The sequence below is a fragment of the Hemiscyllium ocellatum genome, chromosome 44, assembly GCF_020745735.1.
Source record: "Hemiscyllium ocellatum isolate sHemOce1 chromosome 44, sHemOce1.pat.X.cur, whole genome shotgun sequence".
Classification (NCBI taxonomy): Eukaryota; Metazoa; Chordata; class Chondrichthyes; order Orectolobiformes; family Hemiscylliidae; genus Hemiscyllium; species Hemiscyllium ocellatum.
Genome location: NC_083444.1, coordinates 5,289,300 through 5,360,924, shown reverse-complemented (window position 1 = coordinate 5,360,924; position 71,625 = coordinate 5,289,300). Strand labels below are relative to the sequence as shown.

The 71,625-nt window shown below is 46.6% G+C and overlaps 2 protein-coding genes across 2 annotated transcripts in view; both read left to right on the top strand.

Moving 5' to 3' along the window:
* tnfsf12 (TNF superfamily member 12) overlaps nucleotides 1-27,452 on the top strand; it is a 45,791-nt gene extending 18,339 nt beyond the window's left edge. The window contains exons 2-6 of the mRNA XM_060854528.1: nucleotides 9,299-9,437; nucleotides 14,551-14,595; nucleotides 15,591-15,632; nucleotides 22,066-22,187; nucleotides 23,710-27,452. Coding sequence (XP_060710511.1) covers nucleotides 9,299-9,437; nucleotides 14,551-14,595; nucleotides 15,591-15,632; nucleotides 22,066-22,187; nucleotides 23,710-23,955 — 594 coding nt within the window. The 3' untranslated portion in view covers nucleotides 23,956-27,452. The remainder of the gene's footprint in view (nucleotides 1-9,298; nucleotides 9,438-14,550; nucleotides 14,596-15,590; nucleotides 15,633-22,065; nucleotides 22,188-23,709) is intronic.
* A 9,544-nt stretch (nucleotides 27,453-36,996) lies between these two features.
* On the top strand, nucleotides 36,997-66,762 carry LOC132835200 (tumor necrosis factor ligand superfamily member 13-like). The gene is made up of 8 exons (XM_060854565.1): nucleotides 36,997-37,070; nucleotides 37,643-37,664; nucleotides 40,226-40,465; nucleotides 55,130-55,292; nucleotides 57,405-57,452; nucleotides 59,073-59,185; nucleotides 59,884-60,031; nucleotides 65,007-66,762. The coding sequence occupies exons 1-8, from the start codon at nucleotides 36,997-36,999 to the stop codon at nucleotides 65,114-65,116; spliced, it is 918 nt and encodes a 305-aa protein (XP_060710548.1). The 3' UTR covers nucleotides 65,117-66,762.
* The last annotated feature ends 4,863 nt before the right edge of the window (nucleotides 66,763-71,625 follow it).

The window sequence follows — 71,625 nt, the reverse complement described above, 5'->3', positions numbered from 1 at the left end:
TAAGCTGAAAATGTGTTGCTGGTCAAAGCACAGCAGGCCAGGCAGCATCTCGGGAATAGAGAATTCGACGTTTCGAGCATAAGCCCTTCATCAGGAATAAGAGAGAGAGCCAAGCAGGCTAAGATAAAAGGTAGGGAGGAGGGACTAGGGGGAGGGGCGATGGAGGTGGGATAGGTGGAAGGAGGTCAAGGTGAGGGTGATAGGCCGGAGTGGGGTGGGGGCGGAGAGGTCAGGAAGAGGATTGCAGGTCAGGAGGGCGGTGCTGAGTTGAGGGAACCGACTGAGACAAGGTGGGGGGAGGGGAAATGAGGAAACTGGAGAAATCTGAATTCATACCTTGTGGTTGGAGGGTTCCCAGGCGGAAGATGAGGCGCTCCTCCTCTAGCCGTCGTGTTGTTGTGTTCTGCCGGTGGAGGAGTCCAAGGACCTGCATGTCCTCGGTGGAGTGGGAGGGAGAGTTAAAGTGTTGAGCCACGGGGTGATTGGGTTGGTTGGTTCGGGCGGCCCGGAGGTGTTCTCTGAAGCGTTCTGCAAGTAAGCGGCCTGTCTCACCAATATAGAGGAGGCCACATCGGGTGCAGCGGATGCAATAGATGATGTGTGTGGAGGTACAGGTGAACTTGTGGCGGATATGGAAGGATCCCTTGGGGCCTTGGAGGGAAGTGAGTGTGGAGGTGTGGGCGCAAGTTTTACATTTCCTGCGGTTGCAGGGGAAGGTGCCGGGGGTGGAGGTTGGGTTGGTGGGGGGTGTGGATCTGACGAGGGAGTCACGAAGGGAGTGGTCCTTGCGGAACGCTGATAGGGGAGGGGAGGGAAATATATCCTTGGTGGTGGGGTCCGTTTGGAGGTGGCGGAAATGGCGGCGTATGATACGTTGTATGCGGAGGTTGGTGGGGTGGTAGGTGAGAACCAGTGGGGTTCTGTCTTGGTGGCGGTTGGAGGAGCGGGGCTCAAGGGCGGAGGAGCGGGAAGTGGAGGAGATGCGGTGGAGGGCATCGTCGATCACGTCTGGGGGGAATCTGCGGTCCTTGAAGAAGGAGGCCATCTGGGCTGTGCGGTGTTGGAATTGGTCCTCCTGGGAGCAGATGCGGCGGAGACGAAGGAATTGGGAATATGGGATGGCGTTTTTACAGGGGGCAGGGTGGGAGGAGGTGTAGTCCAGGTAGCTGTGGGAGTCAGTCGGTTTATAATAGATGTCTGTGTTGAGTCGGTCGCCCGAGATAGAAATGGAAAGGTCTAGGAAGGGGAGGGAGGAGTCTGAGACAGTCCAGGTGAATTTCAGGTCGGGATGGAAGGTGTTAGTAAAGTTGATGAACTGTTCAACCTCCTTGTGGGAGCACGAGGCAGCGCCGATACAGTCATCGATGTAGCGGAGGAAAAGGTGGGGGGTGGTGCCAGTGTAGTTGCGGAAGATGGACTGTTCCACATATCCTATAATTAAGGCAGAATTTGATTGCGTAAGGGGATATCAAGGTAGATATCCAATGCCTTGATTGTAGAGTTTGATTTCAAGAAGTGATCGGAAGGAAAAGGGAGTGATAGAGAGTGTGAGAGAGGATAGGAGGGGCAGAGGCAAGGTGAAACAATGTAAATCAGGGTTGGCTAAGAGGCCAGAAGGTGAGCAAGGTAGAATTCTCAGGTCTGTATGAACAGGAGGAGGTTACAGAGAGAGGAAAGGCTTCTGGTTGGAAGACGAGGTTGAGAATTTTAAAATTAGCTCCTGGATTTGTAATGCCTTTATGTAAGCCAGCAGTATTGGCCAGGAAGGTGTGAATGCCACATATCAAACATCCTCTTATCAGCTAACTGATAAAAAAAATGAAGCAAATCCAGCGCTTGCTTCCTTACTGTCGCACCTATCAGCATTCTTTCTTCCGATCAGGATTTTTAGATGAGGGAGGTCAAACCGATAGTCAGTCCTGCTGAAAGACCCTCAAAGCTTTCGGTCCTAAACTCATTAGGACAGACAGCTGGCCAATCAGCTGCCTCCCTTCCTGTGTGCTATAAGTTGTTATTCACTTTGAGATTTGGTATTCTTGCAGGCGTGTCCTGATGAGTGTGAGAGGATATGTTTCAGCTGCACTTCTGTCCGATTCTGCACATTTATTATTTTACAAGAAAAGTTGAGGGGAATTCCAAGTCCGTTCTTTCAATGCTCTCAAAAGCAAGCCATCGCAAGGCTTTAACTCAAGAGGAATAGCGTATTCTTCAATTTCAACCCTCCCCCTCCCGACCTTTCACCGTGTTCCCTGGCCAACGCCTCTGTCCCAGGTTTGCTGCAGTGCTCCTGCAAAGCTCACCACACTTTCTGCTTGGGAACCCTGCAGCCTTCAGGACTCAATACGGAGTTCAATAACTTCAGGGTTTGAGGCACTTTCTCCACCTCCTGATGCTGCCTGGCTTGCTGTGTTCTTCCAGCCTCCTGCTGGTCTGCTTGTTATTACACAGTCTACCATTAAACGCAACCCACTAACAAGTCCCCATCAGCAGCTAGTCAGCCTCCCAGCCTGATCATCATCCAATTCTTTATCCACCCAACTGTTCTCTCTGTGTGGACTCTATCCCCGCTTATCATTTACTAATTACTCTACCTTCTGCAAAAAAAACCCATCCAACCTTTTCCCATCTACCATCATTTCTGATGAAGGGTCAGTCAACCTGAGACATTGATTTCTCCCCACAGATGCTGCCAGACCTGCTTAGTTTTTCCAGCGATTTCCGACTTTCGGCATCCACGGTTCTTTTTATTGGATTCTCTGTTGAGTAGTCATGGTGTGTAGGGAAGAGGTAGGAGATTGGCACGAGATGAGATGACGGAGTTGGTGCAGACGTGATGGGCTGAATGGCCTGTGGATTTCATGCCATCTTTTTTCCGGGCTCCCAGAATGCAATTGGAGGCCTGTTAGTCTCTGGAACAGCAAACGCCCTGAATTCTCTGGATACTGCAGCTGCTACTCGGTCCCCCCTGGCTGGGTGGAGAGGACTCCTACACCCCTGGCTCGCAAAATGCAGGAATTTTTCTAGGCCTGTGGGGAGGGAAGGCCGAAGTGGGGAAATGTGGGGCTACGTCTGCTCTAAGACAGCTCCTGAAAGCCGCCTTGATAACACGTCGTTGTCTGAAAACCACATTTCAAGGTTGCAAAGAAGGGGAAAAGAAAAGTGCATGTTGTGGGATTTGGCAGCTGGTAGTAGTCAGTTGCCTTAGCAACCATGACACACAACAAGGATAAACGGTGCCAGAATAGGTCCCCCATTGGAATCTGACAGGACAGGACAGGAAGAGTGTCGTAAATTGTGTTAAGACATAACTCCACCTCTGTCAAAGTGCATCCCTTTGTGAGTTGCTGAGCTATTTTCTCCTTTCTTTGACCTCCACCCTGTGTCAGGTTTCCCTTTAAATTGACGTCTCTAGGGATTACATCCCACTCTCTGTCTCTCTCACTCTCTCTGTCTTTCTCTCCCTCTCCCTTTTTTCCTCTCACATTCTTCCTGCAGTCCAAGATGAACCAGCCTAGCTCCTCGAAATCTGTTTTACTTCAAGTCTTGTGTTTACAAGTGCCTTTTAACATCATTGTAGGGCCTGAGTCCCCTCACCCAAACTATATTTAACGGCAAACTACGCAAGGGGATATTGCGACCAAATCTGGGAGCCTAAGAGTTCAGCGTTTAAAAAGCACCACAAAGGAACAGGGGATAGAGTTCAGCTGAGTGGTTTAGGGGAGCAAATTCAGAGCAGAGGGCCCCAGGCAACGGAAGCCCTGAATGGGATGAGATTAAAACAATAGGAACAAAGGACATAGAAGAACATCAATATGCTTGCCATTCTCTCCCTCCACAAATGCTGTCAAACCCTGCTAAGTTTCTCCAGCAATTCCTGTTCTTGTTTCAGATTTCCAGTACCTGTAAACCTTTAGTATTTTTTGTGTGTGAAATAAAAACTTTGGATGATTGCAGGGCTAGAGGAGACTCTGGTGATACGCGAGAGGTGAAGATCTTGGAAAGGTGACTGGGTCGAGCCTATCGGGGTCAGTGGGCAGGCAGAGGGAGAGACGGTGTGAGCGGGGACTTGGTGCCAGTCAGGACAATGCAATCTGGGATCATCATCAGTTTCTAGGGCGTCCCTATCCACCTGAAAAAACCTTCAACATTTCCATGTGTGACCGCCTCTCTATGGAACAGAGGTTAAAATACTTCATCCGAATGGGTGTAGAGGGAGCTTTACTCTGTATCTAACCCCGTGCTGCCGCTGTCCTGGGATGGGGAGACAGTGTAGAGAGAGCTTTACTCTGTATCTAACCCCATGCTGTCCCTGTCCCTGGGAGTGGTTGATGGGGGACAGTGTAGAGGGAGCTTTACTCTGTATCTAACCCCATGCTGTCCCTGTCCCTGGGAGTGGTTGATGGGGGAAAGTGTAGAGGGAGCTTTACTCTGTATCTAACCACGTGCTGTCCCTGCCCTGGGAGGGTTTGATGGGGACAGTGTAGAGCAAGCTTTACTCTGTATCTAACCACATGCTGTCCCTGTCCTGGGAGTGTTTGATAGGGGACAGTGTAGAGGAAGCTTTACTCTGCATCTAACCCCATGCTGACCCTGTCCTGGGAGGGTTTGATGGGGAAACTAGATGGAGCTTTATTCTGTAAAGAGTAGGGGTGGCATGGTGGCGCAGTGGTTTGCACTGCTGCCTCACGGTGCCAGAGACCCAGGTCCAATTCCAGCCTCGGGCAACTATCTGTGTGGAATTTGCACATTCTCCTTGTGTCCGTGTGGGTTTCCTCTGGATGCTCTGGTTTCCTCCCACAGTCACAAAGATGTGCAGATTGGGTTGGATTGGCTGTGCTAAATTTTCCCACAGTGCCCAGGGACGTGCAGGTTAGGGTGGATTGGCCGTGCTAAATTGTCCCATAGTGCCCAGGGATGTGCAGGTTAGGGTGGATTGGCCGTGCTAAATTGTCCCATAGCGTCCAGGGATGTGCAGGTTAGGGTGGATTGGCCGTGCTAAATTGTCCCATAGTGCCCAGGGATGTGCAGGTTAGGGTGGATTGGCCATGGGAAATTGTCCCATAGTGCCCAGGGATGTGCAGGTTAGGGTGGATTGGCCATGGGAAATACAAGGTTACAGGATGGGGTGGTGCAGTGGGAGGGTTGATGTGGATTCGATTGGTTGAATGGTCTGTTTCCACACTCTAGCGATTATATGAATCTATCTCCCTATCCTGGGAGTGTTTAATATAGAGTAAAAAGTGAGGTCTGCAGATGCTGGAGATCAGAGCTGAAAATGTGTTGCTGGTTAAAGCACAGCAGGTCAGGCAGCATCCCAGGAACAGGAAATTCGACGTTACGAGCCAGAGCCCTTCATCAGGAATGACATTCCTGATGAAGGGCTCTGGCCTGTAACGTCGAATTTCCTGTTCCTGGGATGCTGCCTGACTGCTGTGCTTTAACCAGCAACACATTTTCAGCAGTGTTTAATATAGAGGAAGCTTTATTCTGTATCTAACCCTGGTGCTGTCCCTGTCCTGGGAGGGTGTGATGGAGACACAGTAGAGGGAGCTTCACTCTGTATCTAAGCTGAGAGAGAAGAAAACTTGAATGATCTAGCTTCCTATCTCTGAATTCTGGAAGACCTGTAGTATACTGATACCACCGATAATCCCCAGCTGTTCGTACCTGGGAGGGAAGCTATTAATACATTGATATCCGGACATTCAGTCACACAGCACGCATTCCTGTAATGCCTCTTATTTCCTCTTCGCAACTGTTTGTTAGCTCCGATAGGAAGGGTTTATCACTTTCCCTGGGCACAGTTGAAGGAGTATATTTTCACATTGCAAACAATAACCTACAACCTTCTGTGAAAATCTGCAGCCAGTCTGATAGGATCTGAACGAGACTCCTCGGCTTCCTGTGCTGAATCGTTCTGGAATTCCCTTCCCAAATCTCTGCCTCTCACTCTCTCTCTCTATATTGTGGTTTTAGTGATGTTGTTTGCGGGATACTTATTCACCCCTGGACACTGGTGATTTGAAAAGTGCGTGGAGCGTTTGTCCACTTAAGGCTGCCATATGCTGATATACCAGCAGAGGGAGTCTGGAAGAAAATACAGAGGCCCCTGTGTTCACAATGCACTCTCTGTTCTGATTCTGAGATCTGGATTTTTTTTAAAAAATATTCATTTTTGTGGGATGTGGGAATCACTGGCTGACCAACATTTATTGCCTGACCGTCCCTAGTTGCCCCTTTGAGAAGGTGAGACTGAGCTGCCTTCTTGAACCACTGCAGTCCATGTGCTGTAGGGTAGACCCACAATGTTCCTTAGGGAGGGAGTCCCAGGGTTTTGACCCAGCAACAGTGAAGGAACAGTAATAATGTTCCAAGTCAGGATGGTGAGCAGCTTGGAGGACAACTTGCAAGGGGGTGGTGTTCCCATGTATCTGCTGCCCCTTGTTTTTCTAGATGAAAGCGGTCGTGGGTTTGGAAGTTGCTGTCTGACCGTCTTCGGTGAATTGCTACAGTGCATCTTGATACACACTGCTGCTGTGAGCGTCAGTGGGGGAGGGAGGGGATGTTTGTGGAGGGAGGGGGATGTTTGTGGATTTGGTGCCAATCAAGCAGGGGCTGCTTTGTCCTTGGGTGGTGTCGAGCTTCTAGAGTGCAGCTATCCAGGGCGAGTGGGGAGCATTCCCTCTCACTCCTGACTCATGTCTTGTTGATAGTGGATAGGCTTGCATCCGAGAGGTAGATGGTGGGAGTTTGAAATTTCCCCAGCTTGACCTGTCCTCCTCAGGCCTATCCAGGAGAGGTGGGTTGCTAATGGGAGTCAGACCTGCAACCCCCTGAAATCAATTCGGAGACAATCATGGACTGTTGGTTGAGAAATGGGATGGTTAAAAGATCCAACTTGTTCTCAGTTGTAATGAAAATAATAGATTGGATAACATCCTTCCTCCCATTGGATCTCCTACTTTCACTGCCCATGCCAATCCCCCCCCCCCCCCCCATAGCCAATCATATCTCCCACTATCCCTCTAGCCACCAAGTCCCATATATGCTCCATGCCAATCAGTGGTGCCCCCATGTCCATTCACCCACTGTAGACTCTGTACAGAACCAGTGAACCCTGGAGGGTTCAGTGTCGTGTATGTGAAAGTTTTAAATCAAATAGTTTAGTCATGACTTTCTGAATAAAAATCAGCTTTTACTGCAGCCTCATACAACTTCCAATCAGATAGACCTCGTGGCGGAGAAATTAGCCCAATAAATCACACAAACCAGATCGGGTGAAATTGACAAGTTGTTTATTACAAGCAGTATCGCTGGAAGAGAAATTGATGAGGCTGACCCAGAACTGACGGTCTGTGCAGGTAGATTAAGGGTTCTCTTCCTCAAGCTGAGGAAGAAGCCAGGTTTTATAGTAATCTTGTACAAGAAGGTTAATTAAAATGGGGAAAGATACAGTGTATTTGAACTGGAGTAATCCAGTTACAATGGGGACAATTGGAAACCAGTTATTGGAACAATGTCCTGATTCTCGATGCAACGTAACATCCCAACAGTATCAATGGGATCAGGAGATTTCCATTCTCTTTTGTAGGTTGGGGAGAATATCTCTTTTGAACCAGTAAGGTGTTTCCATTGTCCTGTCCTGGGAGGGAGGTCTTTGGTGGTGCCCCTCTGTCTGACTTGTTCTTTGTGTGGCTTTGGTATTGCCGGGGTATGAGACTGCCCTGGGACAGTTGTGTTGATGTGGCATTGTTAGTGGGTGTTGGGAAGTGTATTCCCTTGTCTGTGAGTGCTGTCTGGTTTCACTTGTTAGCCTGCTTGGTCATTGCTGAGGCATTCTGGGTGTTTCTGGTATAGTCTGGCCAAGTTTGCTTTCTTATGTTCAGTGTGGGCCTGCTATGGGTAGGTAGGGTGGCAGATCTTTTCCCACACCTCGTGTAAGTAAACATTGCACAATCATTTGATGAGGAAAAGCTGTCTATCAAGTGAAGTTTCTCTGTCGGTGCAGTTGTTTCAAAGACTAATGGAAGCCTGGGCTCTCAGCTAATTCACTTAAGGCTGTTTCCTTCTGCCTGGAAGGTTTAGAGCACGAAGGATCACAGCCGCAGAATAAAGGGTCAGTGACAAACTTTTTCAATCACGGGATTGTGAGTCTTTCAAATTATCTATCTCAGAGAAGAACATCTATCCTATTGTTGAAACACAAGCAAGACTGCGATTGACAGATTTATGAGCTCTGAGCCCGGGATTGAAGTACATAGAACGTAGAACATTATAGCACAGTACAGGCCCTTCGGCCCTTGATGATGCGCCGCCCTGTCATACTAATCTGAAGCCCATCCCACCTACACTACTCCATGTACATCCATATGCCTGTCTAATGACAACTTAAATGCACTTAAATTTGGTGTATCTACTACCGTTGCAAGCAAAGCATTCCATACCCTTACTACTCTCTGAGTAAAGAAACTACCTCTGGCAGCTGTCTTATACCTCTCTCCCCTCACTTTAAAGTTGTGTCCCCTCGTGTTTGCCATCCCCATACTTGGAAAAAGGCTCTCCCTGTCCACCCTATCTAACCCTCTGATTATCTTGTATGTCTCTATTAAGACACCTCTCAACCTTCTTCTCTCTAACGAGAACAGCCTCAAGGCCCTCAGCCTTTCCTCGTAAGACATTCCTTCTGTACCAGGCAACATCCTAGTAAATCTCCTCTGCACCCTTTCCAAAGCTTCCACATCCTTCTTATAATGCGGTGACCAGAACTGTACACAATACTCCAAGTGTGGCCGTACCAGTAGAAAATTATCCGTAATTAACTTGAATGCTGGAGTAGACCTGAAGGGCTGAATGGCCTCCTGCTTTTTGTTATGCTTAGGAAGAGCTGAGAAAGATAACACAAGATGCACTGTGCAACAACATTGAGAAAGGTTTGGACAATAGGGAAGACAATGGATCTGAGGAGATGGTTTTGGGGTAGAAGAAAATGGCCGAGGAGTTAAACAAATGTATTAGTGGAAGATATTTTGAACGTTCCCACTAACACTAAAGAACACAAGGAAGGAATTAAGCACCATCTGAAGCTATTTGTAGTTAGACGTTGGCTCTGGGGTAAGTGGTGGTGAGCTGTCAGTCTTTGAGCTGTCTCTGAACCTTGGTTTGTTTGGAGTTTAATACCCAACACGGCCATCTGGTGTGGGGCTGGCAGGGTCAGACAGTGGTGGGTCTGATGTCTCGAGTTGGGTTGTCTTAATGCTCAGTGCCAACCGTGCCCACTCTCCTCTGCTTTCTCCTTCAGGGGGATGTGTCAATGCCGCTCGCGAATGTCCGCTCGGACCTGCCACAGGAAGTGGGGAGTCCCGCAGTGAGGTTGAGCTTCCTGCAGGGGCTGCTGGAGAGCAAGGCATTGACACGGATAAGGAGGGATCGACGGAGAGGTAAGGAGGTGGTGTCTCCCTTTCAGGATTGCACAGCAAGGCCCTTCGGCTCCTCGTGCCCATGCTAGCTCACTGAAAGAAGCTCCGAATTTATTCCAAGCTGGGTGCAGGGAGCTGCCAGGTTTCTCTGTCTTAGCTGGGAGTTGTGGAGTGCTGGTGTATCGTAGCCGACCAAGAGAGCGCTTCAGGGGTAGCCCCTTGAGTGGGTACACTGAGGCGGGCAGTCTGGTAGGTGGGTGGGTGGGGGAGGGGTTTCCTTGGGCAGCAACCCCCCCAGCAGCAGTGCGGCACAGGGAGAGGTGGCACCCAAAATGGCCACCATTGGGTCAGGTACACCAGACAATGACATTGAGTGGTGTGAGATTGCCTCAGTGAGATTCCGGGCCTCGATGAGTAAATGGCCTGGAAACGAAAACAAACAACAGGGCAAATTTAAACGTAGAATCCCAGTATCGCAATTGTCATGAAAAAACCCCACTGGTTCCATCATGTCTGGCATGGTGGCTCTGTGGTTAGCACCGCTGCCCCACAGCGCCAGGGACCTGGGTTTGATTCCACCCTCAGGTGACTGTGTGGAGTTTTCACTGTCTGTGTGGGTCTCCTCCAGGTGAACATAGAACAGTACAGGCCCTTCGGCCCTTGATGTTGTGCTGACCTTTAATCCTACTGTAGGATAAAACTAACCTATGTACCCTTAATTTTACTATCATCTATGTCCCTATCCAAGAGTTGCTGAAACATTCCTAATGTATTTGACTCTACACAGAGAGTGGTGGGTGTGAGGAATACATTCCTAGTGGTCGTAGTAAAGAACCCACCTCTCACATCTCCTCTAAACCTTCCTTCAATCACCTTAAAATTATGCCCCCTCGTGATAGCCATTTCTGCCCTGACCAACAGTCTCTCACTATTCAGTCTATCGATGCCTCTTATCATCTTGTATACCTGTGTCAAGTCACCTCTCACCCTTCTTCACTCCAATGAGAAAAGTCTTAGCTCCATCAACCTTTCTTCATAAGACATGCCCTCCAGTCCAGGCAGCATCCTGGTAAATCTCCTCTGCCCCCCCTCTAAAGCTTCCACATCCTTCCTATAATGAGGAGACCAGAACTGAAAACAATATTCCAAGTGTGGCTTTGCAGAGCTGCAGCATAACCTTGCGGCTCTTAAACTCAATCTCCCTGCTAATGAAAGCCAACACACCATACACCTACTTAACAACCCGATCAGCTTGGGTGGCGAAAGTTAAAAATCACACAACACCAGGTTAGAGTCCAACAGGTTTAATTGGAAGCACACTAGCTTTCAGGTGATGAAGGAGCGGCGCTCTGAAAGCTAGTGTGCTTCCAATTAAACCTGTTGGACTCTAACCTAGTGTTGTGTGATTTTTAACTTGGTACACCCCAGTCCAACACTGGCATCTCCAAATCATAACTTGGGTGGCAACTTTGAGGGATCTATGGGCATAGACCCCAAGATCCCTCTGTTCCTCCACACTGCCAAGAATCCTGCATTTAAATTTGACATTCCAAAATGAATCACTTCACACTTTTCCAGGTTGAACTCCATCTGCCATTTATCTGCCTAGTTCTGCATCCTGTGAATGTCCTGTGAATGTAGGAGAAAGTGAGGTCTGCAAATGCTGGAGATCAGAGCTGAAAATGTGTTGCTGGAAAAGCGCAGCAGGTCAGGCAGCATCCATGGAATAGGAGATTCGACGTTTCGGGCATAAGCCCTTCTTCAGGAATGAGGAAAGTGTGTCCAGCAGGCTAAGATAAAAGGTAGGGAGGAGGGACTGGGGGAGGGGCGATGGAGATGTGATAGGTGGAAGGAGGTCAAGGTGAGGGTGATAGGCCGGAGTGGGGTGGGCGCGGAGAGGTCAGGAAGAAGATTACAGGTTAGGAAGGTGGTGCTGAGTTCGAGGGATTTGACTGAGACAAGGTGGGGGGAGGGGAAATGAGGAAACTGGAGAAATCTGAGTTCATCCCTTGTGGTTGGAGGATGAACTCAGATTTCTCCAGTTTCCTCATTATCTCAGTCAAATCCCTCGAACTCAGCACCGCCTTCCTAACCTGCAATCTTCTTCCTGACCTCTCCGCCCCCACCCCACTCCGGCCTATCACCCTCACCTTGACCTCCTTCCACCTATCACATCTCCATCGCCCCTCCCCCTAGTCCCTCCTCCCTACCTTTTATCTTAGCCTGCTGGACACACTTTCCTCATTCCTGAAGAAGGGCTTATGCCCGAAACGTCGAATCTCCTGTTCCTTGGATGCTGCCTGACCTGCTGCGCTTTTCCAGCAACACATTTTCAGCTCTAATGTCCCATTCCAACCTACAACAGCCCTCCACACTATCCACCACTCCACCAACCTTCATGTCATCGGCAAATTTACTAACCTATCCTTCCACTTCCTCAGCCAAGTCACTTATAAAAATCACAAAGAGCAGAGGACCCAGAAAAGATCCCTACAGAACACCACTGGTCACCGAGCTCCAGGCTGAATACTTTCCATCTACTACCACCCTCTGTCTTCTATGGGCCAGCAAATTCTGTATCCAGACAGCCAAATTTCACTGTATTCCTTGCCTCCTTACTTTCTGAATGATGCTATCATGGGGAACCTTATCAAATGCCTTGCTAAAATCCATGTACACCATATCTACTGCTCTACCTTCATCAATGTGTTTTGTCACATCCTCAAAGAAGGTTTGTGAGGCATGACTTGCCCTTCACAAAGCCATGCTGACTATATCTAATTAAACTATGGTCTTCCAAGTAATCATAAATCCTGTCTCTCAGAATCCTCTCCCAATAACTTTGCCCATCACACAGGTAAGACTGACTGGTCTGTAATTCTCAGAATTATCCTTATTCCCTTTCTTGAACAAGTGATTACATTTGCCAACCTCCAATCATCTGGCATTACTCCAGTGGACAGTGAGAATGCAAAATTCATCAATCTTTTCCTTCGCTTCCTGTAGTAGCCTCGAGAATATCCCATCTGGCCCAGGGGACTGATCTAGCACATCCTCCTTAACATCAACCAGTTCGGGTGTATCAGCCTGTTTTCACGCTGTCCTCACTAGTGACAAGGTCTCTCTCAGTACTGAAGCAAAAGTATTCATTCAGAACCTCCACTATCCCTGATCAGCCCTACCCTCACTCTGGTGATCCTCTCGTTCCTCACAAGAGTTTTCCTTAATCCTATCCACTAAAGCTCTCTCATTACCCCCTTCTAGCTCTCCTAAGTCCATTCTTCAGTTCCTTCCTGGCTGCATTGTAACCCTCTAGAGCCCTGTCTGCTCTGGTTTCCTCCCACAATCCAAGGTTAAGGTAGGTTGACCATGGAATAGAAAGTGTGCAAAGGAGCATGGGAGTCATACTCTGTGCGTTCTGACACCTGACACGAAAATCTCTGCTTGCGTTCTGAGCTGGAGTCATTCTCTTCTCAAACCGTCCTCCCTCACCCGTGACCCTTCCAGCAACCCATTCTGGACCCCAACTGAAAATATAAACTCCTCATCCCCCCCCCCCCCCCCCCTGCCTTTCCACTTGCCTGCTATCATTTATCTGTGCCTCTCTGGTTGTCTGTCCATATTCTTTCTCTCTGAACCCTTCGTGACCCAAACATAACAAACAAGGAATCGTCCACCTCAGACCCCTGTTCCTGTTTCTTTCCCCCTTGCCCTTAGATCCCTTTCACCCCAAGAACAATACCCAACTTCTCCTTGAAAACACTCAATGTTTTGAACTCACTTGTCTGTGCTAGAGAATTCCACCCACTCTCTGGGTGAAGACATTTCTCCTCATCTCAGTCCGACCCCATAACCTTACACCATGACCTGGTTCATTGAGAGTACCCTGAGCTGCTGCTTGGTTCAGGAATTAGATTAGATTAGATTAGATCAACAAGTCCATACCAACTCACCGAAGTGCAACCCACCCAGACCCAAGATTTACCCCTGCCCCTAACACTACAGGACAATTTAGCATGGCCAATTCACCTAATCTGCACATCTTTGGACTGTGGGAGGAAACCAGAGCACCCGGAGGAAACCCACACAGACACGGGGAGAATGTGCAAACTCCACACAGTCAGTCGCCTGAGGCGGGAATTGAACCCGGGTCTCTGGCGCTGTGAGGCAGCAGTGCTAACCACTGTGCCACCGTGCCGCCACGGAATTGCACCATCTCAGATCATAAGACTCTACAGGGGATGGTGAGGACAGCTGAGAAGATCATTGGGGTCTCTCTCCCTCCATTACAGACATTTACACCACAAGCTGCATCCGAAAGGCTAAGAGCATTGTGGAAGACCCCACACCCTCCTCACTCAAATTCTTCTCCCTCCTGCCATCTAGCAGAAGATATCGGAGCATTCGCTCTCTCATGGCCTGACTGTGCAATATTTTCTTCCCCCAAGCCATCAGGCTCCTTAACACTGTATGATCGGACTCTATTCCAAAAGAAATTCTTTGCACGACTTCAAATTGCTACTAGAACAACGTCTATTAATTATCATTCTTTTATGACACTGTAATTTGCGTGTTTTGCACTTATGCTGCCTTGCGTACGATCGTGTAGTTTGTGCTGTTCATGTAGCACCTTGGTCCTGGAGTAACGCTGTCTCGGTTTTTACTGTATATGATAGAAATGACAAAATCTGCTCCAAGTACCTGCACTTTCCCGATTAGTCTTTCATTCCCTTCGCAACCAATAAACGACTCCCCCCGGCCTTGAAAATATCGAGAGATTTTGCGTTGACTGCCATTTGACACTCAAGCCTTTGAGAGAGGGCAATTATTTTCCTCACTTCTGTCTGGAATGTTTAAACCATGATCCATTAGAGGAAATGTTCTCTCCATATCCACACGATCAAGTGCCCTCAGGATCTTGTGTTTTAAAGAAGTCACTTCCAATTTTCGAAATGCCAGAATTCACAGGCCTAGCCTGTCTAGGCTTTCCTCATCTGCTCATTTTTAATATTAGTCTAATAGACCTTCTCAGAACTGTTTTCAACGCATTAACATCCTTTACTTGTGCGCACTATTCCAGAAATGTAGATTTACTTGATGAGGGTAATCATTTCCAATGCTCTTTATTCAACAGATTCTGGGGTCAGAACCAAGCAGCCCATGGCAGCTCATTTTGAAGGTAAGGTCTGTGTTCACACAGGATGGGGTCCCTAAACTCTCTCTCTCTCTCTCAAGTCCCTCCCCTCCTTTGGTAATTTAGGGGAATTAGCAATCCTGTTATATACAGACACCCACATCTGTCAATATTATCTTCCCTCCATATCCCAGTTGCTAAGCTACCCCGCAAGGGAGAGTCAGTGTGTGTGGGACCATACCCCAATGAGAGTCAGTGTGTCTGTGTGTGGGACTGTATCCCAGTGAGATTCAGTGTGTGTGGGACTGTATCCCAGTGAGATTCAGTGTGTGTGGGCCTGTGTCCCAGTGAGAGTCAGTATGTGTGTGGGACAGTGTCCCAGTGAGAGTCAGTGTGTGTGTGGGACTGTGTCCCAGTCAGAGTCAGTGTGTGTGGGACTGTGTCCCAGTGAGATTCAGTGTGTGTGTGGGACTGTGTCCCAGTGAGATTCAGTGTGTGTGTGGGACTGTGTCCCAGTGAGATTCAGTGTGTGTGTGGGACTGTGTCCCAGTGAGATTCAGTGTGTGTGTGGAACTGTGTCCCAGTGAGATTCAGTGTGTGTGTGGAACTGTGTCCCAGTGAGATTCAGTGTGTGTGTGGAACTGTGTCCCAGTGAGATTCAGTGTGTGTGTGGAACTGTGTCCCAGTGAGATTCAGTGTGTGTGTGGAACTGTGTCCCAGTGAGATTCAGTGTGTGTGTGGAACTGTGTCCCAGTGAGATTCAGTGTGTGTGTGGGACAGTGTCCCAGTGAGAGTCAGTGTGTGTGTGGGACTGTGTCCCAGTGAGAGTCAGTGTGTGTAGGAGCTGTACCCCAGTGAGAGAGTGTGTATGAGTGTGCGAGAGAGAGAGAGAGAGAGAGAGGGATTGTATCCCAGTGAGAGTCAGTGTGTGAGAGACACACCAATTCAGAGTTTGAGTATGTACGAGAAGAGAGTTGAAACTCTGTTAACGATCTTTTAGTTTTTCTGAATATTTACTCTTGTTTGTATTTATTTTGCAGTGATGCCCAATAATGTGGATGGGACATACATTGTTGAGAAGGGTAGGTAGCTACTTTTGAAGGTGTTGCCTTTTTTCATATTTTCTATCCAATCTGTTCTGAGACATCATGACACATCTCTGGAACAGTCTGGATTAGAACCTGGGCATCCTGCCTCAGAGATAGGGACACTACCATTGTCCGAGAGCCCTAAACTCCCATCCATTTGACACTGCAGGGTGAGTTTGAATCATTAACTGGGAGTTAGTCAATGGACAGGAATTATTGTTGGTGACTCTCCCACTTGCTGGAAGACTAGAGAGCCAAAGCGTTGACAGAATCCAGTTCACCTTCACGGAGTCATCCACGCTGATGCTGGGAGAATGTAAAACTGAGGGGCAGCAGCAGATGAATTTCCCCTCCACCCCCTGCCCCAGTGTGTCCTGGGCCTAAATATTTACAACTCTGCCATCGCCATTCGGAAAAATTTCAGCCGATTGTCATCAGGTTGTGGGATCATGCAGTGCTCAAAATGGAGGCCCCACTCCATTCATTTTAGGAGTTGCTTCAATTCAGAAAAAAAGACCCTTGATTGCCTCTGGGGTGTTTTGCCGTGTCATGAAAGATGCTACAGAAATGCACCTGTCTACACCTGAAGCGCAACAGTTCCTGTGCACATTGAGACGACAGGAATGGGTGTGAATTGCTGGGACATTGGGTTTGGGAGAGGGGAGAGTTCAGTTCTTAATTGTGTCACAGTGATACCTTGTCAAGCGCCAGTTGGCCAACTGCAGGGAGACCGAGGGAACATTTGTATATAGTGCTGTACAACATGGAAACAGACCCTTTGGTCCAATTTGTCCAAGCTATTCAGATTTCATAAATTGATCTAGTCCCATCTGCCAGCAATTAGCCCACATCCCTCTCATCTCTTCCTATTCATATACCCATCCAGATGCCTTTTAAACGTTGTAATTGTACCAGCCTCCACCACTTCCTCTGGCAACTCATTCATACACATACCACCCTCTGCATGAAAAAGTTACCCCTTAGGTCCTTTTATATCTTTCTCCTCTCACCCTAAACCTATGCCTTTCTAGTTCTGGACTCCCCCACCCCAGGGAAAAGACCTTACCTATTTATCCCATCCATGCCCCTCATGATTTTAATAAACCTCTATAAGGTCACCCCTCAGCCTCCAATGCTCCAGGGAAAACAGCCCCAGCCTGTTCAGCCTCTCCCTATAGCTCAAACCCTCCAACCCTGGCAACATCCTTGTAAATCTTTTCTGAACCCTTTCAAGTCTCACAACATCCTTCCTATAGCAGGTGAACCGGAATTGAATGCAGTGTTCCAAATATGGCCTAAATATATTGACACTCATCCTCGATAATACAATCATCTTGGCTGGTAGCCTGCATCAGCTGACAGTGCAGAGGAAACATAGTGATTGGCCCCTACTGTCACTCAACTGGGAGTTGGACAATTCCACCATTAAAGCTTTATCCTGTGAGCAACACAAGAGGGCGTTCAGCATAAACATAACACACTTAAGAATACTGTTATTTTTCACTCTTGATTCATTCACTGGATGTGGGAATCACTTCACCCAGCATTTAATTAGCCATGCTTTTTCACCCTGCAGAAAGGTATCAGGCAGCCCTATTGAACTGCTGCAGTCTGTTTGCTCAGGGGAGACGTGCAATGCTGTTGGGAAAAGGCTGATATATTTCCCAGTCAGGTTGGAGAGGGGCGAAGAGGGGAACCTGCAGGGACTGGTGTTCCTGTGTATCTGCTGCCCTTGTCCTCCTCAATGTCAAGGTCATGTCTTCCAAAGGTGTTGTCGATGGTACTTGCAATGAGTCGCTGCAGTGCATCTTGTAGATGGTACAATCTGCTGCTACTGAGTGGTGGTGGGGGAGGGAGTGGTATGTTTGTGGATGTGAAGCCAATCAAGTGAGGGGGCTACTTTGTCCCAGGATGGTGTCGAGCTTGTTGAGTGTTGTTGGAGCTGTCCCCATGCACGACAAACGCTCGGCGAACAGAACCACAACAACGAGCACCCGAGCTACAAATCTCTTCACAAACTTTGACGTGGGGAGTATTCCCTCACACTCCTGACTTGTGCCTTGTTGATGGTGCACCGGCTTTTGGGAGTCAGGAGGGAAGGTACTTGCTGCAGGATTCCCAGCCTCTAACCTGCTCTTGTAGCCGCTGTGTTAATTGACTTCTGGCCAATGGTATCCCCCACAATGTTGATAGTGTGGGATTCAATGATTGAATGTCAAGGGGCAGTGGTTAGATTGTGTTTTATTGGTGATGGTCTTAGTGTGGCATTTGTGTGGTACAAATGTTACTTGCGATTTGTCAACACAAGCCTGGATATTGTCCCGATCTTGTGGCATTTGGACACGGACTGCTTCAGTATCTGGGGAGTGGCGAATGGTGCTGAATGTTGTGCAATCATCAGCGAACATCCCCACTTCTGACCTTATGGTGGAGGGAAGGTCATTCATGAATCAGCTGAAGATGGTCGGGCCTGAGACACTGCCCTCAGGAACTTGTGCAGAGACGTCCTGGAGCTGAGATAATTGACATCCAACACCCATGAACATCTTCCCATGTATGACTCCAGCCATCAAGAGTTTGCCCTCTGACAGCCATTGCCTTCAGTTTTTCTCGGGCTCCTTGATGCCAGTCTGTCAGACACAGCCTTGATGCTTCAGAGAACATCTCTGGGACACCCACACCAACCAACTTCACCGCCTCGTGGCCGAACACTTCAACTTCCCCTACCACTCTGCCAAGGAAATGCAGGTCCTGGGCCTCCTCCAGACCCCTGATGCCTGGAGGAAGAACGCTTCATCTTCCACCTTGGGATTCTCCAACCACACGACGTCAATGTGGATTTCACCAGTTTCCACCACCCCCTCCCCAACCTTATCCCAGATCCAACTTTCCAACTCGGCACCGCCCTGTTTACCTGTCCATCTTCCTTCCCATCTATCCGTTCCACCCTCATCTCCAACTTATCACCACCAGCCCCTAACCCTCTCTCTCTATCGCACTCTCAGCTACCTCCCTGGCCCCTCCCCCTCCCCCCAGCTCCAAACCCCCTCCCATTTATCTCCCCACCCTCTCGGCTCACAGGTCTCATTCCTGATGAAGGGCTTTTGCCCGAGACGTCGATTCTCCTGCTCCTCAGATGCTGCCTGACCTGCACCACATCCTCAACTTTGATCTCCAGCATCTGCAGTCCTCACTTTCTCCTCCGTGATGTCAAGGGCTGTCACTCTCAGAATTTCGAAGATTCCTCACCCTCTGGCTGAACAAACTCCTTCTGCGTTCAGGCTGAAATAACCCACCTCGCCTTGTCCCCAGGTTTTAGACCCAGTCACGTGTTTTGGCAGGTAGAGTTCAGGATTAGCCACTATCTCATTGACAGGCAGAGCAGCTCCATTGGGCTGAATGGCCTACTTTTGCTCCAATGTCTTATCATTCTAACTTTTCTGTTCCCGTTCAGCAGCTGGTAGCTTTACTGAATGCCCATCTGTCAAAGTGATGACAGAGTTTGTCACATTTTCCCCCTTGTTACCTCCCCCTCAAAGGTAGTCTGTGCCGTTGTTCGGTCAGCTGGGGAGGTTCAGGCAAAGCTGTCATCTGGTGGCCAGGGACAAGAAACTGCAGATGCTGAGTCTTAGGTGGACAAGCAGGAGGCTGGAAGAACACAGCAAGCCAGGCAGCATCAGGAGGTGGAGGAGTCGACATTTCAGGTGTAACCCAAAGTCCTGAAGAAGGGTTACACCCGCCTTCTGCTTGGGAAGCTTTTAACATGAGAAAACACCCCTTTTTTGCAGAAAAAAGCAAGTTGCTGCATTGCCTTTCACCAGCTCGGAATTCCTGAAATAATTCCATAGACCCTTTGGCCCATCGAGTCTATTCCCCACCTCCACTCCAACCAGGGCTCTCAGGATTCCAAAAGTTTCAATCAGACTCCCCCTCCAACATCAATCCTTCTAAACTCCATCAGGGACAGACCCAGGGTCCTCAACTGCTCCCCATATGACAAGCCCTTCACCCCCAGGATCATTCTTGCAAATTCCCTCTGGACCCCCTCCAAGGCCAGCTTAGATAGGGGGCCCAGAACTGCTTTCAGTATTTCAAAAGAGATTTGCCCAGAGCCTTATACAGCCTCAGCAGTACATCCCTTCTCTTGTATTCTAGTTCTCTTGAAATAAATGCTTACATTGCATTTGCCTTCCTAACCGCCAACTGAACCTGCATGTTAACCTTGAGAGAATCCTGAACTAGGACTTCTGAGTTCCTCTGTACTTCAGATTTCCAAAGCCTTTCCTGTTTAGAAAATAGTCTACACCTCTATTCTTCCTGCCAAAATGCATAACCTCATTGTACTCCATCTGCCACTTCTTTGCCCACTCTCCTAGCCTGACAAAGCTTCCTCTGCTTTCTCCATGCTACCTGTCCCTCCATCTATCTTTGTGTCATCTGTAAACCAAGTAACAACCCAGTTTGTTTGTTCACATTGTTAACATATAATGTGAATAGTTGTGGTCCCGACACGGACCCCTGCAAAACTGGGCTGCCATCCTGAAAAAGACCCTTTATCCTCAATCTCTGCCTTCTGCCAGTCAGCCAATCTTCTCTCCATGCCAGTACCTTGCCCCTAACACCATGGGCTCGTAGTTAGCAGCCTCCTCTGTGGCACCTTGTCATAGGCCTTCTGGAAAGCCAAATAGATCACATCCACTGGCTCTCCTGCATCTAAACTTGCTCATTACCTCCTCAAAGAATTCTAGCAAATTTGTCAGGCATGACATCCTCTTGACAAAGCATTGCTGACTCAGCCCTACTTTATCACGCACTTTGGAGTACTCTGCAATCTCATTCTTCACAATGAACTCTAAAATCTTACCAGCAACTGTAGTAAGGCTAACTGACCGATGGTATTTTGTTTTCTGCTTCTGTTGCTTTTTAAATAGTGTTACATTAGCCATTTGCCAGTCCTCTCGGACCCTCCCTGATTCCTGATAGATCATCACCAATGCCTCAACAATCTCCTCCAGAACCCTGGGGTGTAGTCCATCTGGTCTGGGTGATTTATCTACTTTCAGACCTTTCAGTTTTCCCAGCATCATCTCCTTAGCAATGGCCGCTACATTCACATCTGCCTCGACTCTCTTGAAATTCTGGTATCCTGCTGGTGTCTTGAACTGATCCAACGTACCTATTCAGTTCCTCCACCTTTTCTTTGTTCCCCATTACAACTACTCCAGTGTCATTTTCCAGCAGTCCAAAAAGCCCACTCTTGTGTAAGCCCTTCAGAAATTCCCGATGAAGGGCTTATGCCCGAAACATTGACTCTCCTGCTTCTCGGACGCTGCCTGGCCTGCTGTGCTTTTCCAGGGTCACCCTTTTCGATCTCACTCTCCAGCATCTGCAGTCCTCACTTTCTCCCATATCCCTCGAAACCAGGTCAGATGGTTAGAGTTTCAGCCTAAAAGGATCTGATTTGGAACATCAGTTCTGTTTACTGCGAAGATCTCAGGTGGACAAAGTGGTAATGTTAGTGGACTAGTCAGTTGTGCTTATTTAAAAGTCTCTAAAACGTCCCTATTGTATGTGCCTTCGCCACCACCACAGCACTGCATTCTACACTCCTACCACACATTCCCCTCACATCTTGTTTAGAACGTCCCCCCTTTCATCTTAAATACATGCCCCTTAGTATTACACATCCTAAATCTTGGGGGGGGGGGGGATAAAAAAGAGTCTGTCCATCATCCCTTTCTATGCATCTCATACTTTGAAAGACTTCTTTCATGTTTCATCTCTGCTGCTCCAGAGAAAACAATCCAAGTTTTTCTCGCATCTCCTTATAGCTCATACCCTCTCCTCCAGGCAGTATCCTGCTAAACCTCTTCTGCACCCTCTCCAAAGCCTCCGCATTCTTCCTGTGATGTGATGACCAGAATTCAACGCAACACTCTAAGTGTGGCCTAACCAAAGTTTTATAAAGCTGCAACATAACATCCTGACTCTTGTCTGCAATTCCCTGACCAATAAAGCCTTTGGCATTGCAAAGCATCTCCAGGGCTCTTGATGATGCCAAGAATCATCAAAACTCAACAGTGAACCACAAAAGGAGATATGAGGACAGGTAACCAAAGGCTTGGCCAAGGTGGGGACGCCTGAAGGAACGTGGGGAGAGGTTTAGGATGGGATACCACAGGGTGACCCCCAGACAGCGCGTGACAGAGAAAGAATTGGAGGAACACTGAGACCCTGCAGAGTTTATGGGAGAGAACCAGGATCTGAGGGAGCAAGGGCACAGTGGGATTTGGAGACCAGGGTGAGGACTTCAGCATCGAATAGGAACAGTGTCTGTTTCACATCGATAATCTCACGGTGTACCACTCTCTCTGATAAAATGGTGAAGCTTCACCCTGTTTTTTTCTCTCTCTCTTTCCTCAAACAGGTGGGATCATCAGGCAGTGGTTAGAATGCCCACTTGAGACGACCAAAAGTGCAGTAACCTACAACAACAAGACGGCGAGATTCACCGTACACCGGGAGGGAGTATACTACATATACAGTCAGGCAAGACCACCCCCCGCCCCACCCCTTCCCCCCCACCCCACCTTTCCAGCTGAACATTGTCCAGAAAATATTCTCGTTTTAAGTACTGGTCAAACAGGTTTAAACCTCACTGTCTGAGGGAATGGGCACTGTTGGAGGGTCAGCCCCGAGGGAGCGCCACACTGTAGGAGGGTCAATGCTGAGGAAGCGGGTGCTGTTGGAGAGTCAGTGCTGATGGAGCAGGCACTGTCAGGGGGGTCAGTGCTGAGAGAGCAACGCACTGTCAGAGGGTCAGTGCTGAGGGAGTGCTGCACTGTCAGAGGGTCAGCGCTGAGGGAATGCTGCACTGGCAGAGGGTCGGTGCTGAGGGAGCAGGCACTGTCGGAAGGTCAGCGGTGTGGGAGCGCTGCACTGGCAGAGGGTCAGTGCTGAGGGAGCTTAGTAGTGTTGGAAGGTCAGCGCTGAGGGAGCATCACAGTGTTGGAGGGTCAGTGCTGAGGGAGTGTTGGAGGGTCAGCGCTGTGGGAGTGGCTATTGTCAGAGGGTCAGCATTGAGGGAGTGGGCACTGTAGGAGGGTCGGTGCTGAGGGAGCAGGCATTGTTGTAGGGTCAGATGACGGTTGATCCTCTTCAACACCATTTTTCCCCCACTATCCCTTGATATCTTTAACATGCAGAAGGCTAGTGCTGTCTGTCTTAAGCATACTGAGGGCCCTGTTGGGCCGGAAATTCCAAAAGTCTACCACCACCACCCCCCCACCCCCACCCACTTAGTGCATCTGCTGAGGTTGATATTTCATTGTCAGGAGTGGGACTCACACCCACAATCTCTGACTCCATTTTGATTGAAGAATGGGAATGGGGGATAGAGGAATTGGTGGTGGTGGAGGGGGGGGGGTCGGGGATGGAGAGAGAGAGAGATGGGGAGAGCGAGATGTCAGGGGTTGGGGGAAGAGAGAGAGAGATTCAGGGTAGGGGAGAGAGAACTGGTGGGAGGAAGAGGTATGGGATGGTGGAGAGAGATGGGAGGAAAAAAGAGAGAGATTGGCAGGGTTAGAGAGAGAGATGGGGGAGAGAGTGTCATGGGGTGATGGGGGGAAGAGTTATGTGGGAGACAGATGTAAATGGGGGGGTGGGGAGGGAAGAGATGGGATAGAGAGAGAGATAGGGAGATGAAGGGATGTATAGAAAGAGGGGGATGGACAGAGAGAGAGAGGCAGAGAGGGAGAAATGTAAAGAGGAACAGAGAGAGGGAGATGGACAGAGAAAGACACTAGGGGAGTGGGGGACAGAGAGAAAGGAGGGAGAATACAGAGATGGGGAGGGGAGATAAAGAGATGGGGCGGGGGAAAGAGGTTGGGGTGATAGATGGGGGGGATCATGGAGAGAGAGGAGATAGAGAAGGAAGAGCAGAGAGTGGGGTAGGGGAGGGAGAGAGAGAGAGAGAGCTATTGAAGGCTTGAACATTTCTGTTATCCTTTCCTGAATGTCAGTGGTACTGACAAACCTCTCTCTCTCTCTCTCTCTCTCGATGTATCTGCAGGTTCATTGCGATGACAACACCACAGCCTACTTAAAGCTGGATGTGATGGTGGACAAAGAATTGACTTTTCGGTGTGTTCAGGGATTACCGCCGACCCCGACCTACAGCCAGCAACTGGCTGTGCATTCTTGTCAAGCGTCTGGATTAGTTCGGCTCCGGAAGAAGTCCCAGATCAGTGTTTACAGCATCGCCGGGGTGCACCTCAAACCCAAAACCTTCACTCACTTCGGGCTCTTCAAGCTGTAAAAGGGGACCGCGGCTGTGTCCGCGTGTCTGTGTGCGCAAGTGTGTGGCGAGACTACTACATACAGCCTGGCCTTCTTAAACTGAGAGACCGCCGTGTCAAAGACAGGGAGGGAGAGAGAGACAGACTTTTCTTGTACCTTTTCTTCCTTTTGGCTAGATTCACCTGCAATCCCGACAACGGCAGACCACTTGGCGCGAGAAAACACCCAGAGGGTTCTGCGATTTGCCTCTCTATTCCAGCCGGGTCCTCCCGTCGTCCGAGATTAGCTCTTTTCCCTGACTTTCGAGCCTGCTCTCTGGACAGCGACACGAAAAGAAAGTGCCAGAGAAACTCAACAGGCTCTAGAGAGAGAGAGAGAGAGAGAGAAATGGCGGGGTTAATATCCAACATGATTCTTCCCCGATATGGGACGAGGACCCTGGCTGCGTGTGCGTGTGTAGGGCAGTGGGGAGGATTTGGCTGTGGTGCCCCGTTCAGACGAATAGCTAGCTGGCTGCCTGAGGGTTGCAGGGCTGTGGCCAACAGGACAGTACCGGAATCCATGGCTGCAAAAGGTCACGAGAGTGAAAGTGTGGGGTGTCAGTCTGGAGAGGCTTTTCCAACTGTTTCTAATCTCCAATTTGAGTTTCTTCAAACAATTTTCCTTCTTGTAAGAACGCGGGAGACTTGTTTTTGTCTGTTTCATGATTGGTTGGCAGGGTCAGGTCCTTGGCTGTATTAAGTACCAGGGGTCAGGGGGCAAAGGTCACCTGTTCAGGTATCCAGGAATACCTCCAAGGTCTCAGTTGGAATGGGAGAGCAAAAAGCACTATTGAAAGTTAAGATGTATGGATTGTGTAAGTCTTTGAGATATTGCCTGTTGTGTTTTTCCCAGAGCCTCTCTCTTTCATTTTCCCATTTCTCCCCCAAGCGACTTCTGGTGACAGGATTGATCACCAGAGACCGGAGATTTGAAATTGTTAGGGAGGGAGTTACGGGAAGGGTTTTCCCTTCGGAGAGAGTTGACAATCTCCACCTGGGAAAGATCCTACAAATAATTCCAACAGGGTCACAGATTGAAAGGCAAAGTGAGGAAGCTCTTTTAAGGAGCTGGAGTATTACGATGGGCCACGTAGGTTGAAGCGATTCACTATTTTCCCTTGTCATTGCTGTTATTGTCTCCTCATGGGGTTTTTTTTGTCCCAGCTTCCTGACTCCGTTAGTTCCCTTTATGGTTTTCGGTTGGGGTAGCCTGCATCCTGGACTGCGAGTGGAGAATCAATTGCACTGATCCTGTTCCCAAGTGCCTTTAAAATCGAGATTGCAGGAATTGTAGGTAAAGGCCCGATTTCAGTCGGTGATCTCTCCTGTGTTCGCTGACCCCACTGGCAGCTCTGTAACTGTGACCCTTCAGTGTGATGGGGGGAACATTGGAGCTACCGAGAGACCCGTTGCAGTTAAATAGTTAAGTTGGCAGGTTTCACATTGGAGGTTTCTGATGGATTGGCAGCTCAGGAAGGAGATGGCACCTTTAGGGATAAAGCAACTTGAAGATTAACAAAAGCACAACAGTGAACGTTGTTGCCAAAACAGCCCGTTGTTTTTGGGGAGGGCAAGGTCAGACCTGATCAGGGCATTGGACAAATCGCTCCATCCTGACTCCCCCAAAGCCTGTCCCACCCTTGACGAGGAGTGTGAGGGAATACTCCCCACTTGCCCTGGATGGGGGCAGCTCCAACAACATTCTAGAAGCTCGACACCATCCCAGGACAAAGCAGCTCCTGGTTGATTGGCTCCACATCCACAAACATCCCCTCCCTCCACCACCGACGCTTAGGAGTAGCAGTGCATATCATCTATAAGATGCACTACAGAAATTCACCAGGTGACAGCACCTTCAAACCTTCAAGTTCCCCTCTGAGCCACTCCCCAGCCTGACTTGGAAATATATCGGCGATTCCCTCAATGTCGCTGGGTCAGAATCCTGGAACTCCCTCTCTCACGACACTGTGTGGGGGTCTCTGCACCATGCAGGACTGCAGTGGTTCAAGAAGGCACTGACTCCCACCTTTTCAAAGGGGCAGCTAGGCATCTATATCACCATAACAAATCTACTTAAAAATTGGTCTTTTCGAGTTGGAAGAGGCATGGCAGGGATGAGGGGGGTAAAGGAGAATAACAGGTATTGGGAAAAGAGGCAGAGATACTGGGTGTGCAGGAATTCAGTGAGCTGCAAACATTTTTGTTGGTTTAAATCACTGGGCGGATTCTGAAATGATCTCTGTCAAGCTGCAGAGAGAGAAGTAGAGGAGTAGAAGGAAAACGGTAGCTCTTAAAGATTCACGGAGGGCTGGATGGAGCACTACACAGCCAAAGACATCAGGGCTGGGTAAGTTGTTGGAGGGGATTCCAAGGGACAGGATTTACATGTATTTGGAAGGGTAAGGACTGATTAGGGATAGTCAATGTGGGAAATCGTGTCTCATGAACTTGGTTGAGTTTTCTTGAGGAAGTAACAAAGAAGATTGATGAAGGCAGAGATGAATGTTGTCTATACAGACTTCAATAAGAGGTTCGACACGGTTCCTCATGGTACACTAGTTAGCAAGGTTGGATCACAAGGAATACAGGGAGACCCAGCCACTTGGATATAGAACTGGCTCGAAGGTGGAAGACAGAGGGTGGAGGTGGAGGGTTGTTTTTCGGACTGAAGGTTTGTGACCAGGGGTATGTCACAAGGATCGGTGCTGGGTCCACTGCTTTTTGACATTTGTATAAGTGATTTGGATGTGAATATTGGAGGTATGGTGAGTAAGTTTGCAGATGACACTAAAATTGGTGATGTAGTGGACAGTGAAGAAAGTTACCTCAGAATACAACGGGATCTTGATCAGATGGGTCAGTGGGCCAAGGGATGCCAGATGGAGTTTAATTTAGATAAATGTGAGGTGTTGCATTTTGGAAAGGCAGAAAGGTAGGTTGAATACACTTAATGGTAGCTCCTGGGGAGTTTTGCTGAACAGAGACCTTTTGATTGCAAGTTCGTAGTTCCTTGAAAGTGAAGTCATGGGGAGACAGGGTGGTGAAGGAAGTGTTTGCTATGCTTGCCTTTGTTGGTCAGTGCATTGAATATAGGAGTTGGGATGTCATGTTGCAGCTGTACAGGACGTTATAGGGTCATAGAGATGTACAGCACAAAAACAGACACTTTGGTCTAACTCCTCCATGCTGACCAGATATCCTAACCTAATCTCGTCCCATTTGCCAGCACTTAGCTAATATCCCTCTAAACCCTTCCTATTCATATTCCCATCCAGATGCCTTTTAAACATTGTCATTGTACCAGCCTCCACCACTTCCTCTGGCAGCTCATTCCATACATACACAACCCTTTGTGTGAAAAAGTTGTCCCTTATGTCCCTTCCTCCCCTATCCCGAAACGTATGCCCTCTAGTTCGGGATTCCCCCACCCCAGGGGAAAGACTTGTCTATATATCCTATCCATGCCCTTCATGATTTTATAAACCTCTATAAGATCACCCCTCAGCCTCTTGTCACTGTGGGAAAGCAGCCCCAGCCTATTCAGCCTCTCCCTACAGCTAAAACCCTCCAATCCTGACAACATCCATGTACATATTTTCTGAACCCTTTCAAGTTTTGCAACATCCTTCCAATAGGAAGGAGACCACTTTTGAAATACTACATACAATTCTGGTCTCTGTGCTATTGGAAAGATGTTGTGAAAGTTGAAAGGCTTCAGAAAAGATTGAGAAGGATGTTGCCAGGGTTGGAGGGTTTGAGCTACAGGGAGAGGCTGAACAGGCTGGGGCTGTTTTCCCTGGAGCATCAGAAACTGAGGGGTGACCTTATAGAGGTTTGTAAAATCATGAGGGGCATGGATAGAGTAAATAGACAAGGTCTTTTCTCCAGGGTAGGCGAGTCCAAACCTAAAGGGCATAGGTTGATGATGAGAGAAGAAAGAGGGACCTAAGGTAGATTGAGGTCGAAATTAAATCAGCCACGATGGTATTAAATGGCCTAATCTAGCTGTAAGCACTTACATTCCATAACCGTCCAGGATCTCTGTGCTCCTCCATTTCCAGCATCCTCTGATTCCCTTGCTCCACCATTGGTGGCTGTGCCTTCATCTCCCTGAGCGTGAGTCTGTGGAATTCTCCTACCTGAACCTCTCCCCTTCCAGCCTTAAGTATACCTCTTTGACCTGACTTTTGATCGTCTCTCCCTGATCTCTGGCTGGATGTGCTCATTTGATTTAAACACATGGGTGTCTCTCCACATGAAAAGGTGCTATGTAAATGCAGGCTGTCAAATGAAATTAAGACAAATTTCAGTTGAGAAACTCTGGTGTAACACGAAAATCAGAAAGCCACTATTAAAAAGCGGACAATGGAAACGATGGGAATGAGAAAGCAGAGGTCAAAAGACATGAAATACCTGTTGCGAAACTCAAACTTTAACCAGACTCTCAGTTCTAGCATGTCCTGCTCAGCACCTTAGAGTCAAGGAGCCATACAGCATGGAAACAGACTCTTTAATCCAATTCATCCATGCTGACCAGATATCCTAAATCATGCTAATCCCGTTTCCCATATTCCTCCAATTCCTATTCAATTCCCCATCCAGATGCCCTTTAAATGTTGCAATTGTACCAGCCTCCACCACTTCCTCTGGCAGCTCATTCCATTCACACAGAGGATGGTGCAGAGATGGGAATTGGGGAATACTGGATTTGGAGGAGCACAGAGATTAGATTAGATTACTTAGTGTGGAAACAGGCCCTTCGGCCCAACAAGTCCACACCAACCCGCCGAAGCGCAACCCCACCCATACCCCTACATTTACCCCTTACCTAACACTACGGGCAATTTAGCATAGCCAATTCACCTGACCCGCACATCTTTGGACTGCGGGAGGAAACCAGAGCACCCGGAGAAAACCCACGCAGACACGGGAAGAACGTGCAAACTCCACACAGTCAGTCGCCTGAGTCAGGAATTGAACCCGGGTCTCAGGCGCTGTGAGGCAGCAGTGCTAACCACTGTGCCACCGTGCCGCCCACTATGGATGATTGTGGAACATAAAAACTCGCAGCTAGATGAGGCCATTTAATACCGACATGACTGATTTAATCTCTCCCTCAGCTCCACCTTTCCTGCCTGCTCTCTGTGGCTCTTCAGTTTGCTACTGTTTAATGTCAGGCTGGAGGAAATTTAAGATCGGAGGATCTTAAGGCCGGAGTAAGTTAGAGATATGGAGGGGACTGAGCACCAAGGAGGGATTTGATTGCAAAGATGATATTTTTATATTGAGCAGTGAGCCGGACAATTGTAGGCAAGTGCTTTCCTGAACTGAGTTTGTGAATTCTGCATTGCCACCGCTCTGTAAGTGGAGAGTGTTCTGCTGAATCTCCTGTTTAGATTCATTTGATATTCTCAGTTGCTGGTTATTGACTGCACCTAATCTGCTAACCTAAATTCTGGAAGGTTTATTTGTCTTTGATTTCAAATAATATGTTGGAAGGTTTTTCAACGGGTTACAGGGTCCTGAGTAACTGTGAATCAAAATCTGAAGAGATACTCAGCTGCTGGTACTGCTGCCTCATGGTGCCAAGGATCCAGGTTCAATTCCAATCTCGGGTGACTGCCTGTGTGGAGTTTGCAGCTTCTCCCTGTGGATTTCCTCTGGGTGCTCTGGTTTCCTCCTACAGTCTAAAGATGTGAAGGTTAGGTGGACTGGCCATGCTAAATTGTCCATAATGTCCAAGGATGTGCGGGCTAGGTGAGTTAGCCATGGGAAATGCAGGGTTGCAGGAATGGGATGCTCTACAGATGGTCGGTGTGGATTCAATAGGTCAAATGGATTCGATGCTCCATTCTATGAATGGTTGCTGAGCCAGCAATATCTGAACCTGTGCCTGTGTGTGGCTGGCTGATAATGTCCTAAATACTGCCTCTTTGCATTTCATGGGGAGTTGGCCATTCAGCCCATCGAGCCTGTTCCATCCTTCATGGAGGATCGTGACTGATTTCTATCTTCACCTGTTGATCCCGTAACCAACAAGAAGTCATTTTCACTCATCCCTCCACAGCCTCAGCAGCTCATTATTTGGGGGTGTTAGTTTTGATTTAGAGTGTGTATGTATATTTAACCAAACGTGAGTTGTCATTTAGTAATGTAAAGTGTTAACAGGAATGATTTTTCTGCGGCACATCCCTTTTGTTGGGGGGGGGGGTGCATGGTTCTCTGTCTGTATTTGCACTTTGTGAGGGTGCAGTTGCTCATCATCTGAGAAACTGGACGCAACCAAAATTACCAAGGAGTTGGGAGATGTCAGTGGGGTGGGGGTGTGCAGTGTACAAGTAAAGACAGGGACCATGTACTCAGCAGCAGAGCTAACTCTACAATGTCTCCTGCTCTCTTTGTCCCCCAATACCTACACCTCCTTCCTAAAGCATGGCAACCAGATCTGGAGACCCCCCCCAACCTCCACCTCCTCAGCTCTCGGTAGACCTGCACAAGAGCTCTCTGTCCTCATAAATAAAGCCCAGGAAACTGGCTGGGGGAAGAACTGGACAATCTTAAAGTCTGAGAGGTGGAGAGCGGGGTCTCTGCTTTCTGACTGGTCACCCATCACCTTCCCGCTGTCCATGGCGCGAGAGGGTGAAGATTGTGAGATCTCTGTTCAGGAGCATGTCCGGGTGAACGTTTCCATCCAAGGTTGTTGTCGTTACTTCAAAAACTGTGAATTTGGGTTGAACTGTATCTAACTGTGATTTGATTTGAAGCGCCATCCCCTAACTTTCATTCAAGGAGATGTCAGCTCTCAAGCGAAGCTTTGTAATGTTGCTGCTATGAAAAAGGCCTTTGTCGGTATTATTGTATTTCAATACATTATTTTTTATTCTGGATTGACCCCTGTGTGTTATCTTTGGAGAGGTGGAGGTGGGGGGGAAGTTCGGCAAGGTGTCCCATTGTGTTAGAGAGGGATTTATTCAAACAACATCGGTTATGTGGAGAGACTGGAGGATCTGAGATTGTTCTTCTTTGAGCAATAAAGAAGGGTCATTGAACCTGAAATGTTAACTTTGATTTCTCTCCACAGATGCTGCCAGACCCGCTGAGCCTTTCCAGCGATTTCTGTTATTGTTAATATTAAAAAAAGGACTGAAGCAAGGTTATCAAAATCTTGCAAAGTTTTGATGGAGTAAATAAGGAGAAATGGTTCTCAGCTACTTGGTAACCACAGAGGGACCAATTTAATGTCCTTGATAAAAGAATGGGCAGAGGAAATGAGATTCTTTTTCACACATTGAGTAATTGTGATCTGGAACTTGCTGCCTGAAAGGGCACTGGAAGCAGATTCAGTGGGAACTTTCAGAAAGGGATTAGATAAATATTTGAGGGGGTGAAAATTGCAGGACTCTATGGGGAAAGGGTGGGATGAGTCGCACTAATTGGAAAGCTCGAAGGGCTAACACAGAGCATGATGGGCAGAATATCCTCCTGTGCCATCAATTTCAATACTGATTAGGTGAGGAGGTGGATACTGGTGTCCAAGAGCGAGTTCTAAGTCACTATGTGCCCACAGACCTGAGAATGATATCTGCGCTGATGCTCCAAGTGCATTTCTCGGAATCCTTACAATACAGAAAGAAGCCATTCAACCCATCAAGTCTGCACCAACCCGCCGAATAGCATCCCACAAACCCCCATATTCTCCCATCCCAGTAACCCTACATTTCCCATGGCGAATCCACCCAGCCAGCACATCCCTGGACACCACAGGATAATTTAGCACAGCCAATCCTCCCTAACCAGTACATCTTTGGACTGTGGGAGGAAACGGGAGGAAATCCACGCAGACATGGGGAGAACATGTGGGCGGCACGGTGGCACAGTGGTTAGCACTGCTGCCTCACAGCGCCAAAGACCTGGGTTCAATGCCCGCCTCAGGCAGCTGTCTGTGTGGAGTTTGCACGTTCTCCCCGTGCCTGCGTGGGTTTCCTCCCGGGTGCTCCGGTTTCCTCCCACAGTCCAAAAATGTGCGAGTTAGGTGAATTGGCTATGCTAAATTGCCTGTAGTATTAGGTGAAGGGGTAAATATAGGGGAATGAGTATGGGTGGGCTGCTCGTCGGAGGGTCGGTGTGGACTTGTTGGGCCGAAAGGCCTGTTTCCACACTGTAAGTAATCTGTCAGCCTGCACTTCTGCGGGACAGTCAGAGGTGCTATAGTTAGAAGAAGTATTAAACTGAGGTGGATGGTAATGATCCCATGACCACTATTTCCAAGAAATGTAACTGGGCCCTTTTCCTTAATGTCCTGGGATAATATTTATCTCTCAATCAACCCCCTAAAACTCCCAGAAGATCTGGATCATCATCACACTGCTGATGTGGAAATTGTGGTAACTTGTAGTATACAGATGGCTCCATCGACAGCACAACCCTTCAAATACATTCTTCACTCTATAAACCTTGACAGCAACAAGAATTTGAAGGGTAACACCTATTCTGAGTAAGGGTGTGTCTAATAGACTGGAAATAAATGCAACAGCTAAGCCAACATTAGCTCAACTGCAACCCAGGCTCAACTGCAAACAATCCCATTGCAACATAACCCATTGCAGCACAACCCAATAGGACAAAGGCAGTAGGAGATAGAGTTACTGAGCACAGAAGCATACCCTTTGGCCCAAACTGTCCATGTCCCAAACTGAACTAGTCCCATTTGTCTGCATTTGGCCCATATCCTTCTAAACCTTTCCTATCCCTGTAGCTGCCCAAATGTCTTTTTAAATGCTGTAATTGTACCCGTCTCTACCACTTTGTCTGGCAGCTCATTCCAAACTTGCACCACCCTCCACATGAAAACATTGCCCCTTAGGTCCTTTTAAAATCTTTTCCTCTGACCTTAAACCTATGCCCTCTAGTTTTGGATCCCTCATTGCTGCAAAAGGACACTGGCTATTCATTTTATCAATGGCCCTCAAGGTTTTATAAACCACTATAAAGTCACCTCCCAGCATCCAATGCTCCAGGGGAAAAAAGTCACAGCCTATCCAGCCTCTCCTTATAACTCAAACCCTTCAGTCCTGGCAACATACATGAGAACACTATTTCTAAGTCACACACACTCCTGATTTGGAATTATATCAATTTTCGGTTACTTTCCCAGGGTCATAAATGGTCATCGGATAAAACATATGGATGACAATGGAATAATGTAGTTTAAATGGGCTTTAAGATCGGTTTCACAGGTTGGCACAACATTGAGGGCTGAAGGGCCTGTATTGTGCTGTAATGTTCTGTGGTCTAAAATCCTGGAATTCCTTCCTGAGGGAATAGTAGGTAATCATATATTCCAAAGACTCACCAGCTTACTATCAAGGGCATTTGGCAATAATTGCCAATATAGCCAGCACAATCCATGAATGGACAAACACTTTTTGACATTCTCCCTAAGGCTTCAACCTCTTTCCTGCAGATTAAAGCAGTTAGGAGGTCATGTTGCAGCTGTACAGGACATTGGTTAGGCCACTTTTGGAATACTGCATTCAGTTCTGGTCTCCCTGCTATAAAAAAGTTGTGAAACTTGAAAGGGTTCAGAAAAGATTTACAAAGAGGGTTGGAGGGTTTTAGTTAGAGGGAGAGGCTGAATAGGCTGGGGCTATTTTCCACGGAGTGTCAGAGGCTGCGGGGTGACCTTATAGAGGTTTATGAAATCATGAGGGGCATGGATGGAGTGTTGTTGTGGTTCTGTTCGCCGAGCTGGGAATTTGTGTTGCAGATGTTTTGTCCCCTGTCTAGGTGACATCCACAGTGCTTGGGAGCCTCCTGTGAAGCGCTTCTGTGATGCTTCCTCCGGCATTTGTAGTGGTTTGAATCTGCCACTTCCGGTTGTCAGTTCCAGCTGTCCGTAGCAGTGGCCGGTATATTGGGTCCAGGTCGATGTGGTTATTGATTGAATCTGTGGATGAGTGCTGTGCCTCTAGGAATTCCCTGGCTGTTCTCTGTTTGGCTTGTCCTATAATAGTAGCATTGTCCCAGTAAAATTCAGCTATCCTTAGTAGCCATACATGCAGATGACAAGCAACATGAGTTTGACTGGGACAACACTACTATTATAGGATAAGCCAAACAGAGAACAGCCACGGAATTCCTAGAGGCATGGCACTCATCCACAGAGTAAAAAATGAGGTCTGCAGATGCTGGAGATCACAGCTGCAAATGTGTTGCTGGTCAAAGCACAGAAGGCCAGGCAGCATCTCAGGAATAGAGAATTCGACGTTTCGAGCATAAGCCCTTCATCAGGAATAAGAGAGAGAGAGCCAAGCAGGCTGAGATAAAAGGTAGGGAGGAGGGACTAGGGGGAGGGGCGATGGAGGTGGGATAGGTGGAAGGAGGTCAAGGTGAGGGTGATAGGCCGGAGTGGGGTGGGGGCGGAGAGGTCAGGAAGAGGATTGCAGGTTAGGAGGGCGGTGCTGAGTTGAGGGAACCGACTGAGACAAGGTGGGGGGAGGGGAAATGAGGAAGCTGGAGAAATCTGAATTCATACCTTGTGGTTGGAGGGGTCCCAGGCGGAAGATGAGGCGCTCCTCCTCCAGCCGTCGTGTAGTTGTGTTCTGCCGGTGGAGGAGTCCAAGGACCTGCATGTCCTCGGTGGAGTGGGAGGGGGAGTTAAAGTGTTGAGCCACGGGGTGATTGGGTTGGTTGGTTCGGGCGGCCCAGAGGTGTTCTCTGAAGCGTTCCGCAAGTAAGCGGCCTGTCTCACCAATATAGAGGAGGCCACATCGGGTGCAGCGGATGCAATAGATGATGTGTGTGGAGGTACAGGTGAACTTGTGGCGGATATGGAAGGATCCCTTGGGGCCTTGGAGGGAAGTGAGTGTGGAGGTGTGGGCGCAAGTTTTACATTTCCTGCGGTTGCAGGGGAAGGTGCCGGGGGTGGAGGTTGGGTTGGTGGGGGGTGTGGATCTGACAAGGGAGTCACGAAGGGAGTGGCTACCAACAAGCATATCGACCTGGACCCAATATACCGACCACTGCAGCGGACAGCTGGAACTGACAACCGGAAGCGGCAGACTCAAACCACTACAAATGCCAGAGGAAAGATCGCAGAAGCGCTTCACAGGAGGCTCCCAAGCACTGAGGATGTCACCTAGACAGGGGACAAAATGTCTGCAACACAAGTTCCCAGCTCGGCGAACAGAACCACAACAACGAACACCGGAGCTACAAATCTTTGCACAAACCTTGAATAGATGGAGTGAACAGGCTATGGGTAAGAGTTTAGAGTCCACTATTAAGGATGAGATTGCAGAGTACTTGAAAATGCATGGGAAAGTAGGACTGAGTCAGTACAGTTTCATCAAGGGGAGGTTATGCCTGACAAATCTGTTAGAAATCTTTGGTCGGGTAGTAGAATCCAGAAATAGAGGGTATAGGTTTAAGGTGACAGGGGAAAGATTTAAAAGGGACTTAACAGACAAGTTTTTCACACAGAGAGTGATGTGTGTATGGACAGAGGAAGTGGTGGGGGCTGGTACAATTACAACATTTAAAAGGGATCTGGATGGGTACATGATTAGGAAGCGTTTAGAAGAATATGGGCCAAATGTTGCCAAATGGGACTAGATTAATTTAGGATAGTGGGTTGGCATGAATGAGTTAAGACCCAAGAGTTTGTTTCCATGTTGCACAACTCAATGACTGAATGATAATTTGAGGGAGTCTGTCCCTAAGGCTTTCCTGTCCAGATCTGCTTTGATCTCAGTGGAAAATAAATAATCTAACTCCCCTGCTTAAGAAGGGAGGGAGGCAGAAGACAAGAAACTAGGCCAGTTAGCCGGACTTCAGTTGTTGGTAAGATTTTAGAATCCATTATTAGACTCCATGGGTGGCACGGTGGCTTGCACTGCTGCCACATAGTGCCAGGGACCTGAGTTCGATTCCACCCTGTGTGAAGTTTGCACATTCTCTCCATATCTGCGTGGGTTTCCTCCCACAGTCAAAAGATTTGCAGGTTAGGGTGAATAGGCAATTCAAAATTGTCCACAGTGTTCACGGATGTGTAGGTTAGGTGCATTAGTCAGGGGAGATTTGAGCAATGGGGTAGGGACATGGGTGTGGGTGGGTTATTCTTAGGAGTGTTGGTGTGGACTTGTTAGGCCAATTGGCCTGTTTCCGTACTGTAGGGATTCTATGATCGTTAAGGATGAGATTGCAAAGTACTTGAAAGTGCATGGGAAAATAGGACTAAGTCAGCGCAGATTTGTCAAGAAGAGTTTGTGCCTGACAAATCTGTTAGAAATCTTTGGTAGATGCAGGTACTGTTCCAACATTTAAAAGGCATTTGGACAGGTACATGAATAGGAAACGTTTAGAGGCATATGCAGGGAAGTGGGAGTAGTTTAGTTTGGGAAACTTGGTCGGTATGGATGAGTTGGACGGGTGGGGTCTGTTTCCATGTAGTGTGACTTTATTTAGTGCAAATAAAGAGAATCCAGTGAAACACTCAGGACATGCAGCATAGTCAAGAGATGTTAAACAGAGCCTCTGACACCCCCTCACTGTTTTAGAGGAGACTGGGCAGAGTTGCTAGCTGTCATTTCCAGGCCAACATTCATCCCTCAACATCACGAAAACAAATAATCCTGTATTTACCACGTTCTGGGAACTTGCTGTGCATCAACTGGTGGCTGGGTTTCCGACACCGCAGCCTTTGCTTTCAGCAGTTCCATTTGATGTCTCTGGTATTTTGCTCTCAGGATGTTCCCAGGTTGGAACACAATTTGAACTTAAGGAACTTGTTTAGTAATAACTTTTTCCACTTATTGGTTACCAGACATCAGTTATTGTTACTTCTTAAAAAAAATTGCTTTGCTTGCATTTGAAAGAAACGATATTGGATGGAAATCTATAGTGTGCACGTTTTTGTAATCTGGCAGGGGTTAGGAGGAAGGTTAAGAAAGGTTTAAGTCATGATTTTTAGAGAGGGCCATGCAAACAAGAAGTGACAGCTTAAAGTTGAGTTCGAGATCATGACTTTGCAACAACAGCCTGCATTTATACATCACCTTTCACGTGTTAAAAGCTCCCAAAAGGGAGCTCACAGGTGAGTCCTCAGACATAACACAGCATTGAGTGACATCACGAGGCTTTAGTCAAGGAGTCCGGAGTGTCCGAATGGAGGAAAGTGATGAAGAGACAGAGAAAGGGTTAAAAGGGGTCATTCCAGGGCTTGAGGCTTAGGCAGCCGAGTGTATGGCCATCAATTGTAGTGAGACAGAAACCTGTGATGAGCAAGAGGGCAGAGATCTCAGGGACGGGAGGGCTATGGGTGTGGGACTGAGGGAGGGCAGAGTAACTAATAGATGGATTGAAATGGGACAATGCGTATTTTTGAATTGAAGGATTTAGAACTCTGGGAGTTCACATAGGTCAGTAGTGGGTGGCTGGAAGAGTCGAACTATGCGGTGAAAGCTGAATGGAGCTTAGCTGGATTGAGGGTACAGGGAAATCAGAGTGTTGGATAAGCTGACTTCTAACGGGTGTGGAAGCCTCAGACTTGCCTTTGGATCTTGCTGGAGGTCTCAGTCAGGGCCCGATCTTCCAACTGGACAATTTCTCTGCAGGCACGGATGAGTTTGGTGGTACTGACTAAAGGATAATCTCTTTTATGTCCAGGGCGCAGGGAGGACTGGAAAAAGTACGGCAGATTGAGTTCAATCTGGAGTCGAGAGTGTGGTGCTGGAAAAGCACAGCATGTTAAGCAGCATCTGAGCAGCAGGAGAATCGACGTTTCGGGCATAAGCCCTTCATCAGGAATTTCCTGCTCCTCGGATGCTGCCTGACCTGCTGTGTTTTTCTAGCACCACACTCTCGACTTTGATCTCCAGCATCTGCAGTCCTCACTTTGAGTCCAATCTGGATAAATGCAAAGTATTGTATTTTGAGGCAATAAACAAGGGCATGACTTATACAATTAAAGGTAGGGTCTTGGGTAGGGTTGTAGAACACAGGTACACATATGTATTTGCCTCACATATAGACAGAGTGGTTAAGAAGGCATTTAGCAAGCTTGTCTTCATTGCTCAGACCTTTTGAGTATAGGAGTTGTGATGTCATGTTGAAGTTGTACAGGACATTGGTGAGGCCTCTTATGGAGTACTGTCTCCAGTTCTGGTCTCCCTGTTATAGGAAGGATATTACTAAGCTAGAGAGGGTTCAGAAGAAATTTACCAGGGTGTCGCTGGGAATGAAGGTTTGAATTACAAAGAAAGGTTGGATAGGCAGAGACTTTTTTCACTGGAATGTAGGAGATTGACAGGTGGTGTTATAGCGGTTTACAAAATCACAAGAGGCATGGATAGACTTAATGGTAGGTGTTTTTCCCCCTCGGGTGGGGTATTTCCAGACTAAGGGCATATTTTTAAGGTGAGAGGCGAGAGATTTAGAAATGACATGGAGGGCAAAATATTTACACAAGGGTGGTCTGTATGTGGAATGAACTTCCTGAGGAAGTGATGGATGCAGGCACATTACAACATTTCAAAGACATTTGGATAAGTACATGAATGGGGAGGGTTGTCATCGCCATCCCCAGCCCCGCTTACACTGGGATACTCCTACTCTGATCCCCCATAGGGTTCTTGGCTCTCAGCAAATTTCAAACACCAAACCAGGGCCACGATGGGAAGATATTTGGGAATGGCAATGTGCTCGGCTGTTTCAGTGAACAGTCAAGAGTCAGGTGTGCTGCTGACAGAAAAACCAGTGTAGGGGGGGATGTGGCTTGTCAGACAGGAGGGGTGACTGTCACCTGCATCACTGTGGGTCTGGAGTCACATGTAGACCTGATCAGGTAAAAAATGGCCAAACCTTCCCATTAGCAAAGCCAGATGGGTTTTTCTGACAATAGTCTCATGGCCACAATCGCTAGGACTACCTTCCAATTACAGATTTTTCTTTTTTAAATTGTATTTAAATTCCAGCATCTACAAGGTGGCTCAGTTGTTAGCACAGGAACCAGGGTTCAATTCCACCTTTGGCCGACTGTCTGTGTGGAGTTTGCACGTTCTCCCTATATCTGCATGGGTTTCCTCCAGCTACTCCAGTCCCCTCCCACAGTCCAAAGATGTGCAGGTTAAGTGGATTAGCCATGGTAAATAGCCTGTAGTATCAAGGGATGTGTAGGTTAGGTGGATTTGCCGTGGTAAATTGCCCCAGAGTATCCAGGGGTGTGCCAGCTAGGTGGATTAGCCATGGTAAATTACCCATAGTATCCAGAGATGTGTAGGTTAGGGTGGATTAGCCACGGCAAATTACCAATATTATCCTGGGATGTGTAGGTGGTGGATTAGACACGGTAAATTGCTCTTGGATGCTGCCTGACCTGCTGCGCCTTTCCAGCACCACTCTAATCTAGACACCCAAATTGCTCCGTAGTGTCCAGGGACGTGCAGGCGAAGTGGTTTGGTCATGGGATATTAACCCACAGTGGCCAGGGATGTGCAGGGCTGGGTGGGTTAGCTGTGGGAAATACAAGGTGACGTGAGAGGCGGGATGTTCTTCCGGATGACCGGAGTGAACTCGATGGGTTGAATGGCCTGTTTCCACACTGTTGAGGAGTCTGTGGGTTGGACCCGTGTCCCAGCCCTGGGTCCCCTGAACCGATGGATATTCTCGCCCCTTGCCCCTTGTACAGATTGAGTAAGGCTGGGCCCTGTGGGCTTGGGTGGGGACGGGGAATCTTTGTTAGCCTTCTCGCCTGATCGGTGTAATACTTTGAGTAAAAAGTGAGGTCTGCAGATGCCGGAGATCAGAGCTGAAAATGTGTTGCTGGTTAAAGCGCAGCAGGTCAGGGAGCATCCAAGGAACAGGAAATTCGACGTTTCGGGCCAGAGCCCTTCATCACAGTCATTCCTGATGAAGGGCTCTGGCCTGAAACATCGAATTTCCTGTTCCTTGGATGCTGCCTGACCTGCTGTGCTTTAACCAGCAACACATTTTCAGCTGTGTAACACTTCCACCAGCTCCCTCTCAATTTTGCCAGATCAGCACCTGAGCTGCTGTTGCCTGTCTCCTTAATCCCAATTTTCGTTCTGTTAACCAATCAGAATTTGCAGCTGTAATGTTAAAAAAAATCAAGGGTTTAACCTGGATTACAATGTTATGCGCCCTGTATTATTTGATTGTTTTTTTTTAGGCTGCCTGTTTAGCAATTCTTGAAACTGGCTTAGTGCAAGTTTCCCTCCCACTTTGGGCCAGGATCCAGCTGCTCTAGCAGCGGCTCGGTTCCCCCCTGCTCTCACTTCGCTCGGGCCGCCCTGCAGAGGAGTGGGGAAGCAGATGGTTTCGCCGGTCTCCTTGGGGCTCGCTGCTCTGGCCGGGGTCTTGCTGTGCCTGGCCACTCAGCTCCTGCAGTCAGCCGAGGTGGCGAGGCTCAGGAGGGAGCTGGAGGGGCTGAGGGCGGAGTGCGGTGACCGGGGCGACGGCAGGTCACTGGATGTGAGTGTGCAGCCTTTACCCTCAGAGTGGCACTTTGCAAGTGACAGAATGTGGTTGGTGTAGAAACCTGTAGCTCAGAGGCTGATTGTCTCAAAAGTCTCGACCGTGTCGGTTGTTACTCGATGATTGTCATTAGGGCTTCTTTGCTCGTGCTCTGTCTGGAGCCCACAAATGAGATCAAAATTTGATATCTGTGTTTAAATGTACAGCATCAGTGACTCGTCACTGCAAGAATGGGGAAGCCAGGTGAAATAATTTAGAGTTGCAATCTGGAACAGGCTGACTGGTAGAAAGCAACTTGTAAAACTATGTTGCAGGGCCAGTGAAAAGGAGCAGGGTGGATAGGGAAAATGCTTCTCCTATTGGGCCGAATGGCCACCTTCTGTCACTTCAGGTTCTGCAAAGGGGTCGAGTTTAATATTCCAGAGTTTCTAGGATGTGTTGCCTACCTGGTGGAGTGCAAAGGATGCCATTTCTTAAATGTCCTGATGAATGGTTTTAAAATTATCAGCTATAAGGAAGCATCTTCGGCTAATCAATCTAGGTTAGGCCGCACCAGAGAAACCAGGATTATCTCACAACCTCAAGAATCAGATTAACTAAACTGCTGGGGGCTAGTCCCGAAAGGAAATCTCACAGGATTTTTATTCACTCTTATTTTCTCTCTCTCTCTTCCCAGTGTTTCTTTTTAAACTAGTTGTAAGACGCTTAAGAGTACTGAGTGTCACTGGGCTGAAGGGAGTACAGATTCTACCTGCTTTTTGATTGCCTGTGGGAATTGGAAATGTGAGAAGTGGAGGTTTAGTCAAGCAAAGCAGGAACTTGGAAAGTTAAGAAACTTCCAGGAATACAGTTGGCAACCCTGTGTGACACCTCTGAGAGGTGGAGCTATCAGGCTTGCATTATACAAGAGGAGTCGGCCTGTTATGGACTTGTTATGAGACCCCAATTCCAGTTTTCGAACAGAATTTAACACCAAGCCACACTAGGAGATACAGTGGACAGAGGAACACCTTAAAGGAGAGAGGTTGAGGGACGGGATTCTAGAGCTCACGGTCCACCCAGCTGAAGGTGCGACTGCCGATGGGAATTGGAGGATGCTCAAGAGGCTAGAGTTGGCAGAGTGCAGAGATCTTGGATAGTCATAGGGGCTAGCGAACATTAGGTTAGATTAGATTAGATTACTTACAGTGTGGAAACAGGCCCTTCGGCCCAACAAGTCCACACCGACCGCCGAAGCGCAACCCACCCATACCCCTATATTTACCCCTTTACCTAACATTACGGGCAATTTAGCATGGCCAATTCACCTGACCTGCACATCTTTGGACTGTGGGAGGAAACCGGAGCACCCGGAGGAAACCCACGCAGACACAGGGAGAATGTGCAAACTCCACAGTCAGTCGCCTAAGTTGGGAATTGAACCTGGGTCTCTGGCGCTTGTGAGGCAGCAGTGCTAACCACTGTGCCGCCAAGATGACCAGCATTAGAGAGAGGCAGTGAGACAGAAGAAGAATTTGAACACAAGTATGAGATTTTTTAAATCAAGGCATTACTGGATGTGTCAATGAGCTTTAAAAGGTGATGGCGTGATCAGGACTTGGTGATGTTATGTCAGAGGGACAGCAGTGGATGTATTGAAAGGGTTTGTCAGAGTAATTGATGGAAAAAGTCTACAAGTTTGACACTGCCAAGTGGATGGTTTTGTAGGACAGGTCTTTCAGTCTCTGTTTGTGCTTGCTAATGGGGTAACTCTCCTCATCAAATAGCTGAGTTTCCCTGGTAATGTGGGGAAATCAAGATGCAAAGACAAATGTGAGAGTACCACAGCTGTGAGTGACTCTGTCTCTCAAACCTTTCCACCATCTACAAGTCAATAGTCAGGAGTGAGAAGGAATACTCTCCATTTACCTGAATAGGTGCAGCTCCAACAACACTCAAAGATGTTTGACACCATCCAGGACAAAGCAGCCCACTTGATTGGCACTACATCACAAATACTCCCTCCCTCCACCACCAATGCTCAACAGATGTACTGCAGCAAGGCTCCTTCCACAAATCTGTGACCTCTGGCATCTGGAAGGACAAGGGCAGCAGATGCACCACGCTGATTTGGAAGTACGTCACCGTTCCTTCAGTGTCATTGGATCAAAATCCTAGAAGATCCTCCCTTACGTCATACCCACAGCAAATGGACTGCAGCAATTCAAGAACGCAGCTCACCAGTACCACCTTGGGCGGGCAGATAAGAATGGATGATTGGTTTGGTTTGGTAGGACAGCTCATTAGGACTAATGGCTGCCAACTTTGGTTGGACCAATTATGAAGGTTTGATCTAATTCTGGTTACTCCAGTCCCCACCAATGGGTCATGATGAGAGATCTGCCCTCCCCATGCCCTCCAACAATCAATCAAGAAATGAGCAGACCTTTCATTTGTTGGTAAAGTTTTGGAAAAGGTTATAAGAGATAGGATTTGTAACCATCTAGAAAATAATAATTTGATCAGAGACAGTCAGCACGGTTTTGTGAAGGGTAGGTCGAGCCTAACAAATCCTATTGACTTTTTTGACAAAGTGACCAAACAGGTAGATGAGAGTAAACCGGTTGATGTGGTGTATATGGATTTCAGCAAGGCATTCGATAAGGTTCCCCACAGTAGGCTATTGTACAAAATGCGGAGGAATGGGATTGTGGGAGACACAGCAGTTTGGATCAGTAATTAACTTGATGAAAGAAGGGTTGTAGTTGATGGAACATGTTCATCTTGGTGTCCAGTTACTAGCAGTGTACCGCGCAGTGTACCGCAAGGGTCAGTGTTGGGTCCACTGCTGTTCGTCATTTTTATAAATGACCTGGATAAGGGCTTAGAAGGGTGGGTTAGTAAATTTATGGACGGCACTAAGATCGGTGGAGTTGTGGATAGTGACGAAGGATGTAGTAGGTTGCAGAGAGACATAGATAGGATGCAGAGCTGGGCTGAGAGGTGGCAAATGGAGTTTAATGTGGACAAGATACACTTTGGACGGAGTAACCGGAATGCAAAATACTGGGCTAATGGTAAGATTCTTCGGAGTGTAGATGAGCAGAGAGATCTCGGTGTCCACGTACACAGATCCCTGAAAGTTGCCACCCAGATTGACAGGGTTGTTAAGAAGGCATACAGTGTTTTGGCCTTTATTAATAGAGGGATTGAGTTCCAGAACCAGGAAGTTATGCTGCAGCTGTACAAAGCTCTGGTACGACCACACCTGGAGTATTGTGTACAGTTCTAGTCACTGCATTATAAGAAGGATGTGGAAGCTTTAGAAAGGGTGCAGAGGAGATTTACTAGGATGTTGCCTGGTATGGAAGGAATGTCTTATGAGGAAAGGCTGAGGGCCTTGAGGCTGTTCTCGTTAGAGAGAAGAAGGTTGAGAGGTGTCTTAATAGAGACATACAAGATAATCAGAGGGTTAGATAGGGTGGACAGGGAGAGCCTTTTTCCAAGTATGGGGACGGCAAACACAAGGGGACACAACTTTAAGGTGAGGGGAGAGAGGTATAAGACAGATGTCAGAGGTTGTTTCTTTACTCAGAGAGTAGTAAGGGTATGGAATGCTTTGCCTGCAACGGTAGTAGATTCACCAAGTTTAAGTGCACTTAAGTCGACATTAGACAGGCATATGGATGTACATGGAGTCGTGTAGGTGGGATGGGCTTCAGATTAGTATGGCAGGGCGGCGCATCACCAAGGGCCGAAGGGCCTGTACTGCGCTGTAATGTTCTATGTTCATTTCCTGTTTGGCTGATTCCTAGCTCTCCACTGGACAGACTTGATCCCCATTTTTGTTTTGCAGAAGCAGATATGACTTCCAATGAAGTTTATTAAATGACGACGTAATTCTCCTTGGAAAATTTTCCCAGTCTGTCTGCTGGACATTTAACAAAGCTTCCTGCTAGAAGCTTGGTGATCCTGGGACTTGGGTGGGGGAGGAGGTAGAGAGGCATTCAGATTCAAACATCCGGACAACTTCAGTGACTCCTCTTTATCCGGAATGTTCTCTTGTGACACTGACTAAGCAATGTGTTTTTAGCTGAAAGGGCCATTGTTTTGGCTGTGTGTGATGTAATCACAAATATTGACTAGTTGCATTACTCACCATGGATTATTCCCAGGTTAAGATTGATTCCAGTTTTACACTCCTCTGTGTTTCAGTCTTCCAACTGCCCACCGGATTTGAACTGTGTGGGAGTGTTGTGTTTCAGTGGAGGGAGTGACACAGCATGGAGTAAAGAGTGGTTCGTCCTCTCCAGGATGCAGTGGGTAGAGTCCCTGCCTCTGAGCCAGAAACTCCAGGATCCAGCCCCATTCAAGGGTTCAATGGCAAAAGAAATAACGTGGTTGACTATGTGGCCAAACTGGTTGAGTCTCAAACATCCTTCCAACACAAGCTAATAGAGTGCAATGACAGTGGGAGAGATCCCAGGTTGGTGGTGCAAAGAATATAGGAGCCTCTGCTGTCACTATCCAGACTGCAACATGCACATGAAGGTATATGGTGCCTTGGCAACACACACTGCTAGTGCGGGGCCCGCCTGGGGTATCACAGACCTAGGGTTTGATCTCCCATCCTGACTGGGGTAGAGATGACATTTATTTGCCGCTATCCTAGAAGGACTTTGCAACTCCATGGATCCGACCTGCCTTTGGACAGTGAATCCAGGAAGAGGAATTGTCCAGGGATGGAGAAAGATTAATCACCTGGGAACTCTGGCAAGGCACAACAGAAAAATCATAGCGAGGACAGATTGGTTTTGATCGGGTTAACAATAGAGAAGATAGTAGCTCCGTTTGGTAAGCTTGCCTTTATTGGTCAGTGCATTGAGTACTGTATAGAGGGAGTTGGGATGTCATGTCACGGCTGTACAGGACATTGGTTAGGCCACTTTCGGAATACTGCATTCAATTATAGGAAAGATGTGAAACTTGAAAGGGTTCATAAAAGATTTACAAGGATGTTGCCAAGAGAGGCTGAATAGGCTGGGGCTATTTTCCCATGACCGTCAGACGCTGAGGGGTGACCTTTATAGAGGTTTATGAAATCATGAGGGGCATGGATAGGGTGAATAGTCAAGGTCTTTTCCCCTGGGTAGGGAAGTCCAAAATTATAGGTTTAAGGTGATAGGGGAAAGATCTAAAAGGCACCTAAGGGGCAACCTTTTTCCATCCAGAGAATGGTACCAGAAGAAGTGGTGGAAGCAGATGCAATTACAACATTTAAGAGGCATCTAGATGGATATGTGAATAGGAAGGGTTTAGAGGGATGTGGGTCAAATGTTGGCAAATGAGACTAGATTAATTTAGGATATCTGGTCCACTTTTCCATGCCAACCAAAGAGTCTTTCCCCATGCTGTACAACTCTATGACTGTGTGTGTGTGTGTGTGTGTGTGTGTGTGTGTGTGTGTGTGTGTGTGTGTGTGTGTGTGTTTGTTTGTTGAAGAAGAGAGACCCAAAGTGTAAACTGTCAATATGCAATAGTCATAAATTACTCCAACTGGGAATCCAGTTCTTCCCCAGAGATGGAAGATGTAGAACTTGACCCCAGCAGGGAGTAGTCAAGTACAAGAGATATATTTAACTGCATAAATGCATGAGGAAGAAAGGATTACAAGAACTTGTTGATTGGTTGAGATGAGCACTTGCATGCACCTGAGAGCAGATGAGCCAAATAGTCTGTTTCTATACATTTTACGTAAGGAATCTGTTGGTGATCAGTGAACAGAGGGAAGGACAATGACCAAGAGTCACGAAGCATTCAATTGGAAAATGAGTGTATTCAGATTCTGATTGGCTATGGGAAGGCAAGACACCACAGAGGTGCATGTTTCAGTTGATGAATGGGGAGTCAGCAGCAAAGTGGGAACATACTGAGTGGATATGAAGAACATCCAGGCTGGGGACGTAGTTTGAACAAAAAGCTGGGCTCACTGAACCAATGTTAATTGCATAACAACTGGTTCACTTTAGGGAGGAAATCTGCTGTCCTTAACTATTTTGGGCTACATGTGATTCAAATCCAACGGTGATGTGGTTGATTCTTACCTGCTGTCTGGAATAGCCAAGCAAGCCATTTAGTTCAAGGGCAATTAGGGTTTGGCACACCCCATGAACACACAAGAGATCAAGCGTGGGTGGAGAGGCTGGATCCAGACTTTGGCTTATGCAATTAAGTGAACGCAGATATCAAAGTCAATTTGCTAAGACAAACAAGGAATGTGCTTCAACCTGCACTCTCAAGGTCTCTTTGTTCAGCAACACTCCCCAGGACCTTACCATTAAGTGTATAAGTCCTGCTCTGATTTGCTTTTCCAAAATGCAGCACCTCGCATTTATTTAAATTAAACTCCATCTGCCACTCCTCAGCCCATTGACCCATCTGATCAAGATCCCATTGTACTGAGGTAAACTTCTCCACTGTCCACTACACCTCCAAATTTTGGTGTCATCTGCTAACTTACTAACTATAACTCCTATGTTCACATTCAAATCATTTATATAAATGATGAAAAGTAGTGGACCCAGCACTGATCCTTGTGGCACTCCCACTGGTCACAAGCCTCCAGTCTGAAAAGCAACCCTCCATCACCACCCTCTGTGTTCTACCTTCGAGCCAGTTCTGTATCCAAATGGCTAGTTCTCCCTGTATTCCAATGAGATCTAATCTTGCGAACCATCTTTCCATGAGGAACCATGACATACGTCTTACTGAAGTCCATATAGATCACGTCCCCATATCTGCCCTCATCAATCCTCTTTGTTACTTTTTCAAAAAACTCAATCATGTTTGTGAGACATGATTTCCCATGCACAAAGTCATGTTGGCTATCCCTAATCAGTTCTTGCCTTTCCAAATACATGTACATCCTGTCCCTCAAAGTTCCCTCTAGTAATTTTCCCACCACCGATATCAGGCTCATCGGCTTATAGTTCCCAAGCTTTTCCTTACCACCTTTCATCAATAGTGGCATCATGTTAGCCAACCTATGGTCTTCCGACACCTCACCTGTGACTATTGGGGGGAGTCTGGAACTAGAGAGCATAGGTTTAAGGTGAGAGGGAAACGATAATAAAAAGGACCTAAGGGGCAATTTTTTCATGCAGACAGTGGTGTGTGCATGGAATGAGCTGCGGAGAAAGTGGTGGAGTACAGTATTTAAAAGGCATGTGGTTGCATAGATGAACAGGAAAGATTTAGAGGGATATGGGCCAGGTGCTGGCAAATGGGACTAGATTAGATTACGATATCTGGTTGACATGGACGAGTTGGACCGAAGGATCTTTTTCTGTGCTGTACATCTCTATGACTCTAATCCAGGAGAAAGCTGCCCATTGTACAGCAATGTCATTCCTGAAAGAGTCAGCAGTAACCCTCAAAGGGAAATGGGGTATACATATGCAAAAGGAGGGCATTATTATATGTAGGACTGTTGAGGAAAGAGCAAAGGGGCATAAAATTAATTGGACAGTTTCAAAACAGATGCAGTGGGCTGAATGGCCTCTTGTGCGCTATCACTCTACAATTTTGATCAGATGTTCAGGATTTTGTAAAATTAAGAATTATACCAAGAATTAATAATTCAACAACAACCTGCAGCTGTATAACATCTCTAGCATAACAAAACGTTTCAAAGTGCTTCTGACAGGAGCCACACAAGGAGATGAGGACAGGTGATTAAATGCTTTGTAAGATGTCGGTCTTAAAGGAGGGGAGAGAGAAAGCAAGAGAGAAAAGGGCTGAGATTAAGAGCTTTAGGGAGGTAACTGCAGGGTGTAAGGCCCCAGACAACCAAAGGGAAGGCCAGCCAATGGTAGAGAGAGGAAAATTGGGGGTGGGGTGCTTGATGCCAGGATTGGAGGAGTGCAGGGATCTTAGAAGCTTGAGGGGTTGATGGAGGTTGTAGAGAAAGGGAGGAGGCGAGGCCATTGATGGATTGGAGAACAAAGGAAGAGAATATTCAAATGGGAGTGTTGCTGGACTGAGAACCAATGCCAGTCAGCAAATACAGCGAGGGAAGTGTTAACAGGACTCGCTGCGGGTTTTTGTCCCTGTTTGTCACAGCAACTTACTCTTTAACTGTACTTCTGATGGGAAATGGAGAGCAATTTAGGAGCAATGGTTTGACATTTTGACATGTACAGTATAATTACAGCATTCAATCAACAACATGTTTGACCTTTTAGCTTAAAATCTTTATTTTTTGACTAGGACTGTAATGTTTAACTTTTTTATGCTATACTAAATGACTGTAATGTTTAACTTTTAAGGTTTTTTTTACCTCGTTCTTAAAGTGTTTGTACCAAGGTACTAGACCTTCAGATGTTGTCGTGCGGGCCAATATGAAAAACTTTTCACTGTACTCCTATGTACTTGAGTACACATGACAATAATGTCGAAGTCTAAATCTGAAACTTCCATTGAAAATCCTTGAAGCCAGTAATGAAAGAGAAATCATTCTTTCTAATTCATCTCTGACTTGCCCTTAGTTTCTTTTTGCAGGCACTGATGGACTCTTGGTGTGTTTCCAGAACATCCTACCCTATTCGGTTGCAGGGATCTGGGATTTGATCTTTGAAATCTGAGGTTATGGAATAGTCAAGCTAGTGCCAACGGTTTTCTGTCTCCCCCATGCTCTCACTAACCAGAAAAATGCTGCTAATTGCCGATTTCTCAATAGAAATTCCCGAAAACAGTAACTGCTGAAGCCAAGCCAACTGGACAAGGGTGAAGAGCCTGTGTAGTTAACTTGCAAGCAGCATTCAAGAAAAGAGTCTGTATGTTCACAAGGCATTAGTGATATACCAGTAATGTCATTGGGTGAGGCTCTTCTCTCTTGTTGTCTGGTCTATTCCCCATTGGAGGAAAAAACAATGACTGCAGATGCTGGAAACCAGATTCTGGATTAGTGGTGCTGGAAGAGCACAGCAGTTCAGGCAGCATCCAAAGTGCTGCAAAATCGACATTTCGGGCAAAAGCCCTTCATCAGGAATAAAGGCAGTGAGCCTGAAGCGTGGAGAGATAAGCTAGAAGAGGGTAGGCGTGGGGAGAAAGTAGCAAAGAGTACAATGGGTGAGTGGGGGAGGGGATGAAGGTGATAGGTCAGAGAGGAGAGGGTGGAGTGGATAGGTGGGAAAGGAGATAGACAGGTAGGACAAGTCCGGACAAGTCATGGGGACAGTGCTGAGCTGGAAGTTTGGAATTAGGGTGAGGTGGGGGAAGGGGAAATGAGGAAACTGATGAAATTCACATTGATGCCCTGGGGTTGAAGTGTTCCGAGGCAGAAGATGAGGCGTTCTTCCTCCAGGCGTCTAGTGATGACGGAGTGGCGGTGAAGAAGGCCCAGGACTTCCACGTCCTTGGCAGAGTGGGAGGGGGAGTTGAAATGTTGGGCCACGGGGCGTTGTGGTTGATTGGTGCGGGTGTCCCGGAGATGTTCCCTAAAGCGCTCTGCTAGGAGGCGCCCAGTATCCCCAATGTAGAGGAGACCGCATTGGTAGTAACGGATACAATAAATGATATTGGTGGATGTGCAGGTAAAACTTTGGATGTGGAAGGCTCCTTTAGGGCCTTGGATAGAGGTGAAGGAGGAGGTGTGGGCACAGGTTTTACAGTTCCTGTGGTGGCCGGGGAAAGTGCCAGGATGGGAGGGTGAGTTGTAGGGGGGCGTGGACCTGACCAGGTAGTCACAGAGGGAACGGTCTTTGCGGAAGGTGGAAAGGGGTGGGGAGGGAAATATATCCCTGGTGGTGGGGTCTTTTTGGAGGTGGCGGAAATGTCGGCGGATGATTTGGTTTATGCGAAGGTTTGTGGGGTGAAAAGTGAGCACCAGGTGCGTTCTGTCCTTGTTACGGTTGGAGGGGTGGGGCTGAGGGCAGAGGTGCGGGATGTGGACGAGATGCATTAGAGGGCATCTTTAACCAAGTGGGAAGGGAAATTGCGGTCTCTAAAGAAGGAGGCCATCTGGTGTGTTCTGTGGTGGAACTGGTCCTCCTGGGAGCAGATACGGCGGAGGTGGAGGAATTGGGAATATGGGATGGCATTTTTGCAAGCGGTAGGGTGGGAAGAGGTATAATCCAGGTAGCTGTGAGAGTCGGTGGGTTTGTAAAAAATGTCAGCGTCAAGTCGGTCGTCTTTAATGGAGATGGAAAGGTCCAGGAAGGGAGGTGTCAGAGATGGTTTAGGTAAATTTAAGGTCAGGGTGGAATGTGTTGGTGAAGTTGATGAATTGTTCGACCTCCTCGCGGGAGCATGAGGTGGCGCCAATGCAGTCATCAATGTAGCGGAGGAAGAGGTGGGGAGTGGTGCCGGTGTAATTACGGAAGATCAACTGTTCTACGTAGCCACCAAAGAGACAGGCATAGCTGGGGCCCATACATGTGCTCAGGGCTACCCCTTTGGTCTGGTGGAAGTGGGAGGATTCAAGGGAGAAATTGTTAAGGGTGAGGACCAGTTTAACCAAACGAATGAGTGTCAGTGGAAGGGTACTATTGGGGACGTCTGTTTGTTTCCTCTCCAGATGTCCCCAACAGTACCCTTCCACTGACACACTCGTTCATTTGGCCGAACGGGTCCTCATCCTTAACAATTTCTCCTTTGAATCCTCCCACTTCCTCCAGACCAAAGGGGTAGCCATGGGCACATGTATGGGCCCCAGCTATGCCTGTCTCTTTGGTGGCGACGTAGAACAGTTGATCTTCCGGAATTACACCGGCACCACTCCCCACCTCTTCCTCCGCTACATTGATGACTGTATTGGCGCGAGGAGGTCGAGCAATTCATCAACTTCACCAACACATTCCACCCTGACCTTAAATTTACCTGAACCATCTCTGACACCTCCCTTCCTGGACCTCTCCATCTCCATTAATGACAACCGACTTGACACTGACATTTTTTACAAACCCACCAACTCCCACAGCTACCTGGATTACACCTCTTCCCACCCTACCTCTTGCAAAAATGCCATCCCATATTCCCAATTCCTCCACCTCCGCCTTATTTGCTCCCAGGAGTACCAGTTCCACCACAGAACACACCAGATGGCCTCCTTCTTTAGAGACCGCAATTTCCCTTCCCACGTGGTTAAAGATGCCCTCCAACGCATCTAGTCCACATCCCGCATCTCTGCCCTCAGCCTCACCCCTCCAACCGTAACAAGAACAGAACGCACCTGGTGCTCACTTTTCACCCTACAAACCTTTGCATAAACCAAATCATCCACCGACATTTCCGCCACTTCCAAAAAGACCCCACCACCACGGATATATTTCCCTCCCCACCCCTTTCCGCCTTCCGCAAAGACCGTTCCCTCTGTGACTACCTGGTCAGGTCCACGCCACCCCTACAACCCACCCTCCCATCCTGGCACTTTCCCCTGCCACGGCAGGAACTGTAAAACCTGCGCCCACACCTCCTCCCTCACCTCCATCCAAGGCCCTAAAGGAGCCTTCCACACCCATCAAAGTTTTATCTGCATATCCACCAATATCATTTGTCTCCGTTGCTCCCAATGCGGTCTCCTCTACATTGGGGAGACTGGGCGCCTCCTAGCAGAGCGCTTTAGGGAATATCTCCGGGACACCCGCACCAATCAACCACACTGCCCCGTGGCCGAACATCTCAAATCCCCCTCCCGCTCTGCCAAGGACATGGAGGTCCTGGGCCTCCTTCACCGCTGCTCCCTCACCACCAGACGCCTGGAGGAAGAACGTCTCATTCTACCTCGGAACACTTCAACCCCAGGGCATCAATGTGGACTTCAACAGTTTACTCATTTCCCCTTCCCCCACCTCACCCTAATTCCAAACTTCCAGCTCAGCACTGTCTCCATGACTTGTCCTACCTGCCTACCTCCTTTTCCACCTATCCACTCCACCCTATCCTCCCTGACCTATCATCTCCATCCCCTCCCCCACTCACCCATTGTACTCTATGCTACTTTCTCCCCACCCCCACCCTCCTCTAGCATATCTCTCCACGTTTCAGGCTCACTGCCTTTATTCCTGATGAAGGGCTTTTGCCCGAAACGTCGATTTCGCTGCTCCTTGGATGCTGTACTAGTCCCCATTGGAGTCACACCCATTTCCACTTCATCTAAAGGGGTAAGATGGACAGTGTCTGCAGGGACACCATGTGCAAAGTTCTGGCTAAAGGGTGAAAGAACGTACCCAACGTCACCTCATCCTGATAGCCACCTTTGTGTGTGTGGCTAATCACGGGGTAGCACGGTGGCTCAGTGGTTAGCGCTGCTCCCTCACAATGCCAGGGACCCGGGTTCAATTGCTGCCTCGGGTGACTGTCTATGTGGAATTTGCAAATTGTCCCCATGTCTGCATGGGTTTCCTCCAGGTTCTCCGGTTTCCTCCCACAATCCAAAGATGTGCAGGTCAAGTAAATTGGCCATGCTAAATTGCCCACAGTTTAGGTGCATTAGTTAGGGGTAAATGGAAGGGAATGGGTCTGGGTGTATTACTCTTCGGAGGGTCAGTGAGGACTTGTTGGGCCGAATGGCCTGTTTTCATACAGTAGGGAATCTAGTCTAATCAAGGTCTGCGTAGACCTTTAGTACTGAAATACCAAATTTTACTACGTACTGAGGTTCTACCTGTCCCTGGTGTTGCAAAGGATTGGACTGGCCTCACACCTGTAAACCTCTCTATGAAGGACAAAGAAAAACACCTTTAACCACAAATCTGTCAGGATGTAGTCTGCATGTAGCATCCTCTAGACCCTGCTGGAAAAGGAGAGGTTCGATCCTGTCGGGGTGCTCCCTGAGCAGGCTGTCAAAGTCATTTGGCAGATGCCTTATCGCCTACTTTCCAACAAGCACCAAGCCATCACTTGGCTGGTGGTGAGAAGACCACTACCTGTGAGATCCTCTATATATGTACAGACTCTTGCAGCAACTGAGAGGGTGGGGAGACTTTCACACATCTCCTTCTGGAATGTGCCTTTGTAAAGGAAGCCTGGAGGAAGCTGCAGCGGTTCCTGTCGAGGATTGTCCCGAGCAACTCCGTGAGGCAGGACTCTGTGTTCTACCGTTTGTTCCCCAACACTGAGATAAACTTCAACTGCACCTTGAAGACCATCACCTTGGTGAAAGATGCTGTTTGGTCTACCTACTGCATTTCTAACGCCCCTCCCCCAAGTCCGTCCTCCCTACCTTTTATCTTAGCCTGCTGGACACACTTTCCTCAGTCCTGAAGAAGGGCTCATGCCCGAAACATCAATTCTCCTGCCCTTTGGATGTTGCCTGACCTGCTGCACTTTTCCAGCAACACATTTTTTCAGCTCTGATCTCCAGCATCTGCAGTCCTCACTTTCTCCTGCCTGAAATGTGTTGGTCTTCCAGAGCAAGGAGTTGACCCTGACTAAGTGTTGCAGACTGGCACATTCCAAGGTCCAGGACAATGACAGGAGCACACTAACACTTGGGGCAGCTGCCACCAAGATGCAGTGGGTAAAAACCACCCTTGGAGGGTCTTTCTGGCCAAGTTAAATGGGGGCCTGTTCAGTTACCTTGATGCCTCAAATATTTGTAAATAGATTCGTGAACAATAATAAATGCCTTTAGTTTATTTTTTTGGATAGAATCACACCAATATTTATTGTTTCTTCATGTGCTGCTGCACAGAACTTAACTGCTTTAGCAACTATGTACGTATATAAAGATTTTTATGAATAAAGTACATTTTTGAAATAATGAGAAAGATAATATCACTGGGCTCCAGTGGCTCAGGTTAATGCTGTGCAAACCTGGGTTCAAATCCTGACACCCTGAAATTTAAACTCGTCATAAAATTTGCTATTGGAAGCTGGTCTCAATGACAGTCCCAATTAAACTTGTTCATTTTTGTAAAATAAATAATTTCTGGCTGACTAATGTCCTGTGAGGAAGGAAATCTGCCATCCCTAGCTGGTCTGGCCATCATGTGAGTCCAGACACCCAACAGTGTAGCTGATTCTTAACTGCCCTCTGAAATGGCTGAGTGAGCCACTCAGCTCAAGAGGCAAATTGGGATGGGAAACAAATACTGGCCTCATCACCAACAATACGGTTCTCCCTCAGGGCTCACTCCCACACTGGGGCATGTCCGCTGGGATTATATGTTCTCTGGCATAGACACCTTGAGGTCAGAGGCAAGATTCATAGCATGGAAACAGACCCTTCGGTCCACACTGACCAGATATCCTAAATTAATCTATTCTCATTTGCTAGCATTTGGTACATATCGCTCTGTACTCTTCCTATAGATGTATCCATCCAATGTCTTTCAAATGTTGTCTTTGTACCAGCCTCCACCACTTCCTCTGGCAGTTTGTCCCACGCACTAAAAAAGTTGCTGCTTAGGTTCTATACTCTAGGCCACAGCTAACACTACAGTCAAAGTGGGACTTGGAGGTAAGATCTGATTAGACCAAGTATAATCCCAGATACTAATCAATGACTCAAAAAGAGGAGGGAATGTCATTGGAGGTGGCATTTTGAGAAGTTTCTCACTTTGAGGCAGTGCAATTTGGGCATTTTCCAGATTAACTCTCCCAAAGATTGAGACCCAAACTCGGTCTGTTGGCTTGCGTTTTTCTTTTGGAATGACCCTCTGACCCTGGCTCTACCCACAGGTCTCCCCTGCACTGGGTAACAAGAGGTCACCTAGCAACACCTTGCCCGCAACTCCACACTGGGACCCGCTGCATCCTGCCCATTTCCACCACAGGGAACCAGAGCGACAAACTCTCCGTGTGGAACGAGACTCCGGGAGCAAACTGAGGCACAGGCAGAGAAGTGAGCATAAGCAGATAATTTGGTCTCCGTTTCATTCACCGTCCTTTCAGCCCCGGTTGGACATTGACTGACCTCAAAGTAGCAATCTCAGGAGCTATTTCCCAATCTGAGGGATGGTTTACCAGCTTAGAGATTGTATATCAATTTTAAAGGGCCAGTGTACCAATCTCAGAGGCAGTGTACCAATTTCATAGACAGTGTGCCAATTTCAGGGGTATGGGTTCAAGTCCCTTTCCCCAGAGCATCAACTGAAACTTGGAGTGTAGGCCTGAGGGACCACAGTATGTGTGTGATATTAAAGTAAGACTCTCTCTCCCATTTGAATGCAGATGGTCCCCAGGATGCTATTCTAAAATGGAGGGTGAGTGGGGGTGTGGTTTAGGTGTCTCAAGACTGATATTCATCCCTCAAACAACCTTATCAAATCAGATTATAGACTCATGGGACCTTGCTGTGCATAATTTAGCTGCTATACTTCCTACATTAGCACATTGACAACATTGCAAAAGCCACTTGGTCTGGTATAAAGCATTGGAGGGGAGGAGGCAGCAGCAATGTCTCAGGTTGTGAAGGACATGACAGAAATCAAAGTGCTGACTCAGTAAATACGTCACTCTGCCTTATAGCAATGTTCTTGCTGCCAGTAAACGTTCCTCTGCTATTGGAAACTGTCCCTCAAACTAATTCTGCCCAGATGAATTTACTCAGGTTGAGACAGAAGGTTCACCTCTGGAGATAGTCTATCGTTCTTAATGGGCATAAACTGCCATTTCCGTTGAAGTTGAGTCACAGATTGATGCAACCTATGTTTATTGAAACATTCTAATGCAGGAGTAGGCCATCTGGTCCTTTGAGATTGCGCTGCTATTCAACTTGATCATGGCTGATCATTTGACTTACAACAAGAACAGCAATCTGCATTTATACAGCACCTACGATTTTGCCAACGATCATTTCACAATTCCGATTTCCAAATAAAAATCTAACACTGAGCCACACAGGGAGGTATTAGAAGAGGCAGCCAAAAGTTTTCAGTGAAACAAGGAGGTTTTTGAAGAGTTTCCTAAAGGAAAAGGGAGGGAGAGGAAGGCAGAGAGATTTACGAAGAATATTTTAAAGTTTAGGGTGCAGGCAACTGAAAGGGGCAAAGGTGGGAGCTATAAATGTGGGGGAAGGGAAATAGACAAGGGGTAGTCGTCAGAGGAGCACAGTGACCTGAGATGTCAGTGTTGTGTATAAGAAATGGGGGTAAAATTTTGTGCATTCAGTCTATAACGGTTGCTCCACCATTCAATAGAAACACAGCTGACTTCTATCTCAATTTCTAATCCTGTTCACGATTTCATTAGTTTCCTAAAAAATCAATTAATCTCTCATTCTTCATTCATAACCGCCTAAGATAATCATAAAATCTCACAACACTCTAAGTGATGACATTTCTCTTCACATCAGACTCACAAGAAGTCAGCCATTTGAGACTATGTCCTAGACTCCTCAGTAAGGAAGATCATTACCCCACCTATTAAGTATCAAGCTCTTTGAGATTCCTGCTATGTCCTCCTTAGGTACGAGAACCAAAACCGTACACAATACTTCTGGTTTGACTGCACCAAAGTTCTGCACAATTGCAGTCAGACTTGAATCTGTTGAGTGGGGCTTTGAGGAGGGTGGAGTTACTGCTGAAAAGACCAAAATTTTGCTCACATCAGGACAAACGCAAGATTGCTAAATTTTAAAATGTCACAACAGTTTATACTATAGGAGAAAAAGAAACACACAGTTTCCTGTTGCCTTCTCCTGGCAATACATCACAATCAACTTACCAATCAATCAGCATCCTTTTCTTCTGCAGTACACATTGTTGTGATTGTCTAAAATTTGGCATTCTTGCATTTGTCCTGATGAGCACAAGGTGCAAGTCTTTCGCAATGTGTCTCTCTTTTTAGCAATGTTCAGGCTGGAATGAGGGAGAAGCAAGGCCATGGAGTGGATGTGAATGCAGTTTCATCACGTGGTTGATTTGCTGACCCATCTGTAAGTGATGCCATGGGGTTTGAGGAAGGAGTTTGAGCTGTAATCATTGTTACTGATCCTTGTTCTCATTTGTTCCAGGAAGAAACTCATTGATTCACCTGGCACCAACCTCTTATCAATCAGAGGGTGAGTAAAGGCTGGCATATTGTCAATGGATAGGAACAAAATGTGAGACTTTAGTCCCAGGGAACAGAATTCCAGAACCTTGTATCATCCTTAGCAATTCCAACTCCTGAGTATTCAAACATAAAATATACAGGAGTTTGAGAGTTACAGGGTTTGAGAGGGAGTTGTTAGGAAGGGATTGGGTGTTTGATGTCTTGAAAGGATGGAGGGGATGGTATGTAGGAGGGGCGGATGGAGGAGGAGGGTTTGGGAGGAGATGGGAATGGAGGTGGGGAGAGACGCTGAGATGAATGGAGTGGTTGTAGGGATTGACCAAAGGAGGGAGATTGAGAGGGACAGGGAGAAAGTGAGAGGACAGAGGCAAGGGATTAGGAGAAATAGGGAATTGGAGAATGGAAGGGTTGAGGAAGGTGGAGAGGCTGGGGAAGAACATGGAGATGGTTACAAACAAGGAATGGAAGAGAGAAAGAGCAGAGGCAAGGGATGAGTGGGACAGAGAAATGGGAGGGTGGTAAGTAGGGCCAAGGTAGGTGGAAGGGTTCACGTTGTAAGGGAGAAGTGAGGGTCAACAGCTTCAGAATATTCTATGGTTGATAGCTTAAAACCAGATAATTAGTAGAATTTGATGAAAATGTTCAATAGGGTCAATAAAGAGAAACCAACTCATCTGGTGGAGAGAATTCAGAACTTAAAATTAGAGGCAGGCCATTTAGGAGTGATGTTTGGAAGCACGTTTATTGATAATCCTTCAACAGGATGTCGGTGTCACTGGCTGGGCCAGCATTTATTGCTTAACCCTAGCTGCCTTGAGAAAGTGGTAGTGAGCTGCCTGCTTGAACTATTGCATTGTATGGTGTAGGGACACCCAGAGTGCTGTTAGGGAGGGAGTTCCAGGATATTGTCCCAGAAACACTAATGGAACAGTGATATATTTCCAAGTCAGGATGGTGTATGACTTGCAGAATGTGTGTTCTCATATCTGCTGCCCTTGTCCTTCTAGGTGGTAGATTCATGAGTTTGGAAGATGCTATTTAAAGGAACCTTGAAAAAAAATCTGTAACTCTCTAATCTGAAAAACTAGAGAGGTCAAGGTTGAGAGTCAATTGAAAATTTTTAGCTGGGTAAGGAGCTGAGTTTCAGAACCGAGATGAGTAGAGTGGCAATACAGATAGGCCAAAATCTTATTAAATTGTAAAACAGGACTGAAAAGTTGGAATGGCCTGCTCCTGTTCCTATGTTCCTTGATGCTAGAGAAGTTGGTTGGATTTATTGATTGGAGAGGGGGACAAGTGATAGTCCAGAACTGGAAAACTGCAGACCAAGCCTGGAGTGAAGGGTCTCGAGTTAACGTTCTCGATGAAGAATGACCGATGCTGCCCCTGTTACCCAGCGGATATGCATAGTTAATGGCTAAGGACATGATTGAGGTAGGCTGCGACAGCTGCCTTGCACCATTTGCTTTCTTGGCTTCTCAGTGAAGGGTGGATAAGGCACTGAAAGACATCCAAGTAATTAAAGAAAGAGGAGGAGAAGATACAGAGTTCACGAGAGGAAAGCTGGTAATATTTATCAGAATAATAATGTGCATTGTCTCTCTGTCTTCCCTGACGCTTCTTTTAGGTGATAATACCATTATTCACTGGCAGAAGATCATATATACCGGGCAATCCTTCGAACAGAACAATAGTACAATCACCATTAAAGGGAATGGTTACTATCTTATTTACACTCAGGTATGGAGAAGGCTGCACTTTCAATAGCCAGAGGCTCAAGCCAGGGGCTTTGGTCAGGGATGGATGTAGCTCATTGTCTCAGGTGAAGCTGATCCCTAAATATTGACTTGGTTTGAGGGGAAAGGAGAAATGAGAGCGAGAGAGACAGAGACAGAGATGGAATGAATGAATGAATGGAGTAAGTGAATGAAGCACTGAATGAAAGAAAAAAATTAGCATATGATTAAATGAATCAAAATTAATAAGTATGTTCATGAGATGCTGACTTGGCCAGCATTTATTTCCCATCCTCGATTGTTCCACTTAAGAATCAATTGAATTACCAAGAGTCTGGAGTCACATGTATGCCAGACCAGGTTAGGATGGCAGATTTCCTTTCCAAAAGGGCACAAGTAGCCCAGATCATGTTAAACAGAATCTGGAAAGTGGTTATACGGGTCACCATTAGTCTATACCTTTCTTGAGTTCTATTTCAAAAATCATATCGCTATGGCAAGATTCAAACAAACCCACATTCCCCAGAACATTAGCCTGGGACTCCAGTCCTAAGTATTTATATTAGCAAGTTGATGTGATCTGGAATGCACTGTGATTCCTTCATTTGAGGAGGTAACTAGAGATCCTGATGGGGTCGGATGGTGGGGAGAGGGCTTGTCATACCTCCAATACTGACTGAGCTGTTTCAACACTGTGCCCAGGTCCTGTATAAGGACCGGACGTTTGTCATGGGTCATGTCGTAAAAAGAAAGGAACAGAACAGGCAGAAAGAGGAAGAGGAAGAGACCCTGCTCAGATGCACACAGAATATGCCTGAGGAACAGCCTTTCAGTACCTGCTACAGTGCAGGTAAGTATTTTCTTCTGCTATTTCACCCCATAATTCCAATGTAGATGTATTCCCGTTCATAATATCTTTTTTCACTTCCTGTTTGTTGGAGGGAAAATTATATCAGGCTGTCTTTGTCTAACACGGCTCACATTCTGCTGTGATTTCAAAGTGGCCACTATATAATAGAGCTTCAGAGTAGTATAGTGTTAACAAACTCAGAATTCAACAATTAGGTGACAATTTCCATATTGATGGTGTATAGATTCCTCTGTTAAAAGTTTAGTTTCACAATTGCTTCTATTGGAACACAGAACTGTACAGCACAGGAATAGGCCCTTCAGTCCATAATGGTGTGCTGAATATAACACCAAATTAAACCAATACTTCCTGCCTGCCTGCTCTTGGTCCATATGCCTCCAATCCTTGCATATTCCTGTGCTTATCTGAAAGTCCCTTAAACACCCCTTTCATATCTGCCACCACCACCACCCCTAGTAGCACGTTCCAGACTCCTACCACTCTGTATAAAACTCTCACAACACCTTTGAACTTTTCCCCCTCTCACCTTAAATATATGCCCCCTAGTATTAGACATTTTAACTCTGAGAAAGATAGGGTTGACTGTCAGAACCTACGTTTCTCATAATTTTATAGACTTCTATCAAGTCTCCCCTCAGCCTCCAGAGAAAACAACCCGAATTTTGAAAATATTTGTGGCTCAGGTTGAGGTTCTGGATGTGAGTTTGCTTCCTGAGCTGGAAGGTTCGGTTTCAGATGCTTCATCACCATACTAGGTAAATCACTGTGTTCTGTCCCGCTTTCTATTTATGTGTTTAGGTTTCTTTGGGTTGGTGATGTCATTTCGGTTCCTTTTTCAGAGGATGGTAGATAGGGTCCAAATCAATGCGTTTGTTGGTAGAGTTTTGGATGGAATGCCATGCTTCTAGGAATTCTCATGCATGCCTTTGTTTGGTTTGTACTAAGATGGATGTGTTGTGTCAGTCAAAGTGTATTCTTTCTCATCTGTATATAAGGATACTAGTGATAGTGGGTCATTTCTTTCTGTGGCCAGCTGATGTTCATGAATCCTGGTGGCTAGTTTTCTACCTGTTTGTCCAACGTAATGTTTATTACAGTCCCTGCACAGTCTTTGCAGTCCTCCTCATAAAAGAGGAGGAAAACAACACCAAACTGCCATTCCTAGATGTCACAATAGGAATGGGGAACTTCAAACCAGCATCTGCAGGAAAACCACACATATGGACCAAATAGTTAAGTAATCATCCCAACACCCACAAACAAAGCTGCGTTTGGACATTATTTCAATGAGGCACTGCAGCACCAAGGAACTACGAACAGCAGAAGAAAACCACCTATACAGCATATTCAAGAAGAACGGGTACCCAATAAACACAATCTGCTGATTTCTCAACAACAAACCCAAACATCTAGACAAAATGCACCCAGAAACCCTAACCACTTCACCCTACATCAAAGACATCTCGGAAATGACTGCCAGACTACTCAGGCCTCTTGGCATCATGGGAGCCCACAAACCAACCAACACATTTAAACAGTAGCTAATGAACTGAAAAGACCCTATACAAAGAACATGCAAAATGCACATCGTCTACAAAATATTTTGCAAGGACTGTAATAAACACCACTTTGGACCAAGTGGCAGAAAACTCACTACCATGATTCATGAACATCAACTTGCCACAAAAACCTACTATCATGACCCACTATCACCGGTATCCTTACATACAGATGAGGAAGAACACCACTTGTAATATGATGACCAGAATTGAACACAATACTCGAAGTGTGACCTAACCAAAGTCTTATAAAGCCGCAATACGACATCCTGACTCTTGTACTCAATTCAGTACATACTCATTGACAGTGATAGCTATTAAAACTCAAATACATACTTATGACAGGGTTGTTGAAGTATTAAAAGAGCATAAAATCAGGAAAAGGGCATTCAGCAGTTTGAACCTGTTCCACCATCCAAAAAGATCTCAGGTGATCTTCCACCCTTCTTCGATCACGTTTACCTTTGTGGCCAGAACTCACTAGAACGCAGGAAGTTGAGGGGCATTCTGACAGAAGTTTATAAGAGTGTGAATGGCATAGATAGCTTCGTATTTTTCACTCTTTTTCCCAGGATGGAGAGGTCAATTACTAGGGGACACAGGTTTATGATGCCATGTGGGGGAGGGAGGGGGTGCGTGTTTAAAAGAGATGTGCAAGGCAAGTCTTTCGCACAAAAGGAAAGTGAGTGCTGGAATGTATTGCCAGAGGAGGTGGTGAAAGCAGACACAAAAGCAGCATTCAAGAAGCACCTGGACAAAGACATGAATAGGAAGGGAATAGAGGGATACGGATCTTGTAAGCGAAGCGAAGATAATTTTCGTATGAAAGGGCAAAATGTGTTGGCGCAGGCTTGGAGGGCTGAAGGGCCTGTTCCTGTGCTGTATTGTTCGATCAATCACAATACTGAATATACTTATCGCCTGAGCACTCACAGCTCTCTGAAGTAGAAAATTCCAAACTAAAATATTCATAACTATTTGACATTTCTTCTCATCTTGACCCTAAATGACCAATGCCTTACTGGAAGGCATTCTCCATCAGTTCTGCACTCTCCAGGTGGGGAAACAATTTCTTGACATATACCCTTCAAGCACTCTAAGGACTTTATACATTTCAGTGAGATCACATCTTATTCATTCAAGCTCCAGTGAATATAGGCCTATTCTACTGAGTCTCTTCTCAGACGATAACCCTTTCATTCCAGGAATCAGTCTGATGAACCTTTTTTGGCCCACCTCACACACAAGCTTGGTTAATGCAAGGAGATTAATTGCCTACTGTACTCCTCACCAAAGTCCTATATAATTGCAAGCAGTCTTGCTTGCTCGATTTTGGGAAGTAACTTTACAATAGAAATGTTGATCCAATAACAAAGGAACGGATAAGGCCATTCAGCCCCTTGAGACTGTCCAATGAAATCATGCCTGATCTGCACTGTAACAGCATCTAGCCACTTTGGTTCTGTAACATGTAACCCCCTTGCCAAACAGAGGTCTACCAATGTCAGTTTTGAAAGGCCATTAGCATCAATGATCTTTATCAGATGGACAACTCAGTGAAAAACCTGCTTCCTGACATTGCCTGAGTGGCCTGGCTTGAATTTTAAGCTTCTATCACCTCCATCCCCTGTTCTGGATTGCCTACTATCAGAGGAAATATTTTTTCTTTATTAAACTGATCAAATACATTACTTGTCTTCAACATAAGTAATGGCATCAAAAGACAATGACTCTTAACTCAACTTCCCTGTTTGGAATGACTTGTTTACTCAGATGTTAGACTTTCAAGATAGATTGCACTTCTATAGCTTCTTCCACCTCAAGAAATCAAATTCATTACAAATAATGAAATGCCTTTTTGGTAGAGCAATCATCATTGTAATGTTGGAAATGCAAACAGAAAGACCCTACAAATCTTAGTGTAAATGTAACAAAATACTAGATAATCGACATTTTTAGCGAGGTTGGTTTGAGTATAGATATTGAACAGGACTGTACTGTTCCCTTTTGAAATACTATACAACCACAGCAATTTTTACACCTACCCTGAGGGGCAGATAGGGCATTGTAACTGAAAGCTGCTACATCCTTGAGTGTAGCACTTCCTCATTGGCAATATAGATCAAATCTAGAGAACCATGATCAATACTGGGCAAAGCTAAGGGCAGGATCAGTAGAATATACTCCTCAGAATAATACCTGGATGCAAAGAGTTTAATCATACATGGAAATTACACATTTATGTGTGTCCTTTCGAATACAATTCTTTGGAATTTAAGTGAAATTTGATCAGTAGAGAGAAACTGTTCCTTTGATTGGCTAGTCTTGGAAAAAGTGAACTAGAATTAGAGTAATCATTTCCAGCATAAAATTTGAGAACACATTTCTGCAGTAAAGGTATGGAAGAATATTGAAACCTTTTTCAGAAATGGTAATTTGATGCTCAGTAGTTTAATTTTAAATCTGACATTGTTCGGGTGCTCTTAACCATACATATAAAGGATGTAAAACAATGGAAGGTACATGGAGTTTGACTGCAGATCTGCCATGATTCTCATGGAATGACAGAAAGGTTCATGGGGCTGAATGAATTCCTCCTTTTCCTATCAGCAAGATTTTATATTCAAAGAATTTGCATAAACAGATCATTTAGAGTCAGAGTTATACAGCATGGAAACAGACTCTTCTGTCCAACTCATCCACTAGTCCCATTTGCCAGCATTTGGCCCTTATCCCTCTAAACACTCCCAATTCATGTGCCCATCCAGATGTTTTTACACACCCCACCGGTCCCTTTCAAATCTTTCCTCTCTCACCTTAAACCTATGCCCTTTAGTTTTGGACTCCTTTAGCCTGGGCAAAAGACCTTAGCTATTCACCCCATCCATGCCCCTCATGATTTTATAAACCTTTATAAACGTCACCCCTCAGCCTCCGATGTTCCAGGGAGAAAAGCCCCAACTTGATCAATGCCTCTCCCTATAGCTCAAACCCTCCAGTTGTGGCAATATACTTGTAAATCTTTTCTGATTCCATTCAGGTTTAAAAACATCTTTTCCATAGCAGGGAGACCAGAACTAAACACAGTATTCTAAAAGTGGCCTAACCAATGTCCTGTACAGCTGCTACCATTATATCCCAACTCCTGAACTCAAAACATTGACCAATGAAGGCAAACATACTAAACACCTTCTTCATCACCCTAACTACCTGTGACTCCACATTCAAGAAACTATGCTCTTGCCAGCATTTTTGCTGCTCGAGCTCTTCTCGTTCTTCCTCCAGCATAATCCTCTATCCCTTCTTCCTCATACACTTATGCAATTCCCCAGAAAAATACACTGATCTTGTTTTTATACTGAAGATAATTTGTTTTCTCTGTTCTCCTTTTGAAGGTATCTACAAGCTACAGAAAGGGGACATCATAGAACTGGTGATTCCTCGGAATTCTGCGACCATTGTCATGGAGAAAGATTCGACTTTCATGGGATTGATGAAAGTGTGACCTAACCATAGAGATGTACAGCATGGAAACAGACCCTTCGGTCCAACCTGTCCACGCCGACCAGATATCCCAACCCAATCTAGCTCCACCTGCCAGCACCCGGCCCATATCCCTCCAAACCCTTCCTATTCATATACCCATCAAAACACCCCTTAAATGTTGCAATTGTACCAGCCTCCACCACATCCTCTGGCAGCTCATTCCATACACGTAACCACCCTCTGCGTGAAAAAGTTGCCCCTTAGGTCTCTCATATCTTTCCCATGTCACCCTAAACCTTTGCCCTCTAGTTCTGGACTCCCCGATCCCAGGGAAAAAAACTTTGTCTATTTATCCTATCTATGCCCCTCATAATTTTGTACCAGAGGGGCTAGCCATCACCTGACATCTTCCCCAACAGCAGCCATCATGCACTTTGAGCTCATTTTGTGTTTTTACATCTCAAACTCTGCTAGCTCCCCCCAGCTCTTGTGATTTGGATTTTTTTGTCCCTTTTTGTCCTTATTTCCCCAACTGGGGAGAAATACGCAGTCCCCTCCAACCTGTTCCATTGCCGATGGTGAAATTAAATCCAGAGATGTCCTCTCCGCACACACCATCTTTTCCTCTTCTTCTGATATGTGGCTCATTCTATATGCACATATTTCTTGGGAATTCTCTTCCAAACCACCTCAGCTATCTAACTTCTGGTTTCCTTAAGAACCTGAACACCGAGATCACAACTTTTGTGCCAATTGATAGGATTTTTACCTTTTGAGTTACAAAATTCTGTGTTTGAATTTATGTAGGGCTTGAACATAAAAATCCTTGTAGAGGGAGGAAGAGAGCTTCTTCAAGGAAGGCATCCTTGCAAGAGGATTTGCAGTAGGTTAAAATCTTCGAGGAGAAAGTGAGGTCTGCAGATGCTGGAGATCAGAGCTGAAAATGTGTTGCTGGAAAAGCGCAGCAGGTCAGGCAGCATCCAAGGAACAGGAGATTCGACGTTTCGGGCATAAGCCCTTCTTCAGGAATGAGGAAAGTGTGTCCAGCAGGCTAAGATAAAAGGTAGGGAGGAGGGACTTGGGAGAGGGGCGATGGAGATGCGATGGGTGGAAGGAGGTGATAGGCCGGAGTGGGGTGGGGGCAGAGAGGTCAGGAAGAAGATTGCAGCTTAGGAAGGCGGTGCTGAGTTAGAGGGATTTGACTGAGACAAGGTGGGGAGAGGGGAAATGAGGAAACTGGAGAAATCTGAGAGTTCATCCCTTGTGGTTGGAGGGTCCCCAGGCAGAAGATGAGGTGCTCTTCCTCCAACTGTCGTGTTGTTATGGTCTGGCGATGGAGGAGTCCAAGGGCCTGCATGTCCTTGGTGGAGTGGGAGGAGGAGTTAAAGTGTTGAGCCACGGGGTGGTTGGGTTGGTTAGTCCAGGTGTCCCAGAGGTGTTCTCTGAAACGTTCCGCAAATAGGCGCCCTGTCTCCCCAATATAGAGGAGGCCACATCGGGTGCAGCGGATGCAATAGATGATGTGTGTGGAGGTGCAGGTGAATTTGTGGCAGATATGGAAGGATCCCTTGGGGCCTTGGAGAGAAGTAAGGGAGGAGGTGTGGGCGCAAGTTTTGCATTTCTTGCGGTTGCAGGGGAAGGTGCCGGGAGTGGATGTTGGGTTCGTGGGGGGTGTGGACCTGATGAGGGAGTCACGGAGGGAGCGGTCTTTTCGGAACGCTGATAGGGGAGGGGAGGGAAATATATCCCTGGTGGTGGGGTCCGTTTGGAGGTGGCGGAAATGACGGCGGATGATACGCTGTATATGGAGGTTGGTGGGGTGGTAGGTGAGAACCAGTGGGGTTCTGTCCTGGTGGCGGTTGGAGGGGCGGGGCTCAAGGGCGGAGGAGCGGGAAGTGGAGGAGATGCGATGGAGGGCATCGTCGATCACGTCTGGGGGGAATCTGCGGTCCTTGAAGAAGGAGGCCATCTGGGCTGTGCGGTGTTGGAACTGGTCCTCCTGGGAGCAGATGCAGCGGAGACGAAGGAATTGGGAATATGGGAAGGCGTTTTTACAGGGGGCAGGGTGGGAGGAGGTGTAGTCCAGGTAGCTGTGGGAGTCAGTCGGTTTATAGTAGATGTCCATGTTGATTCGGTCGCCCGAGATAGAAATGGAAAGGTCTAGGAAGGGGAGGGAGGAGTCTGAGACGGTCCAGGTGAATTTGAGGTCGGGGTGGAAGTTGTTGGTAAAGTGGATGAACTGTTCAACCTCCTCGTGGGAGCACGAGGCAGCGCCAATACAGTCATCGATGTAGCGGAGGAAAAGGTGGGGTGTGGTGCCAGTGCAGTTGCGGAAGATGGACTGTTCCACATATCCTACGAAGTGGCAGGTATAGCTGGGGCCCATGCAGGTGCCCATGGCAACTCCTTTGGTTTGGAGGAACTGGGAGGATTGGAAAGAGAAGTTGTTCAGAGTGAGGACCAGTTCAGTCAGTCGAAGGAGGGTGTCAGTGGAAGGGTACTGGTTGGTACGGCAGGAAAGGAAGAAGCGGAGGGCTTTGAGTCCTTTGTGATGGGGGATGGAGGTGTACAGGGACTGGATGTCCATGGTGTCGAGGTATGTGGAGCCTGTTCCTGCCCCACCGAACTCATCTCCGCATACCTCAACACGGTCCTGTCCCCCTTAGTCCAAGAACTCCCCGCCTACGTTTGGGACACCAACCACGCCCTCCACCTCCTCCATGATTTTCGCTTCCCCGGTCCCCAACGCCTTATCTTCACCATGGACAATCCCAATTAATTTTCACAAATGAAAACAAATACTTGATTGTAAATCCATCACTGAATTGGTGATCCTAGCCATTGGAAGCTCTGGACAAAGAGTACAATGATTGTAAAGTCCTGCATTTGAGTCACCCTCCCCTTTCCTTGCCAGCTGATAGGATCACCCAATCAATCATCCCAGTTATTCTGCCATTACTAAAACATTAATGGTCCCCACAAACAATGTTCTGAAATCAGAATTTAAATTAAACAAAGACCATGTCACATTTTGACTGGTTTGACATATAGCCATGACCTGAAAATGAGTTATAATTCCACAAAGCAATGAATCGAATCAGAACCATTAAAAATGACCGTCTGAGGAATTCCATCTCTCCAGTAACTTTTCCTGTACTAGTTGCTAATTCTGTGTTGACATTTCTTGATATATCAGTGTTACTTTCTTTGTTCCATCACTGTGGCACAGATATGCCAATTCCTAGGTTTGTTAGGACAATAAAATGTTGGTGTTTACAGTTAAATATAAATTAAAAAGAGCATGGTTGTTCTGATTGGAGATGGTTTTTATAGAATGTCAGCCATAAGCAAAAGCTGGACATGTTGGATATTTTTACTACAAGCTAATTAACTCAAGATTTAATGAGATTACAGCTTTCTGCTGTCAGTGGAAAATAACACCAGAAAAGCTTTAAAAGAAATTTGCAAAACTATGGAGAAGAGATTGGCAAGTGAGATAAAATGAGTTGTGCTCGTGCGGACAGGTGGGCCAAAAGGCTGTGCTGTAACTATTTTATAATTCTATAATGCTAATCCACATCAGCATGGTTTAGAGCGGGAGCAGATGTCTTGCTGAAAGATCAAAAAAGGTTGTCCGTGAATTTTAAAATCATGCTGAGCCTTTGGTTTAACCAGGCAAAGTTGGCACATGGCTTCACCACAGATCTGAATTACAGCAGGATTAGTGTGAACCTTAATTGTGTGAGGTCTCTGACTAATTTAATTTGATCCTGTTTTGATGTGATTTATTGTCAGCAGACATATTTAACACACACCTCCCCATTCATTTCTATGTCTCATGTTGCCTCTACCAAGTCATTAAAAGAGCGATACAGTTAACCACCCCTCCTTCTTTCTTGGCATGGTCCTGCAACTTCTGTTCCCTTTCAGTATGTATTCAATCCTCTTTTGAAATTTGCAATTGAATTCATTTCCACCGCCCTTTCGGACAGCGTTTTCCAGATCACCAAAACTTGCTGCACGAGAAAGGTAAAAATCACTGCCCTCTCTGTTTCCATTTGCAATTAAAATTATTCCACGTCCTGTGATATCTTGCCGTTGGAAACAATTTCTCTATCCACATCCATGATTTAAAACACTTTTGCCTGAACTGTTCACGTTCTCAGGAGAACAATCCCAGCTACTTAAATCTTTCTACCTCACTGAAGCCACTCTTCCCTAGTGGATATCTTCCCTAAGGTCTTGACATCGCTCGTAAAGTGTACTTCCCAGAATCAGACTCAATTTACTTAATATAGCATACTTTCTTGGATTTCATGCTCTATTACACTATTTATGACTCAGTTGCTCTTAGTACAATGTCACTGCAAGCAGTTATTCCTTTGCTGACATTACCAATTGGGCAATCTAGGAGCTAATCCTCCATTTATAAACAAACTAAAAGACAGAACTAACCAAAATGTTAACTTTTTAATAAGAATTATTAATTGTAACAACTTAATTTTTAAAAAAGGGGTACAATTAGTCTTTACAATCAACTGGAGTTATATACAAATGTTTCAATCAGTACAGTATTTTAAAAAAAATCAAAAATATATTGTACCCTTATCGTTCTGGAGAGTGCTGTAAAATATAAAATATACATTCATATTTACACATATTTTAACATATTTAGTAAGCATCCCAATAATCCACCATAGGTTAAAATCCTGGGCATTTATTGTAATTGCAGATTTAACCTTTCTGTAAAAATGCCATTGTGTCAACTTTCAACGGAAAGGAGCAGACCTAGCCTTCGCTATCTGTGGGACGACTGTCAGGAAGCCCAGAATGACTTGGAGGAACGTTTTTTTGTCAAAGAAGGCCTATCACTTGACACTACAGATGTGGGGCACGTTTACACACCCAGCTCCTTCACCTTTGCAAATTTGAGCTTCGGTGGAGTCTTCCGCTTGTTTTTCATGGGATCATCAGTGTTCCTGATGATTTTGTACAACTCTATTGCATGTGCAGTCACAAAAATCATCCAGAAAATGTGCGAAAGCAGACGCGTGATGAGCCCAAACCATTCTAACACTTGCACGCTCTTTGGGAACAAATCATGATCAGATAGTGACAAACTCAGGAGGCTTATCTGTACAATCTCATATAAGAATATCCAAACGATGTAGCCTGCTACTCCCCAGAATATCTCCTTCCAGATAGATAGGAACAAGACAATAACTGCGATCAGAGTGAAACAGATAAATATAATTGATATGATGCAGTATATTTGCAGTCTGGAAATTTGAATCACGGAGGCAGGAGTAGTCACAGGCCTCATGTAACGAAAATGCCCTGATTCAAAGGTGAGCTGCATGATGGATACCATCAACATGAACAGTCCAGCCACAATACTTCCTTCTTTGGCGTTCAACCCACACACTTCTCCAGTTATCAGTTTTCTAAATCTGGCGCGCAAGCTACGAATGTTCAGCATTTCGTTTCTTGGTGCTGTACATCCTTCTGAAAGTTGAGGGACTTCTTTTTTTCAGCAAATTGGATCGTGAAGCAAGACAAATAGTTCACTGCAACAGATTTTACAATAAACATTGGTACAATCAGGAGTTCCTCTTTCCTAGTTTCTCCAGATCTGGAACAAATCCAATCTGGTACAAAATCTGTAAAATTCCTCTTTTTAAAATGACATGTCGCTACCCAAGCTGACTCAATTTGCTATAAACAGTTGTTTAAATTATTGGAATTCAACAAAGAATGAAGAGACAGGCAATAGGATCCTTCAGAGTCAGACATTTGACCACTGGTGGATCTGAGGAAAAAAAATAATCAGTTTGGGGACAAGGGGGCTTTTCTCTTTCCTTTAGAAGATTGAGATGTGTTAGGAGAAATATCTGTATCCAGAGAGTGGGGAAAATGTGGAACTTAGTCCCACAAGGAGGAGTTGAGCCAAGTAACATAAGTTTTCAGAGGAAGCTACAGGAGTACTAACAGGAGAAAGCAATATAAGGGCATGTCAATAGGGTAAGATGAACAGATCATGTATGGAGGATAAACAATTGTGATAAGTGGGCTGGTTTGTCTTGTAATTATTCCTGAACTAACCTTGAGCAGAGGGGAAGAGGGGAAGCAATATATATATATAGGAAGAAGAAAATGTGATATAGCTTTTGGTCATGGAACATATCCTTTTAGAGACACTATTTTTCTGCTTTGCAAACAGCTTACAATGCACCATGTATGTCTACAACTCAATGCTTTAACAGTCAGAAGATTTACAAACATATATAAAAAAATGAAGGTCCAACAAATCTAAAAATGGTCTATCTCCCAAATTAGGAATACTTAGGTAAATTCGAAACCTAATATTCCAGATATCCTCAGATGAATAAATGGAATACATAAAGCCACAGATCCACATTTTTCACAGACTTCGTACCTGAAAACAAAGTTTCCAAGTTCCTCCAAAAGTCCTATCATTCACCGAACTATTAATAACCCTCTTATGCTTCAAATTATAAAATCCAAGGA

Bases quoted from the DNA above. Each gene is read 5' to 3' on its own strand.
- LOC132835200 (XM_060854565.1), top strand. From the start codon at position 36,997: ATGACTTTGCAACAACAGCCTGCATTTATACATCACCTTTCACGTGTT. The intron at 37,071-37,642 runs GTGAGTCCTCAG...TTTTATGTCCAG, and splicing joins TCCCAAAAGGGAGCTCACAG to GGCGCAGGGAGGACTGGAAA. The intron at 60,032-65,006 runs GTAAGTATTTTC...CTCCTTTTGAAG, and splicing joins CAGTACCTGCTACAGTGCAG to GTATCTACAAGCTACAGAAA.